Below are 72,089 nucleotides of genomic sequence, written 5' to 3'. Positions count from 1 at the left end.
TGATGACTGCCAATACTCAGAGCCCGGTGCTCTGTAGAATCCAGCAACCACTGCTGGGCCTCCAGAGTGCACACATTAGCAACATTCACTATCATTTTATCTGTTTGCATTCTGGTCCCCTGTGAGTGGATTCACTAAAAAAGTACTTTTAAGAATTGAAGTGTTGATTTTTTTCCCACTGGTAGACAAATTATAATACATTTTAATCATTTTTTTATAAAGTGGGACAGAAGAAAGACTGCCAAACTAAATGGCACCACTGTTGACGTGCACACAATAGGACACCTTATCTGACCTCCACTTGACAACCCAGCAGATGATTGATGCCACCTCCCTTGTCTCTGTCAAGCATTACTACGTCTCATGCTATCAGCCGCTGAACACATGCTGTTAGGAGTACATCTAGGTACATCTCCACCAGCTCCGAGGCCTGACGACCAACGGCCACCTTTGTGTGTTCCAAGACATGCTTATAAGGTTTTCAGCAGAAAATTGTAGTATAATTAGGAATTGTGGTTTAAACTATAATGCAGGAAGAAATTCTTTTTGTACTGGGATTTGAACTCAGGGCCTTGTACTTGCAAGGCAGGTGCTCTGCCACTTGAGCCACTCTCCCCTGCCCTTTTTGCATTGATTATTTTTGAGATAGGATCCTGCTGTATGCCCATGGTCCTGGGCTGCAATCCTCCTATTTGTGCTTCCCTGCGTAACCACGGATGACAGGCACAACACAGTGCCTAGCTATTGGCTGAGATGAGGTCTCAAAAACTTTTTGCCTGGCTGATCTTGAACGTGATTCTCCCTATCTCAGCCTCTGAAGTAGCTGGGATTATAGGTGTGAGGCACAGGCATGTGGCCTGGCTAAGAACATTCTTAAGAAAACCAAATTGCTTTGAAAGACTGGATAGAGGTAAGCCACACCTGTCCCCTCAAATGCTGTCAGATTAGGCATGGACAGGCCACCAGCAAAGACTGCAAGTTAGTCTCAGATTGTTCTTGCTTCTCTTCAAGGAAACGGGAAAATTGTGGTTGATACATTCCGAGTTGTTGGGTAAAAATGCAAACTGAGTGAAGACACTCTTCAAAATGAATAATAATAATGCATTCACATACTGCTTAATATGTGCCCTGTTCTGGACACGGGAGAGGCTTCCTTCATTTGTAAGTAGATGGTATTGTTATCCTCATCTTACAAGGAGGAAACTGAGGCCAGGCGCCGGTCGCTCACACCTGTAATCCTAGCTACTCAGGAGGCAGAGATCAGGAGGACTGCAGTTCGGAGCCAGCCCAGGCAAATAGTTAGCAAGACCTTATCTTGGAAAAAAACAAAAAAATCCCAAAAATAGCTGGTGGAGTGGCTCAAGTGATACGAGTGTTTGCATAGCAAGTGTGAGGCCCTGAGTTCAAACCCCTGTGCCACCAAAAGAAAAAAAAAAAGATTAGTATTAAGATGTATCTATTATGGAATCTTGAAGATGGTAGGGAGAAAAGTATGACTCATCATGTACCTAACCACTCAACTTCGTAATCACCAACTCGGGCTGATCTTTATTACATCTACCCCACATTTCTCTTGAAATATAATGAAGTGAATCTAAGAAATCAGGGATTCTTATTCAGAATTAATTCAGAATACAGTTCTGAAAGACAAGGGCTTCTTTTCAAAAGTGTAACTAAAGTACCACCATCACACTTCAAAAACCAACAACAATCTCTCTAATTGGATGTACAGACAGTATTTTAATTTCCTTAACTATCCCAAAAATTTCTTGAGTGATTCCCTCCCTCCCCCACTCCCCCTGGAAAGACATAAGATGGTCACACTTACTCTCTTCCTCTATATGTCTCTGAGCCTTTTTCCCCTTGCAGTTTATATGGTGAAGAAACCAGGTCCTGTGTCCCATAAGCTGACCCACAGTTTGGATTTTGGTGATGTCATCTAAAACTTCTCTGTCTCCTGCATTTCATATAAACTGAGAGTCATGTGTAAAAGTGCAATCTGATTCAGGGTTTGGGGGCTCGGTTATCAACATTTTTAAGGTGGTGCTGCGACAATCCCAGCAAGAAGTACCTTCTGTGTGGCTATGTCTAGTCCTGTAATGTTGACACCCGTGGCCTAGCCCATTATTTTATCAGGGACTAAAAATGGCACCACCCTCTTATTCTTGCTCCATTTATTATCTTAAGTATGTCCATAAAAGAAAATTTGCCCTCATCAATTATTTACTTACCTTGAGCTCTGCATAGTAAGAACAGAAAAAAATGCTTGATTGATTCCTATTTACCAGTTTTCAAAATATCAGTTGTTCCCTAGCTCCTCCAGATGGACCAATGAGGGTATTTTTTCAAGTAATTTTCAACCCAAAGCTTTACATGTATTGATGTGCTCTACCCTCCGCAGTTATTAGTGCTCAAATTGTATTATATCTAGCTGGTAGGAACCTCGTTCATTTACCTCTTGAATTCTTTTAACACCAGTCCACATATTCTGGGATCATCCTATTACATGCAACATTTTAATGATACCTTTCCAGATTGTCCTCTTTCCATGCTTCAATTAGTTAATCAACAGCTAGGAGGCTTGACCAATAAGGCTTCCTGGATCGATCTTCCACCTTTTACCTTATTTGCTCCGTGACTTGGGCAAATTACTTAACTCTGCTCTGCACTGGTTTATTCACCTGTAAGATAGGAGTCATAATAATTGCACTTAACCTGAAGTTGTTGTTGCAAGGATGAGCTGAGTTAATGTGTGTAAAAATACTTAGAACAGGACCTAGCACACAGTGAAGGCTCAATAAATATTATGTGTTCTCATTAGAGCTAATGAAACTCTTTAGAGCCCTGTCTTTCTGAATTTTTCTAAGCATTCTTGGCACAGTTGTGACCATAATTTACATTAATTTGTTCCCTGATATTTCTTCCCATGGCAGCACAGGTGTTCTAGTGAACATTTCATGTTCAGTTTCAATGTTCCAATGAACATTTCAGGAGCACAACTTCAGAAAACAACATGAAACTCTATTTTGTGGTGCGTACATAGCTCCTCCAAGCTACAAGCACTCCCATAATTCGAGTTGGTTTCAACTTTCCTATTATAAGTAATACAGTAGTGACTATTTTTGTGAATAAAGCTTTTTGTTTTCTTCTGTGTTTAGTATCGTCTTTACTATGAATTTCCAAAAATAGAAGCTATGACCAAATTTTTTTTCCCAAAGGTCTGTACTGATTCACATTTACCTTATGTTTTCACCATGTTTTTCTTTTTTTTAGATGTTTACTAACTGCCAATTATTTTTGTGCTCTTTTACAAAAACCCAATGACAAAAGCAAGCCATTAAAGTTGTTCATCCCCGTTGGAAAAAGAATAAGATGGTCACAGTCTCTGCATTGCTCATCTATAGTAAAGTCGGTCTGGCCTTGTGAGTCAAACCAGTGAGGCTGGGGGAAATTTGGTTGCCACAGCCTTGAATGTGGTAAGAAAAAAAAAAAATCAGCACCTTGAGTAATCTAGTAATTGAGTTCTGCCTTCTTAGGAGGTGACACGAGACCACAGTCACGTGGAACAACCACCAAAGGGTGGTAAGAGCTGGACAGGAAAGACTGGGGCTTAGCAGGTGGAGCGCTGGCTTTGGGAAGCAAGCATCTTACCAGGGCACTGTTGCAGTCTTGCACCAGCTGCAGGGGCATCTGGCCACACCTTCCAAGTAGTGAGCCTCGTGCAGCTGTCCCCTAGCAGAAGGAGTCTCCCAGAGGGAGCACGTTTTTACAGTTTGTCCATCCAGAAGAAGGGCTACTTTGGAAAGCACATTAAAGAATGTGTGTGCTACAAGGGACCCTGATATTTCTTCTAAGTCCATGAGAGTCCTTCCTGTCCTTGACAGGGAGCAGAAGGGTGCTTCCTTGTTCCTTCCCTGGGGTTAACACCTGTGGAACACGTCCATCTCTCCACCTGTGAAATGTGCTTAATGAATTTCAGAGACCTAGGTGAAAATGAAAGCTATCTGGTTTCCAAAAACTGGGGCTCCCAGAGGGCACTTCTTGAGCCACTCCTAAACCCTATAAAGTCTCTTTTCTACACTGCTACTCCCTCTCAAATTAGCTGACCTTGTAGCTGAATGGTTACACTATAGTTACCCAATGAGAAAGACCTGGATTTGAATTCTGCCTTCACAAATACTCTCTGTGAGATCTCACGTTGCTCTCATCTGCAGATTCAGGTAATAGAAGCACCTGCCAACTACCTTGCAGGTCTATTATGAGAGCAAATGGATAATTCTAGAAAGTACCTGGCAAGTTTTGAGTATTCCATGAATGAAAACTCCATGGTTGTTGTATATTTAAGGCACCTTCCTCCCACCCCTAATTTTGGGTATGGGGTGGCTTCCTTCCTCTTGTGATGGGAATATTTGTGCTCTACAGTCTTGGTTCTGGAACTTGCATGCTCACTGTAGCAAGAATGGGGAGAAGGGACTTTTTTTTGGCAGTACTAGGGTTTGAACTCAGGACATCTTGCCAGGCAGGTGCCCTACCTCTTGAACTACACCTTCAACCCGGGAGCACTTCTGCAACATGCAGAACAGCTGTCATCTTCTCCTTCTATTCCCCCAGGAATTCATGCATCTCCTGAGGTGTCCAACAGTCCTCAGGCAAAGCAGAAACTGCATACCCCACCCAGGCAGGGAGACCCCTCCCTCTCCCTTTGGACTTATTGCCAAGAAGGGTTGCACTTCCCACTGCTCCCCTCTTACTCCTGTCTGAAAGGAGGTAGGAAATGAAGTGACAACTAGTCATCCCAAGGAGAAGGTTCTAGATTCAAGTCCTATGACAGAGCAGAAGGGCACGGGCCTAAAATTAGAAGACCCAATTGCAGTACTGGTTCTGTCTTTCATTAACCTTGGAGCTTGGACTAGAACTTTCTGTGAAGAAGAGCAAGGAGGAGGAGAAGGGGGAGGAGGAGGAGGAGAAAAAGAAGAAGAAGAAGAAAAGTTAAGCACAGAGACAATGACCTTGTACTGTCTATGAAGTATCTTGGCCAAACAATGAAATGCCAACTCAATCCCACCGCTAGCCCTAACTACCACTTTGCAGGAAACACAAATCAGTTTACTTAACAGATGAATGGCGAGGGAGAAGGGGCCCTGGCTTTAAGAGATTTAACCAAACGCAACGTGTGGACTATTTTACATTCCAATTCAGACAAATCAACTGTAAAGACACATTTATGGGGACAATCAGGCATTTGAACAGTGTTTGGATGTCTAATGATATTTTACAAAGATAACTGCCATCACTTTCTTTAGCTACAATGTTGTATTGTCTTAAGAAGGTCCTTTCTTGCTAAGCATCCTTACGTACAGATAACGACAGCATGAGACAACACCGAAGTAATATGTACAATATCTACTTCAAAATAATGTAGGCAGAAGACTGGGATAAGGAGACAAATGTTGAAACAAGGCCTGGCTTGTAACCATAATGATTACAACTGGTAGATGAATCTATGGGGAGCCATTCAACATTTTCTTGAATGATTTTGTGTGTCTTCGAAATGTTCCACCGATAAAGAACATAAAGGAAGATAGCCTGGGAGTGAGGGAGACTGCCTGCTTCTCCCTGTTATTGGGTCAGTTAACCTCTGATGCATTTCCTTCATGAAGGAAAAGACAATCACGTAGACACAGCACGGGACTCGGCACCCGGTGCATGCCCAGCAAATGTTAGCTTGCGTTATTATACAACAAAAGGTTTGGACCATTATTCCCAGGGTTCTTTCCAGTTCAAAGGGTCTCTGATTCCAAGTGTTTAATCACATCTTAGTCCCCCTTATTTTCTCTCCTATTCCAGGTTTGCCTTTCTGGAAACTCTAACTTCCTCTAAGGTTCACCTTCCTTGGCCTGGGACATCTGGTCACTCTACCTGGGCAGCCAGGTGTCAGTCCCATAAGGCATGCTGGACTGATTCCTAGATTGGGAGGTGCAGGTTTCTGATTTCTTCACCTGCTCACTCACTAACTGGCTCTTTTTCCAGTAGCTTCCTGTCACCTGAAACAAGGGCTGGATGCTTCAGGAGGAAGGTAGAAACTTGAGGTGGAGAAGGGTGCAATTACATCCTGACTCCACCACTCCTCAACGTCCCCACCCTATGGCTGGGATGGAGGCAAGACTCAGAATCCAAATGCCTGCCTCAGCTCTGTTTCTCTCTGGCTGTGGGGCGCTAGGCAAGGCACTTGACCTCACAGTTATCTCCATCTCCTCATTTATAAAATGAGAATAATATTACCCACATTTTTATTAGTACAGAGCAGTGGTTAAGAGTTCCAGAGCTTATAATCCGCCTCTGCTTTGTGTTAAGTGTGTGACTTTGGACTTTACTGTAGATCCCTCATTGGTAAAATGGGAACAGAACCAGCACCTGCCTCCGAATTACTGTGAGGATTAAGTTGAATGGCACATGGCACAAGGAAGATGCTCTGTGTCACTATCATTGCTGCCATTTTGCATTTTGAGGGTTCACCTATACGCCTGGCACCTCACTTCAGCCCTTCTTTCAGACCTGCTTTATTTCCACACCGGCCCTGGCATCCACTCACCAGGAATTGGGGCCAGCCTGGTGGCCAGTGAACGTGTCATAAACCAGGGTCATGCAAGGGCAAACACTGTATTACACCCTTCCCAGTTTCCAAGGCAATTTTGGACTCAATACTTCCAAAGACAACAGGGGAAGGGGGAAAGGAAGGAGAGCAATAGCCTGTGGGTGTCACATCTTGTGTGACAGGAACACCAGGGAGGGAGGTGCCCTTGGGAGCATCCTCAATTTTCCCTTGCCTTACGCAAGAACAAATCACCCTGCCTTGGTTACACCCACCTCCTCCCATGGGTGCCTTGAGGCCACAGCCTGTGGAGTAAGGAAGGTGGACCACCATTTGGTGCCTGGAGGTATTAGTCACTCCCTCTTTGGAGTGGCAGCTTAGCTCCTCAAAGCTTCTGACTCTGACTCATAACTCAGTAGTGGAGGGAGCCCAGAAAACATGGAAAACAAGAATGGAACCCAAGAAATGTGGGAAGCAAGAATGAGGAGAAGAAACAGGGCCCCGAGTCACAGAGACAGCAGCAGACCATGAAAGCTTTGTCATGGTCTGAGTCTGGGGGAGGGCTTGACAGGAACACCCATGAGTGGGGCGGGGTGGGAGGGGGTCCTCCAGTCCTCCCTCAGAATTTGCATGGGGTGATGTTGAATTGGGCTCCTTAAAGGTATCAAATCTATCTCCTGACTTGAGACCATACACTCACAAATATACATTCTTGCCCATCCCCTGTCCCTACAATGTCCCCGACCCCACTACCCCACTACGGAACTGCAGGACAATCAGCCCTTGTGCCCTTGTGCCCTTGTGCCTCCTCCTCTGGGTGTTGAGAAAGACCTGGAATGGAATTCACTTTGTGGGGATTTCCAGGGCTGAGTCCCTCGAGCATGTTTGAACTGAGTGTGGCTGTTTTCACCTGCCTGGCCAGGCACAAGCCAATCCACACCCAGTCGTGCCAAGTCATGGGTCCAAAGTGTTTATCACAGCATCTCAGCAAAAATGTCAGGCCAGATTTAATAAAAACAAAGGGAAAATGATCAACGATGTCAACACCAAAAGTCCAGCTGGACTGGTGTCCAACACCAAAAATCCTTGACCTTAGTATGTATTTCACGATGTCGGTAAGGAAAAATCTACTTCTGAGTAAAAGGAATGTGCCATGTCAGGGTCTCAGCTCCAGTGATCAGTTGTGTTCATAGCGGGAGGGATGGGAGCTTTGTCGATAGCAAAATGGTTGAAGGAATCTCTCCCCTACCCCCCACCCCTGCCAATTATGGATTTTATAAAGATGAGGAAAGGATTTGTTGAAAATGGCGGGAACCATTCTCCACAATGAAAACATATTATATTTAGTATGTAAAGAGCACACAATGAAGGATGAAGCAGGGGGCTTCACACTGCCTCCCACTTTCTATAAGATACCTGAAGAATATGACACTTCTGCAGGTTGTATGGCTTTGTTTGAGTAATAGAATGGTACATGAGGCCAGAACCTCTGGGGGTAGGAGGACACAGTAGATTCATTTGTATCTCCTCAAGAAAGATAGCTTGGAGCCAGCACCAGTGGCTCATACCTGTAATTCTAGCAACTCAGGAGGCAGAGATCAGGAGGATCGAGGTTCAAAGCCAGCTTGGGCAAATAGTTCCTGAGCCCCTATTTCATAAAAATCCATCACAGAAAAGGGCTGGTCAAGTGGCTCAAGCAGTAAGAGTGCCTGCCTTGCAAGCATGAGGCCCTGAGTTCAAACCCCAGTACCACCAAAAAAAAAAAAAAAAGCAAAAGAACAGTAGCTTGGGATCCAGGTACAGAGGTGGATGTCTATAATCCCAGCATTTGGGGAGCTGAGGCAGGAGAATTAGGAGTTTGAAGCCAGCCTGGACCTTGTAGTAAGACTGTGTCTTAAAAAAAAAGGTAGATTTGGGGTCTGTCTGTTCATTTTGTGCCACTATAACAGGAAGTCACAGACTGCGTAATTTATAAGAACAGAAATTTACTTCTCACACGGGTCTGGAGGCTGAGGAGTCCAAGAATGAGGGACCAGCATTTGGTGTGGACCTTCCTTTGTGCTGGGTCATCCCACGGCAGAAGGCAGAACGGCAAGGACACATGTGTTAGAGAGCAAAGCAAAGGGGGGAGGAGCTTAGAACACTCATGCTAACTGTTGCCCATGGCAACAGCATTAATGCAGGAGGGCAGATCTCCTTGTATTAAGCCCCACCTCTTGACACTGTTGCATTGTGGGTTAAGTTTCCAGCCTACAAAGTTCCAACTTTGAGGAACACATTCAAACCAGAGTGGGGTCCTCACCCCCTGGTACTTTCAGAGCATGGTTGTAGCTATAGACAGGGTCTTTACAAAGATAATCGAGCTAGAATGACGTCATTAGGGTAGGTCCAAATTCGATATGACTGGTGTCCTTACACAAAGGGGAACTTTGGATCCAGACGGACAAAGAGAAAAGACTACATGAAGAGATACAGAGAAGACAACTGCATACAAACCAAGGAGAAGCTTCTGGAACATATCAATCCCTCATAGCCCTCCAGAAGGAATCAACTGTGCAGTTACCTTGACCCCGGCTTCTAGCATGGGGGGCTATGCTTCTAGCTTGAGACAATAAACGTTGTTTGTGGTACTTTGTTGCAGCAGTCCTAGTACTGCTATGAAACTACCCGGTGATTCTGTGGTCCACCCCAGCCCTCTCCTCAGGATCCACCATGCCAACAGTGGGGAACCTCTGGAGGCCCCCCGTCCTACTTCCACTTCTTCCTGAGCAGCCAAGGCAAACCCATGGCCACGGGGGTGCGGAGAGTTTCTGTGTTGATGGGACCTGTGTCCTTTTCTGAGACCAGACCAAATTTTGGACAGGTTTTCCCTATGAAAACAGCTGGCTACCCCAGTCAGTGGGCAGCTGAGAATCCTAGATTTCTCTTGCACGTCTGGCTCTAGTTTAGTGAGACACCCAGGCCTATGCGGCAAACCCATCAGTGGAAGCCTCCGTTGCTTGACCTTGTGGGTTCTCTGTCAGACTGAGCTATTCTCAAGCAGGAGGGGAGGGTGGTTTAGGAAAGTCTTGCAAAAAACCAACTCAAAATACACTACATACACTCACTTTGTTGTAAGAGTACAAATAAATCAGCATACATTTGGATTTGTGTTTTCATAGAGAAACACAGGTAAGATTAAAAAAATTAAAAAGCTTGCCAACAAAGGAGAAAATGATGTCGAGACTCAAATGAAGGGAAAGAGATGTAGGAAAGATTTGTCAAATATAGCATATTACATTGTAGAATTTGACTTTTGAATCATGTAAATGATCCATTGAAAATAAAATGTTAATTTAAAATGTTCTTTCTATTGAAAAAGGTTGCAGAGCCTGATTTTTGCATAGGAAACACACCTTATGTAACATGTAAAAAAAAATTGGGGGTAGGCAGTATTGAGGTTTGAATTCAGCTTCGTGCTTGAGCCACGCCCCCAAGACCTTTTTTTGTTAGGTTATTTTTCAGATAGGGTCTTGAGATTTTTGTCTTGACTGGCAAAAAGGACAGAGACCCTCCCTAACTTTTTTTTGCCCTGGCTGGCCTCAAACTTACTTTTCTCAATCTCTGCCTCCCGAGTAGTGAGATTACAGGCATGAGCCACCACTCCTAGCTCTCTTTATTTTTTTTTGAGACAGGTTGTCACTATGTAGTCTCAGATGGCCTTGAGCTAACAATCATCCTTCCTCAGTCTCATGAAGGCTGGGATTATAGATGTGTGCCACCACACCTGACAAAGTTACTTTAAATGCTTATGTTACCCTATGTTTAAAAATGGTGGCAGTTTGTCTTACGATGAAGGAGAGCCAGCAGAACCTGCGGATAATAGGGCCATGTTAAGCATCGAATCCTGGAGTGGCTTCTGCCCTTGGTCTCCTCGGCCAGGCCGCCTGGGGAACCCGGGAGTGGCTTTGGTCTCCTCATTTTGCCTCTGTCGCTCACTTCCCATGGCAGCAACAGCTTGATGCTGCCTGTTCACTGCGCCCAGAGTCATCGTGAGGCTCAAATGTGAAAACTCATCGTGTTGAGACTGACTTCAAATGCACACGTGCAGTTGGAGGCCACCGTACAACTACAAAACGTACAGAGATTGAGAATGTTCTTACTTGTTCCTATGACACTGTGCAAGAGCTGGGGTCACACAAAAGAGGCACATGGATCCCCTTATAGCTCAACTGTCACTTGTACTGGGTTTGGGAGGGGATCCTGTAAGGAACAAGCCTCCTCCCAGGGACCAGGAACTCTGGTTCTGCAAACAGAAAGCTTCCGGAGCTGGGCCATGGCTTCAAGTTCAGAGCACATCGTGCAGTATCCTGATATGTTGGTATGTTTCCCTTTTTTTGTTCTTTCTTTAAAAAAAAAAACTCTAGGATTTTGTCTCTTCTAAGCAGACATTTGGAAGGAAAATTTGACCTAATCTGCAGAGCTGTAAAACTTGTTGGTGTGGCCAAACACTGGAGTGCTTTTGTCACACTCTCTTAAGTAGCCAACCTTCCATGCGGCAAGTCTATAAGGCCAGGCAGGGAGAAGGCGTCCCCAGGAGCAGCAGGGTGGGGGAGGGGAACAGGGCGTCTCCCCAAGGCCAAGGCCAGGCGGGCAGGGCGGGCCAGCTCCTCCCACTGAACCGGCCCCTCCTACTGCCCACAGGGGAAAAGGAGAGAGACCTACATTTAAAAAGGCAGAAACCTACCAACTACTGAGCTCCTAAAATGCAGAGTGAGAATTCCCAACTGTGAGGTCAAATCTAGGTCAAGAGTTACCCAATCATCACTAAAAACCCCCTACTTAGGGGGGGTCAAGCCAGGCTGGCAATACCCTAATTCTAACTTGATCCCCAAAAAAACCTAGAACTGCTTTGTTTCTGTTTCTTTCTTTTCTTTTGTCTGAGATAATTTTTCTGGTGGTGTTTCTGTTACTTCCTGTTTGTGACTGAACTTTCCTTGCCTTACTTCCTTTTGGGGGTTAGGCTGCCTGACTACCATGTCCACTTAGACGTATGGAAAAAATAGGGGTGTGTGTGTGCACGTGTGTGTGTTGGGCTGGAAGGAAAACAGCTTGCAGTAATTTTTATGTTACAAAATATGTAACATGCATTCACGTTCTTTAACTTCCACAAGGACTCTATGAGCCGCACAAAGTCATGCCCAAATTACACATGAAGAAACCGAGGGTCCACAGGGCTAAATGAGATGTCCAAGGTCACATGAGTCAAGGAGCAAACTCTCAAGTTAGATCAGAATCCAAACCTAAAGTTATTTTTCATTTATTCAACCCTTAAGGGAAGCCTAAATTTCCTTGACAAAACTCTACTCAGGGAGGATTTCTTTTCTAGCCTTTATTACAGAGTTTATTCCTGAAATGTAAAAAAAAAAAGAAGAGAGAGACCTAGTTTGGTCCCTCCACCAGAACAGTGGAAGAATTGTTAAGGATCTATCATTTCATCTTCTGGCAGCTCCTCTGCAGTCTTTCAACACTGCTCTCCCAAGGCCAAGGCCCCTGCAATCCTTGTTGCCCTGCCCTATGGCTGCATTTCCAGCATCCAGCAGTAGGGGGAGCATGTGTGCAGGAAGGCCTCCACACAAGCAGGAAATGTCTGAAACCATGTGTCCTGAGCAGGCCCAGGCTGAAAATCAATTTTTTTTTTTTCTGTCTGAATACTAAGAACCTACAGGATTCTCTGCAAAGATTCATGCTTGCTGACTTATACAGTGGGAAAAACCAGCCTTGGGGAGTTGTAGAAAAAGGTTTCATGTGTCTAAGCATCAGAAGAAAGAAAAGCCTTCTCATGGCTGCTGGGAGGATCCAGGCCTCCAGGCCTCCTGGCCTCCGGGCTCTATGAGGGGAGAGGAGGCAGAGCCAGGACGACCCATCCAGAGTCCAAGCACCTCAGGTCCCCGCCCACAACCTGGCTGAGAAGACAGGGTTTTGTGCAGCCCACAGCAAGGGAATTAGGATGTGCACTGCATGAAGGAGAAGAAGTTTGTCTGCTCTTCCCTGTGTCGCTGGCCTCTCTAACAGTGCAGGTGGCCGGCTTGGCTCTCAGTGCCTTTGCATGCTGCTCACATGGGCCATGAACTCCTGCTGCATTTAGACAAGGGTCTTGAAGTCAGGCCCTTTGGCATTGCATGATCCTAAGCCCCAACTCTGGGGAAGAGTTTGTGAGCTCGCTGGAATCCTGGGGCAACCTGGTGGGCTGGAGGTCACTTTAGGGCACTGTTGTCTTGCAATTTTCCTTTCTGACACAAATCTTTAGTCTTTTAACCTAGGAGAGAAAATTTGCAAAATTGCAGCAGTGAAGATGGCCTGAGGGCTGCTTGAAAAAAACGATTTCCTTCCCAGGAAAAAAGAAAAGCAAAAGTTGCTGCCTGCATTTTGGTGCATATGAAGAAGACAGTTACTGATTTTCTTTTTCTGATGGTGGCTATTTACAGAAAACATCAGTCATGTCCAAGTTCACATGAGGTTTGTACTGTAATTCAGTTTACTCCTCTAACTATCTATCTATCTATCTATCTAATGCTTAAAATGACTTCCTGGGGCATTTTTCAAGATCAGTAGGCAACACATTAACTAAAGTTTCTTTTAAAACAGGAATGTAAACTATCTCCACCTTTGTGCTATTTTGGGAGTAAAGGCTTCTTTCAGGTGAATAAATTAAAAAGAAATAATAAACCAGGCATGATGGTACTCATCTGTAATCCCAGCACTCAGGAGGTGGAGGCAGGAGCAGGAGATCAGAAGTTCAAGACCAGGTTGGGCTATATAGCAAGACTCTGTGGAAGAAAGAAGAAAGAAAAGAAGGAAAGAAAGAGAAAGAGAGAAAGGAAGGAAGGAAGGAAGGAAAAGAAAAGAAAGAACAAAGGAACAATAGGAAGAAGGGGAAAAAAGAGAGAAAGGAAGGAAAGTGAGAGAAAGAAAGACGAGAGAGAAAGAAAGGAAGGAGAGAAAGAAAAAAAGGAAAGAAAAGAAAGAAAAGAATCACAGTTATTTCTGAGATGTAAATGAACAAAATGGTGACCCATTAAGAATAGGTGACAATAACATTTGCATCTCCATCCTTCACACCATTTTCCCTTATGTAAAATGATACCTCTGTACCACATAGATTTATCATCACAGAGATACCTGTGTCTCCCCAATATAGAATGCTACCTATATCTTGCATTACTATATAATAAGAGCTTAAATACTCTGAAACAGTTCCCCCTTTCATGACCCAAGGCATCACCATAAAATTTACGTTGGGTTTGAAAACACTGTTATTCAATCAGCATTGATTTAGTGCCCTCTGTGTGATGGGCACAGGGAGCAAAGATTCAGACCTGCCCTGGATAACTGCGCTCTGAGTGGGGATATGTGTAAGTCACAGGAAGGGGTGTTTGACAGCAGGGAGAAAGGAAGGTGCAGGTGAAGCAGCCCAGGTAGTACAGTCAGGATGAGTCCTGGATCCAACAGTTACTAGCTGTGTGACTCTGGGCAAGTTTCCAAACCTGCCTGAGTCCCAATTTCATCAACTAGGTGATATTGGGGTAATGAGATAATTATGGCACCTATGTAATGTGGGTCCCCCATTAGGACTGAGTGGGATGCACACAGGAAGCACTTGATGTAGTTGGTGATGGTACTGGTGGGGCGGCAGGGAGACAGAGAAGGCTTCACTGAGGAATCCAGCAGGTAAAGAGGGAACTATGAAGAAGAGAAGAACATTCCAGAGGGGTCCAGCAGTGTTCGTTTTCACAAGCCCTCCAGGCAATTCTGATATAGGCACAAGTTCAAGAACCACTGAGTCATGGGCCGTGGATACCGAGTAAAGGAGTAAAATGGTCAAATTTGCATTATTGGGGAAAATGTGGGTAGCCACATGAAAAAAGACAGGATGCAGGACACTGAAGAAAGACCTACAAGAGTCCAAATGACAGATGTTTGGCGCCTGAGCTTGGGTTATGGTAACGGGAATGCGAAAAGGGAGCGATGCATGACATGTCATAGGGAGTGAGAAGCAGGTCACCTAGAAGTTACAGAGGCAGAATTGACCAGAGTGATGGGCAAGGAAGAGCAAAAGGCAAGAGTGAGTCAGGAGTTCGTGGACACAGGACTTTTCACGCCCATGCCTAGCGGTGCTCTGTGGTCTTGCTGGGGACAGTTCATTTGGCCTGCCCTCTCCCTCCTTCACGGCCCCTGCTGTGACTGACAGCACAGGTCAGCGTCTGTGCAGTGCAGGAGGTCTGGAATACACTGTTCCCTGCGGTGCTCTGAGCTGTGAGCCGCACCCACAACCTCCCATCACCCCCCACAGCCCGGCTGGGAGTCATTCCACCCCCTTGGTCACTGCCACATGGGCCATGAGTCACTCTCCCAGAGCAGCTGGTGGCCTATGTACCTCTCTGTTCCACAGTCTGGGAGTACTTCCAGGACCTGACCCTTCCCTCCAAACAATCCCCATTTTCATGTCCCCTTCAGGGTGAGCTCTGGTGGCCTTCTGTGCCTCCGGGGTGAGAGGGACTCTACCAGTCCACTCCCTGCTCTGTCTCCATGGCAGTGTAGACCATGATTTCACCGTCACTTTATCACTGCCATGTCGGAGGTAGGAATGCTGCTGGAGGAAAAAGGAGGGCACATCTCTTTGTTTTAAAGCAGTGTCTTTCAAAGTGCCCTTCACATTATCACCTCTTCAATCAAAATCTCTTGATGTTTTGGTTAGAATGCAGATTCCTGAGACTCACTTAAGCATCCTCTAGTTACTCTTAAATTACCTACTTTTGGGGGGAGGCGGTACTGGGGCTTGAACTCAGGGTCTCGTGCTTGCCAGGCAAGCATTCTACTACTTGAGCCACACCCCCAGCCCTTTTTGCCTTTAGTTTATTTTTCAGATAGGGTGTTAACTTTTGCCTGGGGCTGGCCTTAGATGGTGATCCTCTTATCTCTGCCTTCCTAGTAGCTGGAATTACAGGGGTGAGCCACCACACTCAGGGTGTTCTTCCCTGCTCCCCATTATTGGGAATTGAACCCAGACCTTTTGTTTTGCAGATAAGGTGTCCAGCTCACTTTGGGGGGAGGTGGCCTTGAACTCAATACCCTCCTATCTTGAGTGGCTGGGATTACAGATGTGTACCACCACATTAATTTTTAAATTACCTACTTAAAAATGATATTAAACCAGGTGCCCGTGTTTCACGCCTGTAATCCTAGCTACTCCAGAGGCAGAGATCAGGAGGATTGCGGTTGGAAGCCAGCCGGGCAAATAGTTCACAAAACCCTACCTCGAAAAAACCCATCATAAAATGAGTTGACAGAATGGTTCAAGCAGTAAGTGCACCTGCCTTGAAAGTGTGAGGCCCTGAGTTCAAACCCCAGTGTAGCCGGGGGGTGGGTATTGATGGTATTAGAATTTCTTTTTATAATATTTCTTGACCCACTAAGCAGCTAGGGTGGCTTCCCAGTCTTGTGGGCCTTGTTAACTTGTCTGAGAGAAGGCAGTACATCTGTTTTTTGGGGGGACTGGGGTTTGAACTCAGAGCTTTTCGTGCTTGCAAAGCAAGCACTCTACCACTTGAGCCACACCTCCAGTCCATTTTGTTCTGGTTATTTTGGAGATGGCATCTCTCAAACTATTTGCCTGGGCTGGCCTGAAACCATGATCCTCCCAATCTCAGCTTCCCCAGTAAGTAGGATTACAGGAGTGAGACAGAAGCACTCAATGGTACAGCTGCTTTTAACAAACTGGAACAGTGCTACTGCTGTCCTCTTTATGTCCTGGGGCACTGGGAGAAAGTGTGCAAATTAAGTACATGCACATAAGACCCGAGGAACATACCTGTTAAAAGTCAATTAAGTGCATACCCAAAATAACAGTGTTGGCTCAGCTTTACAATCCTCCTCTTTCAAAGGGCGAATTCAATGTACTTTCCAAATGGTCCCATGCACTCACCACCCATAAAATACCTTATTGGTTTGTTTTTCTTGCTTTTTCCTAACTGAGGTCTTCTCCAGCCCCTTCGCTTGATGCCCATGGCAGGCCAAGGTCAGCAGCTGTAACCTGTGCTGAGTGGCCAAGTGTGATGCTGTGTCAAGCTGACAGAGTACCTGGTGGTGTCCGAGGTGAGCACTGTTACCAAGGCTGTGGGAAGGCAGTGAGCTGCAAGTTCAAAGGCTTCTGAGAAGTGAGTTTGTTAGCGGTTGGGGCAATCGAATTTGGTGTACTTGTTCTGCAAGTGTCCACTGTGGAGTCAAAGCAGATGGGACACAAAGGGAAAAGGCAGGACCCACACCCTGGCGGTGTGTCCAGCATGGCGTGATAAGCAAGACAGGATAGGCGCTTTGACCCTGGACACTGTAAATGACAAAGAACAGTTGGAGGAGAAGGGAGATGACTTGGGTGTCAGGCAAGGAGGGCCTTCGGCTGCCCCCAAAGCCTGTAAAAAATAGAGAGTGACAGGGAAGAAGAAGGACTGAGCCCCAGGTGAAGACCTGGAGGCACAGTCCCTGCTGGGGACAGAGGCACATGGGTCTGGATGAAGCCTAGGCAAAACCTGGGAATGCTGAAAAATGACATTCTGCTTTGATTTCCGAACATTTAAAAAATACTTGTTATCTGTCGGGCACTACGCTAAGCACTTGATTGGCGTTTTGTTGTTTAAGTGTTGCAATACCACTGAGCATTATCCCACCTGTGGCTCAGAGAGGTTTGACGACTAGCTCAAAAGTCACACAACCGGAAGATGGAAAAGCCAGGGGGCAAACCCTGCCTCCGAAGCTAGGGTGTTTCTTGGGGGCCTGTTTTGTCCCTTTTTCCTTTCTCCAGACAACATTGCTCCTTGCAGGCAGGCACTCTACCACAGACCTTTATGTCTTTGCTTTGTTTTTCACACGCAGTCTTTTGCCTGGGCTGATTCTCCTACCTCTACTTCCCAAGAAGCTGGGATTACAGCTGTGCCCCGCCATGCCCAGCTTCGGCTTCTTTCCTCTTGCTCTTCTACAATCTTTGCTGTCCTGCCTCCTGGAATAAGAATGCTGCTTGAGCTGAGTTCCAGCTCTCACTTCTACACTCTAAACCCTGGGGACAGGAAACAGGTAAGAAGACATGGCTTTCCTGCCAGATTGATCCAGCATTTCCTTGTATAATTCATTGACCAGAGTTCAGTTAAGTGGAACAATAAACCTAATGGATTTCAGGCTGCCATGTGCCCAGGTGTAAATTCATTGCTGGGAAAGGAAGAGGGACAGGTATATAGGGGATGTATAGCCGTTACCGTCATAAACCTATTAACTCACTTGATCATTATTATCGTAATATCCGTGAGTTGGATACGGTTATCCTCACTTTGTACATGAGGAAATTGAGACTCGGACAGGTGTGAATGGAGGAACTGGGACTGAATGGTGTTCGTCATACTCCAGAGGCTGCCCAGGGCAGGGGATGGAAAGATTGATTGTGCGTTCATTCATGCCCAGGCCACAATATATTTTCCATACCTAAATTCAGCTGAGAAAGAAAGAGTTAACGTCTTTCGAAATAAGTGTGGCTAGGAAACCAAGGAAGAAAGAAATCACAAGGTAACAAAAAGGCCAGGCACGGAGGGCCCAGAGTCAATGTCCTCAGATAACTCAGGCCCAGCCAAGGACTAGCTGGGCTGGTACAGCTCAGAGGCTGGGCAGCATCTACGTAAAGGGCTCACAGTCCTCTGGGCCTCTCCTAGCCTCCACCCAGATGTCCTTGGCCTTGCCTGAGGTATATTGATCAGCTGGAAGGGTCTATGAGCTCTGCTTCTGTGATGTTTGGCTGTGATCTGGACTCGTGGCTTGGCCTCCTTTTACTGCCATGCCAACTCATGCCAGGTAGGGCTTGACCTCTGGCCCTGGCCTGGCCTGGCTCACTGAGTGTGCTGCCTCCACAGACCTGAGTGTGAACCTGAGGTCCTAGAAAACCACCAGCAGGGCTACCTGTAGCTGGGAGCTACCTAGCCAGGCAAAGGTGAGTGACACCCCGGCCTGAGGAATGTGGTCCCCACAGCCAAAGCCTTTCCTGACTCGGGTCTCTCAGACTTTTCCTTCCCCAGGTGCCTTCTGCAGCTGGTCAGGCCCTACCCTCCCACCTGAGGAATGATTAACCCGGGAAAGGAGGCTCTTAGGTCACACCATTGCAGCGGTCTAGGGGGCCAGACCTGCTCTCCTGGACACACTGCTGTTTCTGAGTGACCTTTCTCCTTCCCTTTTTCTTTTGCTTCGTTTCTCCATCTCACTTCCCCTCTCTCTCTCCCACCTTCCCTCCTCTTTTCCTTTCTTCCTTCTGCTCTTTTCTATTTTTCCTTCTCCTTCCCTACCCTCCCATCCCATCTTCCTATCTTTTCTTCTCTCCTTTCTTTCCTTTCTCCCTCCCTACCCCCCGCCATAGTGTGGGGGCCCTGGGAATGCTAGGCAAGAGCACTTCCACTGAGCTGCACCCCCGCCTCACCTCCCTCTCTCCCACCTGCTTTCACATGGTGTGTGAGTCCCTACAAGCAAACATGGTGGCTGCTCACAGCCTGGGATGGGATCCAGTGTCCATGTGATACAGGCAGGAGCTTTTCATCTGGTGCAGGACAAGATGCAGGTTTAGGAAACACTTCCTGGAGGACATGGCCTTGAGGTCCCCAAAGCTGGTCCCCTTCTGGGTCTAGGAGTCACCTCCCTTCTGCAAGGAAGTGGTAGCTCCTTCAAGGCGAGCAAAGCCAGCTCAAGATACCGTGGGCTCTCTCAAAGCTGCCTCCCGAGTTAGTTGTAAGGCTCAAGGTTTATTTGTCCAGGTAAATGAATGATTTGGGGACTTGAAATATCCATATGATATTTCCAAAGAGCTGTTTTGCTCTTTGAAGAAGTTTTAAGCACTGTGGGAAGGAAATGTTCTGGAATGAACTAAGATCTTCCACATCCCCTTTTAGGCGTTTTGCACTGGGAGAGTCTTGGCTTGAACCATCCACCTTCCAGGGCCCAGATCCAGACACCCTAAATGTGAGGCAAGAAAACCCTGTTGACTTCCTCATCCTCATCCTGTGCACACAGCCCTTCCAAACCAAGGGTCTACCTGTCTCTTGTGCTCCCAGGAATACAGGCTCAGTTCACCCCTGTGTGACAGAGCAATTTCCATACACCTTGGCTTGGGAAGACCCAGAACATTCCTTTGGACCATGTTCATCTTCAGGATTTAAGTTAGAATTCCGAACTGAACACCAGAAAAGACATCACCTATAGTCTAATAGCAGGTGAAGTCTTCTCTCTTTATGAGAGCTGTCCTGAGAAACAAAACCAAAGTAGCATGCACTTCATAGCTGGAGAAGACCTGATATGCACCTGCAATCCTGCATCCTGCATCCTGTCATGAGTGCCCAGAAAAGGTGTGGCAGAGAGGTAGAAGAATAAATGATGGATTTCCTTTTCTTATCATCCAGGTAAACTCATTACTCCTCATTCTAAACAGTGACTTAAGATATTTTAAGATGGGTGAGGTTGTGCATGCCTGAACTTAGGAAGCTGAAGCAGGAGGATTGGGAGTTTGAGGCCAGTCTGGGCTACATAGTTAGACCCTGTCTGAAAAAAAAAACCACAAAACTAAAGCTGGGTGCTGGTGGCTCATGCCTGTAATCTTAGCTACTCAGGAGTCAGAGATCAGGAGGATCGCAGTTCAAAGTCAGCCCAGGCAAATAGCTCTAGAGACCCTATCTTGAAAAAACCCATCACAAAAATAGGTCTGGTGGAGTGGTTCAAAGTGTAGGTCCTGAGTTCAAACTCCAGCACCGCAAAAAAACCCAAATTCTCTTTTTAATTAGCACAAATGCGTTTCATTATGATATTTCCATACACAGATATAATGTACTTTGATCAAACTCACCTTCTCTGTTACTCTTTCTTATCCCCTCCCTTTCTCAAACAATTCAACAGGTTCATTATTCTATTTTCATACATGTGTATGAAGTATTTTGATCATATTTATCTGCCTTTCTCCCTCCAGCCTCCTGCTGGTTTCTGTCCCCCAAAACAGTTCCCTCCCTCTGTTTACAATCTTATCTTTATTTTTTTTTAGGTCTAGGTGCCACATCTGTGGCTTATTTCATTTATCACGATTATTTTCAGTTCCATCCACTTTCCTGTAAATGACATTTTTCTTTATAGCTGAATAATACTCCATTGTGTATGTATATGTATATACATGCACATACATTTTATATTTTTTTCTTTATCCATTCATCAGTTGTTGGACACCTAGGCTGATTCCATAGCTTGGCTACTATAAATAGTACTGCTAAAAGCATGGGTGCGCAGGTGTCTCTCTTGTATGTTGATTTGCTTTCCTTTGGACATATCCCCAGGAGTGGTATAGCAGGATCCCATGACAGTTCTATTATTAGGGTTTTGAGACTCCTCCATGCTGACTTCCATAGTGGCTGCCCTAATTTACATTCCCTCCAACACTGTACAAGGGCTCCTCCCGCCCCCTGCATCCTCGCCAGCATTTGTTGTGGTTTTCTTGATGACAGTCACTCTGACTGGGGTGGGATGGAATCTCTTGACTTATAGTTCCTTTATGGCTAAGGGTGTATTGAACATTTCTTCATGGATTTATTGGCCATTTGCATTTCTTCTGAGAACTGTTTACATTGGCCCATTTATTAATTGGATTCTTTGTTCTTTTGGTGTTTAATTTTTGCAGCTCTTTATGTATTTTAGATATTAATCCTCTAGCTTCTGAGTAGCTGGCAAAGATTTTCTCCCATTCTGTAGGCTGTTTCTGGATTCTAGTAATTGTTTCCTTTGCTGTGCAGAAGCTTTTTAATTTGGTATAATCCATTTGGCAATTCTTGCTCTTATTTTCTGAGCAGTTGGAGTCCTATTCTGAAAGACGTTACCTATGCCTCTTTCTTCAAGGGTTTCCCGTATGTTTCCCTCTAGTAGGAGGCAGAAAAGCCTCTTGAAGAGAACCCATCCCGAATCATGGAGGAGTAACTGCAGGCAGCAGCTACTGCCCTTCAGGCTGGGGAAACAAAGGAAAGGGGTTGCAATGATCAAAATGTAGGAATTTAGAAGTTGGGGCCCGCAGAGGTAAGACATGGGTCTCTGCAGTGAGTGGTACTGCTTGCTGGTCCTGGTGTCTCTGAGCTCAGAGGACGCTGAGGCCTGGACTCTGAGAGCCCTGCAGCTGGGATCCTGGAGAGCCTGTGATCAAGTTGGTCTAAATGGGACCTGGCTACTGCCATGGAAGGTGCTACCACTGCAGAGGTGATGAAGCATTGCCTGGGTGATGTCCTTGGGAACAGGAAGCAGACAGGAAGAAACAAGTCTGTACTTCCTCCTTTAGCCTCATGGCTTCTCTCCAGCCCTACTCTTGGCAGAACCTATCCTAGTACCAGCTGGCAAGGCAGAAATATGGTTTATAGGGGCCTGTAGAACTGAGGAACTAGTTCACAGTTATGCATAAGGGTCTTACCCCTGGGTTGGGTATTCTTGGGAGGGGCAGAGCAAAGACTGTGTTCTCTTCAGGCCTCTGTCCTCCAAACCGTCCTGACGATGGAGGGCTGCTCAGTCAAGGCGAGCAACTCTATGGCTATCAGCTGTCTAAGGCTTCTGTATTTTGCTGCTGGAGTTTTGGGGTTCATTTCCAAACCTGAAGGCTATTCTGCTCCTTTCTGAGCTTCAGAGGTATGGAGGATAAGCAGATTGTTACTTGCTATGAGAGCAGGTTACAGTGGGCCTCACTAAGCAGGACCGTGGTATGGACAGTGGACAACCTCTCTACGGTGCCGTGTTACCATGGTCCTGTCTACGACACTAGAACCATCTTCTCCTCCTTGGTTCCTACCTCCCTCTTGTGTCTCAGTGTTACTAGCCCTTGCAACATGTATCAACTGAAGTCATGATGAAAATTCCTCCATAATCAGAACACAGGCTCAGAGATCTGGAATACAGAAGGTGACAGAAATCTTGCCCTGAACATCATAGGATCTGCATGGGTTCTTACAGCCCAGGACGGCCTCTCTGTCACAGCGCTGGAAGGGAACTTTGTGGTCTCCTGCCTCAAAGCCTTCACCTTACATACACAGAGACTGAGATCTGAGGTGGAAGGGAACCACCTCCCCCCTCCCACAAAGTGCTGCCCAGTGCCCCAGGGCTCCCTGCTCCCCTTCCCCACACGTTCTGGGTGAACACAAATGTTTCAGTAGAACTTACAAGAATGCAGGGCAAAGAGCTTTTGTACATTGTCAGAGTTCAATTAAATATTTTCTTTTGGAAAACATTTGGGCATTTTGTTTAGTGTCACCTTAAAGATTTTATTTTGTCATAGCATAATATGACATAATATAGGATACTATGGTAACATTTTATTTCAAATATGATTGGGAAAGAATGCACTTACGCATTAGTGATAAACAAAATAAGCACACATGATCTGGTGCCCTTGGGGCTAGGCTTTCCTGGTTAATGTGTCTAACCATAAGGCCTGTTAGACAAAAAGTAGCTTACTAATTTAACAATTCCACATAAATCAGCAACTATCAGTAGTCAAGGGCCATTCCACTGTTTCAGTCCATTCAAACAAGTGATCCTAACAGCCACCTGAACCTGGCACTGAGAGAGGCAGAAGTGACTGGACAAGAGAAGCATGAGGCCACCAGAAGTGTCTCCAGAGCCCAAGGACAGCTGGTCAGCAACACATGCCCCTGCTCCTTGCCACCATTAGCCGGTCCCTCCCCAGCACTCTCCTGGCCCGGCTTCAAGGAGCTCTCCAGCTGACCTTGCCTTTGTGAAGACTGAGCATACGGTCCACACTCCCAGTTCATAGGAAAGTCCTGGAAAGTCAAGGCCAAACTAGGAAATTCCTTCTTGTTCTTCTCGTAGGTTTTCTTGAGGCTTTTGGCCATAATTGATTTCCACCTGCCCTGGATGGGTATGGTGTGGGTTCATGAACACAGGAAGCTTACTGAATAAGAGAATAACTCTGGTTGCCCAAGGATATTTGAATTGGAATAAATGTGTCATGTAACATGATGCATATTTATATATGTGTCTATGTATTTGTAGCTCAGTGGGCTGACCCAGTCTATAGGCAAGAGGGTAAATATTTAAACTAACATTAATTTTTCAGTTCTCTTTGGGAGAGAATTAAATAATATATAAGTAATATATAAGTGGCACAAAAAAAGAGACAAAAAGAACCAAAGTTAAATATAAGATGACAATCAAGAAAAAGACAACAAATTTCCATGTGTCCTCTGCACTCTTTCCTTCCCTTTTGCATTCTTCAGTGGTTTGCATCCACACATTAAATTTACCCGTAGCCACCAGGCCATTTGTGGAGGAGGGAGGCTAAAGTTTTCTTCTGATTATAAAAGTAATAAAATCTTGTTGCGGACATCTAGAAAGTACCAAAAAAGTGTGCAGAAGGAGAAAAATGAACCACCCATAGTGTTGTTATTATTTTTGGTATTTCTCTTTTTAGATCATACCGCATATACCATCTTACATAGGCTTTTTCCACAAAAACTATTTAGAGATATTGCATTTGGAAGCCTGTTTTATTTTTTCGTATGGAGCCTCATCTTTTTCTTGGTTATTCGCATAATCACCCTACCTTGTAAAGAAACTATTATTAAGAACTCTGATGTGAGCATCTTTGTGAATATATTCCCAGAACTGAGACTTTTGAATCAAAAAGCGTAAGCAGGTCTAAATCTATATATATTGCAAAATTTCTTTCCCAGTAGGGAGTTCTAATATTACAGTTCCTCTTGTGGTGTACAAAAGAATCTGTTTTATACATTTGCAGGTCTTGACTATTTTTCACTTTTTGTTTTAAAGAACTGATTTGATATCAAAAAGTACACAATTATTGTTTTCTTAAGTATATACTTGGTCATCAAAAGATCAAACATTTAAATTATATACACATTAACCACAAGAACTGGGATGCATTTATTTTGCTTAATGTTCAATCCCAAATGTTTAAAATGGTGCCTGACACAGAGAGGCACCCAATAAATATTTTTTAAAGTAAATTTAAAATTTTTGTCCTTTAGCTGGGTGCTAGTGGCCATGCCTGTAATCCTAGCTACTTGAGAGGCTGAGATACAGGAGGATCTTGATTCTGGGCCAGCCAAGGCAAAAAAAGTTTGAAAGACCCCATCTCAATGGAAAAAAGGCTGGGCATGATGGTATGTACCTGTCATCCCAGCAACGGTGGGAAGCTTAAAAAAAAAGAGAATTGTGATCCAAGCCATCCTGGGCAAAAAGCAAGATCCTGTCTCCAATAGAACCAGAGTGAAATGAGCTGGGATGTGGCTTAAGCAGTAGTGTGCCCCCATGTGTCCCTGAGTTCAAGTTCCACTACTGAAAAAAAAAGTCTCTTGCTCACTTATCTATTAGGAACTAATGACTTTAATGGTAAGATATTTAAAAATGGTAATATACTACACTGGGAAGACTAAGAGTTTATAAAGCCAGTTACAAGAAGTAGCGTACATACATGAATTGGTTTGCCTTTCTAATTTGGGAAGATTTATTTGTATGTTCTTCAGGATAGAATCTGGAAAACAAAGTTTCCACAATGACTTTTAATCTTAGCCTGACCAAAGCCTAACTGTGGGACTTTTTGTAAATCCCCAAAAGTCTTCCTGCCTCATCTGTAAAACAGCAAAATAAAATAAAGATAACAAATTTATCCTCCTTTATGTTCTGACACAGAACCGGTGGGACAAGATAACGAAGTAAAGGAAAACCTTTGAAATACAAAGTCACATTCAAATACAAGCCCCAAGGATTGGTCTTTCCCTGCTGGAGTTCCTCCTGTCAGCTCACTCCCTTGTTTGGGGTAATGTGGTGCCTTCTGTATAATTAGTGTGCAATCGATCTTGGCTGAACAAGTTATTTCCAAAGTTCTTGTTTTGACTCTATGACTCTGAAATGTGTATAGATTGAAAAAAAAAAAAAAAAAGGTTAGGAAAGTGGTTATGGAAAAGAATTTCATAATGCTCAAGTATTTGGAGTGAAATTTGCTACAAAGAATTAACTCAGAGTAATGCTTTCCTTCTGATTTCATTCCCCAAAGAAAGTGTTAACACAGTGGACAGACTGCTCACAATATATTCAAAGGAAGTAGCACTGAAAGGAAGAAAATTCAGATAGTGAAACCCTTATTTGCTCAATACATGTTAGAGTGGATAGAAAACTGAAAGAACTCAAACCTCAACAACAGCAGGCCAGGGAACACACTGAATTCATCTTGGAGCTCATGGCGGAATGCCACCGGTCAAGATGGCAGACATATCACTTATGCCATTAGAGGGAAGTGCATATGGAAAGTCCTGCAAGTGGGAGACAGGATACAGAACCACACAGACAGTGATACTGGGGTTTGAACTCAGGGCCTTGCACTTGCTAGGCAGGTGCTCTACCACTTGAGTCATGCTCCCAGCCCTTTTTGTTACTTTATTTTTCAGATAGACTCTCACACTTTTGCCTGGGGCCTGCCTCCAACCACAATCCTCCTAGCATCACCTCTTGCATAGCTGGCATTACAGGTGTGCTTCACTACACTCAGCTTTCTAAAAACAATTTTTTTGAGAGGGACTCACTCACTTTTTTTGCCCAGGCCGGCCTAGAACTAAAATCTTCCCATCTCTATCTCCTGAGTAGCTGGGATTACAAACAGGAGGTACCCCACTGAACCTATGAATGTGTGTTTTTAAAGATAGGAAAAGAACTCAGAATGAGGAAAACAAGGACATTCACGTGACTATTAAGTTCTCATTTCCCCTAAATAAAAATGCCCTAATATGTCACTTATTTAAAGTAAAAAAAATTCCCATGAGTTTGAAGCAGAACTCAACAGTTTTATCCTAAAACATTGTGGCTTCAAAATGTGAATAGCTGCATAAATAAACCAAAAGAGCCTCTCTACAAAGACATGTCTTCTGTTCAGGCCTGTCCATTGCTTCACTTTCCCCTTGACTAAATAATGATTAACGGTCTATACAAATATCGTGCCAGGTACCTGTATTTGGTTGTGGATGGAGAAATTATTTATAGTTGCCTGAAGTCAGAGTGGCTGTCTGGTATTTCTATGGGATTATCTGCATCTCATAGTGAAAAAAAGTTTTGTAAGTAGAAGAAAAAGGCATTTAGCTTCTATAAGGTAAAGCCAGAGATGATATCTTTGCAGGTGACCTGGGGGGGGAAAAAGAGGAAAATAAGAGACTGAAAATATAAGATGAAGATGAATTTCTGAACTTTGTGGGAGGGACAGTCATATAAACCACAAAAAGTTGGCTTTGACTGAGTTCCCAAAAGACAGTCAGCTTCCTGTTTGCTTGGGGTTATATTTTAATGGCTCTTTTCTTTTCTTTTTTGGTCATGGTTAGATAATTTTCAAGAACATATGGAAAAAGTCTTGGCAGTACCCCTTTATCCCCAAAGAATTGCAAAAGAACGGTGCAAATGAACATGTTACAGAAATCACTCTAGTCAGCCTACCACTGCGCCCCATCCGATGTCAAAAGTTTCTCCAGAGGCAATTTACAATTTACAACTTAGACTACAACATGGGAAAATAATGCTGAGCAGCATTTTACAAAGTTTGGGACAGGGATTAAAGACTCCTGAGAAAATGCAACAGGGAAAGCTCGTGCACACACGTGCACACACAAAGACACACGTACGCATGTGTGCACACACACATGCAAGTAAGCCAACACTGCTACCCGAGATTAAATCTGACCAAACTAGGATTCGTAGTAGTAATAATAGTAGTGATAGTCAAACTTGTTTTTGAGCACACTGTGTAGGTAATTGCACTTCAGTGCCTTCAATGTATCATCTGTTCACTCCTAACAACATTAGATGCTTGGGAAAATAAGGTAAATTGAAGTCCTCAGCTAGCAAGCACTGTAGCCAGGATTTGAACACAAGTCTGTTCAGAGACTGACTTTTACCTACTAGGGTATATTGTAGCTAATGGGGTTTTGTTAACTTTGTTCCTGGGATGGACTTAAACTGTGATCCTCCTGATCTCTGCCTCCAGAGTAGCTAGGATTACAGGCATGTACTACCATGCCCAGCAAGAATTTTTTTTTTGGTGATAATGGGGTTTGAACTCAGGGCCATGCACTTATTAGGAAGTTGCTCTATCATTTGAGACATGCCTCTAAACTATTTACACAGAAAAAACTCCCAGCTCACATAGTTTTGCTGATGAATTCTATTAAATGTTTAAGGAAGCAATAATACCAATCACAGATAAACTCTTTCCAAAAACTTTGTTTTCTGAGATGAGAATACCCTGATTAAAAAAAAAAGTAGAAACAAATGAAATTACTGACTAATGTCTTTTATGAATATTCTTGAGAATATTGGCAAAGTTAATTTTTTAAAAAAAATCTATGTAATTCATGATATTAACAGAGTAAAGGAGAAAAGTTATCAAAAGATGCAGGAAAAAAATTTGACAAAAGTCAAACTCATTTATGGGAAAGAAATCTCTCAGAGAACTAATAACAGGACACTTCTTCAGTCAGATAAAGGCACCTACAAAAGCACCTCAAGCGAGTTTCATGCCTGATGATGAAATGCTAAAACCTTTGCCCCTCAGTTAGCAACAGTGCAAGAATGTTTGGTCTCAAAACTGGATCTACTTAAGCCTGGAGTTGGAAGACAATGCAACAAGGAAATGAAAAGAAATGAAACACCTACAAATCAGAAGGGAAGAAATAAAACTGATTATTATATTTGCAGATGATTTGGGTGTTCACAACCAAATCCTCAGGAATCTACAAAACGACAAGTAAGTTCAGAAAAGTTACAGGGAGTTGTGCCACATACAAGTCAATATAGGTTTTGTGTCAAAGCATTTATTGAAGATAAAAATTTTTAAATCCCATTTCCAATAATTTCAAAAACATTCTTAGGAGTAAATTTAGCAAAAGACATGCAAGACCTACTTTGAAAAACAAGAAAAATGGAGTACAATTAAATATTTAAGTAAACAGAGAGATATACCATATTCATGGATTAGGAAAATTCAATATTGTTAAGATATTGATCTATTGATATAACTCAATTTTAATCATAATCCTACATGGAGTTTTGAAAAAATTGACAAGCTATTTTTAAAATTTTAGAAACCAAAATATTAAAAGCAACTTTGAAAAGAAATGACAGGGAGAAACTTAATTACCTGATTTCAGGCTATCCTTTTTTTGGCAGTACTAGGGCTTGAACTCAGGGCCCTAGTATTCATGCTTGGTAGGCAGGCGTTCTACCAGTTGAGCCCCTTCATCAGCCCCCAAGATGTACTTTAAAGCTATGGTGATCAAGATTTGACCTGTGTGGTACTGGTACAAATAATTTAAGGGAAAAGAAAAGGAATACAAGAAATGGATCAAAACTTAAATGGTCGTTTGATTTTTGAAAAAGACACTAAACAAGTCAATGAAGACATAAAAGTATTTTCAATTAATTTTCTTAGAAAAACTGCATATGGAAAAATTCAAACTTCTACTTATCAAAGTTCTTTAAAAATGAATAGAAATGGCACAGATTCCAAGAAAATATCCATAGTACATATAATGAAGGACTTGTATCCAAAATACATAAAGATCTCTTGCAACTCAGTAAGACAAACAATCCAATTATCTTTAGAAAAGGCAATATATTTCGAAAGTTTCCATAGTTTGAACTCAATAATCATATAATTGGTTCTAATTAGAGAAGCCTGCTACTTAAAACAATAAATCATAAAAATCAAGCCACAGCTAAAAATATAACTTACAAAGATACTGCTAACATTTGAGAACTTCAAACACTGTAGCAGTTTTAATATACTATGTGTGTATTGTGTGTAGGGGTATGTATAGACACACACATGCTGAATGCTTTTTTGCCCCCATTTTTCACTTTTTACTGATTAGAAATAGTAAAAAACCAACTTCTACAGTGAAATTCAATTTTTTTAAATGTGTAATTGAATTAACTCTTTATAGCACGCTAAAATTTTTAGAGGGGAGCTTTTCCTAAGTACGAGTTGGTTAAAAGCCATATATAATCTCAGTCTCACAGATGAAATTATATTCTCACAAAATGAATATGCTTTAAACTAAAAGGTGATTATATTTGCAAAGCACTTTACTAAATGCGAGACATAAATGATTATTAATTAGAGTAAGTCATTGTTTGACACTTTCTTTATTCTGCTCTTTTTAAATCTTTAAATTTATTGCTTTCCAATTATACAATTTATAGGAGTGTGCAGTTCAGTGCTCTCTCTCTCTCTCTCTCTCTCTGTCTCTCTGCTAAAACACTCAATGTAATTTGAAAGTCAGAGGAGGGAGGATGGGCTAACAGGCCACTTTGTCTTTTAGCAAATGCAAGAATAGATGAGTGTGAAACTACTTGTGTTTAAAAGGACTTCCCATGGCAAAATGCTAAGTGTTTTTTTTCTAACCTTTGCTCCCTTCTTTGTGATAGGCAAGAAAATCAAAGAGACACCATAGCATCATAATGTCTTCTGACATTATGGTCTGATTCCTGTAAGAAAAGTGCTTGCCATATCATCAAGGAAGAGACCTTCCTTGGGTTTCAACCATCCATGTAATTTTGCACTGATTCTTACGTGCACAAAAGCTGGGCTCTCCATGAAGATGAGTGGAATAAAAAGAAAAGGATCTGGGGGAATGGGTGAACAAGCTTCAAAATCAGCCTTCCAAGGGACGGTAGGCAATGCAGGAGATGATAAGAGTTGCAGTTTTGCTTGCTTGCACCTCTGGAGTCTGCAGTGGGCTCCTGCCTCTGCTCTCACAGCCTAGAGGAACCCACTTCCAAGTCAGTCTCTATTGGTACAAGTACTAGTGACAATTTAGGAGAATGATAACATCTCAGAGCCTTAAAATTTATATTAATGTACAAATGCATTAAAATTGTATCTGTATTATTATCAAATAAACAGCCAGCATTTTCTGAGCACCTTCTCTGAGCAGGTGAGAAAGTGACAAAAAGATGGAAGAGAATTGAAAACCATCAAAATCATTTTAAGTAGTGGGGAGGAAGATGAAGGAGGGGAAAAAAAGAATAAAGAAGACCAAGATGGAGCATCTTCCACAAGGAGCTCACCTCCTAAGAGCATGGAGAGAGTAAACATGGAATCTACACCCTGTCACTTTGGGTCTCTGAATATCTTACTGCCTGTGACTCACAGGAAATAGCATCAGGACAGTGGAAAACTGAGCTGCCATGGCTCCCTAGTTTATTTTATTCTTTTCACGGAACAATTCACTCAATGAATATTAAAGCAAAGTATCAAATATAAACCGGTCCAAGGGGAGTTACTGCATAACAAAATACTAGAACTGGTGAAAAGTAACCAAAGTGTCACCTAGTCTAGCAATATTTTAAAAGTCCATTGTGCTTCCTAGTGTTCCAAGGTGAAGGGAACGAGGAAATCCAACAGGGCTGTGAGACTCAACCTGACCCCATCTCTCTGCCTGTCCAACTTCCGCCATATGTGTTTGCCTGTGAGCCGTGTGTGGGCTGTGTCTTCACATAAGACTAGCCAAAGTAAAAAGCACATTCTGCTCTGAAGGAAGGGAGGAAGGAAAGGAGCAAGACGGAATGAAGGGTGGGTGAGAGGAAAAGCACTGATCTAAGCCAGATCTCCTATTGGACCTAAGGGCAGAGAGGCTAAGCAACTAACCCAAGGCTGTACAGCTAGCAAGTCTCCTGAACAGGGAGCTTGCGCACACTGTGGATTACCTGTCCTCTGGCCACACCTGCACTACCCACTCCACCCCACCCCCACCCTTTTTTTCTTTACCATCAGAACCCCATATTAACCAGGTATGGGATGTCTGTGGGTTTCAGGGAAGACCAAGTCCCTCTCCAACCTCAGGGGTAAATCTTCATCTACTAAGATTGTGGTGTAGTGGATGGTGGCTATCTGTCATAACCACTGCCTATTGGATAGTCTTTTATAGTGGGGGACATGCCACAGACTGCCTTGCTGATAGATAAGCCAGAATTTCCAATCACAGACTCCCTTTCAGTTTCAGCACCATCTAGACTGCACCCTCCAGCTGCACACATAGAAGACTTTGGTTCAGATGTGAGTGGTATGGACACAGGCTCTGCGGGGAATTTCCAATTTATTGCTGGCTCATAGGAGTAATCAGGTGTCTGCACCATTGTCAGAAGCCCCAGCCTTTCTGTGATTTCAAAGACAGGTTCCTGGTGTGGAGAAGGCCTGGGTGGAACGCAGCAGTTTCCCTTGGTGCTCAGTGAGTGGAGACAGTGGGGCAGTCTCCTTGTCCAGTTCCGGGGCGTGGCTTGCTGTTGGCAATGGCTCTCCAGCCTAGTTCCCAACCTCTCCCTGTATACTGTGAACTGCACAGCATTTGTTTACCTTTTTATACTGTATCGTAGAAAGCCTGAGAGTTACACAAAGTAGAGAGCACTGTAGCAGGAAACTTACCCCATCTTTGAAAATTACCAGCAACCTTGTTTTCTCTAACCCCTCCTACCACATATTTTCCTACAGTATTTTAAAGCAAACACTAGACGTGCCATTTTATCATGCCATTGTTAAACCCAACAAATCAATAGTCTCCAATGTTCCTAATAAATTATCTAGTCCATATTTTATTTTGTTGTCTCAAACACATTTCTTTCTTTCTTTTTTTTTTTTTGGCAATACTAGCATTTAAACTCAGCACTTTGTGCTTGCTAGACAGGTGCTCTACCACTTGAGCCACTCCCCCAGTCCTTTTTTGTTTTAGTTTTTCTGCAGGTAAGGTCTTGCAGTTTTGCCCTAGGCCAACCTCAGACCCCTGTCATCCTACACATGCCTCCCGAGTAGCTCAAACCACAGACCTGAACCACCACGCCAGGCTTCTTGATTGAGATGAGGTCTCCTGGACCTTTTGCCTGGGCTGGCCTCAAACCATGATTCTCCCACTCTCCACCTCCAGAGTTGCACAAATTATAGACATATAATGCATCCTCTTGTGAGATGGCTGGCTTGATGCAAAAAGGTTCACATTTTCACATTTGATTATTGCTTTTAAGTCTCTTTTACTCAAAAACCCCTCCCTTCTTTTTTCTCTCCCCATGCCATTGATTTGTTGAAAAAGCTAGAACATTTGCTCCTAGCATGTGTTCTGTCCTGGATTTAGATGATATTCCCTTCTGGTGTTATTTGGGTGATTCTTCTACTCCCAGGATTTCCTTTAAATTGGTATTTGAATCTGGAGACTTGCTAAGATTCAGGTTTGGTATCATGGTTCTGCAGGAATACTTCCCAGGAGAAATGAGCTTTTGGAGGCTATCGTGAAGCCAGCTGGCTGCTTTATGTGGCGATTCTCTTCCTGCGAAGGCATGTGGATATATTCTGGCCACTGATGGACAGTTTGGTAGGAAACTTCTATGAAGTCCTTACAGTGGACCCAAACAGGACATTCTCTCTTCTAACCTTGGGATATTGTTGCATGGAGATAGGCTAGTCTAGCTACAGCCATCGTGGAAGCATGAGGAGAGACACTAAAACAAAAGTCAAAGCGCAGATGAGGACAGAGCTGAAGATGGAAAGAATGGTGGCACCAGTGATGCCATTAAACTAACTTAATCAGCTCAGGGACTTTTATCCAAACTTCTCTTGTAGAAGAATCTATTGCTGAATTTTGCTGGATCTCACTTGTTTTCATGACATGGCCATCATATATATATATATAATATGGAACATAAAATACAACGACTAGGTAATATACAGAATATAGAGTCCTATGTAAGAACATTTCAAAAGATTAAATGAGTAATTTGACCTTGCCTTTGTGAATCTGACATTTTAAGTTAGAAATTTATGCTTAAAGAGACGATAGAAATTGCTGATCACAATTTGCAATAATACTTGAATGTGACTGTTGACAAGAAACTTTGCAGAAATAGGGAATAAAAAATTTAAAAACCCTTTAAAAACTATTTAAAAATACAACAGTTGAAATTACATTTGGTAAGTTCAACAGCTCATTTTTCTATCATTAATAAGTTAATGCTGAAATGTCTTGTATTCATGCAAATGGGTTTCTCATCTAATGTAATTTTTTCATCTCAAATATTTCAAAATAATGCAAAGTTCTCATTTATAGAGACACATAAAGTAAGGGCCCTCTAGCTAGCTTGCATGCCCCTTAATGGTAATGTCAATTACATATGTATGGAAGTATTTAACATATATAAAGACAAATGTCACTCACCATCTGGAGCTGTGCCTCTGGGGACCCCTGCATTACCCTTACCCACCTCCTTAGATCCTGGATGCCACGCTGTATTCTTACATTTCTAGCAGCTTCTGCAGTGGTCAGTTCTGGTGGGAGAGCACCTCCTTGGCTGCACTTGGCGTGTAGTGGTGGAACTCTAGAAACCATCCATGCTCAGACCAGCAAGGGAGGAGCCCTGAGAGCTGTTGATAGCAGGAAACAACCTGCCTATGATTACAGCTGGCTGCCTGAGACTAAAGGGGTCAATATCAAGGCACCATTGTAGACTCTGGCCTTCCCCTGACATCATCATGAGCTGGGTCTCCTTGTGCTTGGAGCCTAAAACATCCTGGTAGACACAGAGTACACAGAGATGTTCAGGTGACAATGCCTTATTACATTTTTCTTGAAAAAGAAACATACAACATGCCATTCCTAATTCACAGGGCATTGAAAAGTCACATCATGACCACAATGACGATTAAATCCTCTGTAAAAAGAAGGAATTCTAACACAGCAGATGTTCCTACTGTCTGTCTCCTTGCCTCAGCCCAGCTCTGGCTGCAGCTGCTGGGAACAGGTACATGTGAGGTAAGTCTTATGTTACCAGCAGCCCACCAACGCCCCGTCCTAAGACCATCCCGCTGAAACATCTTCTCCCATGTGGACAGATTAGAGACTGAAAGATCACTATCTCCTTCCACACAGGGAAGAAACTAGGAGAATCTGTAGTCTCTGGATTTTCAAGAGGACTGGGCATGGTGGCATGAACTTGTAATCTTAGCACTTGGTAGACAGAGGCAAGAGAATTTCCAGTTCAAGGCTAACCTGAGCTAAGTCCTGGAGAAGCAAGCCTCCATTTCAGGTAGAAGTGACCTTAACTTTGACGGTGCAGCCTTATTTTGGCTTTTCCTTCTGTCTGTTCCTCTCATTCTCCCTACTTACTCACTCCTGCTTCCTGAGAACACCTCCCAAATAAACCACCGGGCCCCGAGACCTTGTCCCAATCTAAAATTCAAATTATTTTCATATAAATTAGAATCTTGTTTAATGAGTGCACTGATTACATGAGTCTATCAAAAGTCAAAAGTTTATATTTGATGATACTCATCTCTTAAAATCAAACAGCCAGTGTAATCTAGATGGATATACTAATGCTGGATCCCCACTGTGGCTCTGATGACAGCCTAAGCCCCTGTGGGATGTCTCATTAACAATGCGGGCCTCCTGCAACATGGAGCTGATGGTGTTCCTAAAAATAGTTTGCAAATAGACTGTTTGCAACTTGAAATGTATTTTCTACGAGAAAATATTGTATTTCCCCATAGTAAGTGTTCCAAATGGCAAAGCATGGCCCCCACACAAAGAATTATCCCCTGTGTTGGGCTTTGCAAAGGAGAAGAGAAGTCATGACGGACTGAGCTTTGGAAGTTGTCCCTTGCAGAGGTGGCTGGGCCTCAAGGCACATCAGGACCAAGAGAACAGAGAGGAAGCCAATGTCAGAGGACAAGTAAGTAAATGAAAATCATGACCAAAAGCTCCAGTTTGGAAAATATGTCTGTAAATTACTGTAATGCATTAAATAGGATGTTCCCTCCCCCCCCCAAAAAAAGTGATTGATGTGCACCAAGAACCTTAGACTGACTATAGTCCTATCTGGAAACAGGGGTTTTTGCATATGTAATTTCTTAAGTTAAGATGAGGTCCTACTGGCGTAGAGTTGACCCTAAATTCAGTGAAAACACAGAGATAGACACACGTGCACAGAGAAGAGATGTGATGATGAAAGCAGAGGTTAGAATGATTCTGCTCTAAGTTGGAATACCAAGAATTTCTGGGAGATCCTGCAGAGGATATGGGATCTAGCCAACACCTGATTTCAGATTCTAGCCTCCCTGGACCACAAAAGAGGAAATATTTAGTGTTTTAAGGCATCGAGTTTGTGGAAATTTGTTATGGCAGCCTAGAAAACATAAAAAAAAAAAAAAAAAAAAAAAAAAAAACCAACTAACAAATTCTGGAAGATGGGGCCTTGGACCAGAAAAGATTAACCATCATTTATTTTTTAACCAGAAGGCCTCTCTCTTCTGAAAGACTGGAACAGATGGGAATCTTTCAATCGTACTTTCAAATGTGGTGCGATGTGTTTTACAGTAAGTAGTATAATGTAACATTATGTCTACAGGCAGGGTTCAATTCCTGAATGCTTCTAGAAATGGGAATAATAAAGATTTATTGAGTGCCTTCTGTGTGTCTGGAACTGTATGATTTCAGACCTTATGTTAAGTTGGATATCTATTATTATATACCCATTTAACAGATGAGAAACTGACCCTTGTCCCCAAGGTCACAGGGCTAAGTGGCCAAACCAGAGAGAGTCTGACCAGGAAGCTGACTCCAGAGCCTGTGCTCCTAATCACTATAAGCCTATGCCCCAGAAACATGGGGGTGCAGAAAGAAATGATTCCTTTCAAAAACACCTCTTCTTTTTATTTGCTAAAATATGGGATTAGCGAGTTAAGATTTGGAGAAATCTCAATTAATAGATCAGCAAAGCTGTGGCATACTCATTAAAAATTGTCTACAAGAATATTACTCAGCAGAGGTATAGCATGTCCTAATTTTTTTTAAGTATTTTTCAAAATAAGGTGCTGGAGCCATTGGCTACTCAAAGGCAACAACAACAAAAAAATTAATAAAAACAATCTTGACCTAAACTTCACAACTTGTACAGGAATGCCTTCAGAGTGCATCAGAGACTTATCGATTGAAATGCAAGACACAAAACAACATGACTTTTAGAAGGAAATTGAATGCAGGAAGAGAATTTCGTTCATATGATCCTTTTGTTGACATACAGAAAATTGTACAAAATGATTGTTTTAGGCATATAAAAATGTCCCAGTCTTTCTCTTCACTCCTCACCTCCTTACACAGTTACTGGAACCTTTCTCAGCTGAGTGTGACGGACAATTTGAATTATTTGACTTTCTACAACGGGGAGGTCAATGGCTAAGGATTTCATCACCTCAAGCCAATCTGGCACTCAGTTACCTCCTTTTGAGACTCCTGTGTGTGCTCTGCCATACCCTGGTGGTTTCGGTCCTCTACTCAACTTTACCATCCTAATGAATGAGGAAGCAGTCATAAACATGAGTGCAAAAGAAGGGCCATGGCTGTGTTTCAATAAAACTTTATTTACAAAAACAAGCAAGGAATCAGATTTGATCTGGGGTCATAGTTTGCCTACCCCAGTTGTCCTCCAAAGGCTGGATGCTGGCTCCCACTCTTAAGACCTGCAGTCCCCTAAACTGCATGCTCATCCCAGTCCACTGAACCCCTTACACTTTTCAAACTCACGTGCTCTTTCTTTCCTGTGCACCTCTGTGTAGGCTGTGCCTTGTTTCGTATTCCTTTCTTCATTCCTTTTCACTCCACTGTCAGGTTAGCATGCTTTCTGGGTAGCAGAGCATCCTGTGTGAACCACTAACAACAATTATTCCATTATATTCACTGTTAAGTAACCTACATGTAACCACATAGATATCACAGATCGCAGACCCTAGTGCCATGAGGAACTGACTCACTTACAGAGTGCTTCTAGCCAGTGCTCTTTCTGCCAGGTCATTTTTGTATTTCATTAATCATACCGTGATGCAACATGCATGTTTCCCCTTGTGTATTTTCTTTGGCCATAAAAAAGGCTCAGTGTTAGCAACTGAAGACTTTAGACTGTGCACACTCACAGTGTCTCCTTTACCCTCCTCTCCCTCCTTACCCTCACTTCTATTTCTTATAGACTTGATGTTTTGTTTACAAATTTTTGGTAAACATTTCTTTGTGTGTTTTGCAAATGCACATATTATACATTGGTCAGATTAACACCTGCTGTTGCTCTCTTTTCCTTCTCCCCCATCCTTCCATTTTTCTTTTTTTTTTTAATGGAACGCTTCACGAATTTGTGTGTCATCCTTGCACAGGGGCCAAGCTAATCTTCTCTGTATCGTTCCAATTTTAGTACATGTGCTGCGCAATCCTCCCGTTTTTCAACAGCTTTCCGTGAGTTGCCTTGTGCCACCTTCATAGATAGACACGATGTATTTTGGCATTTTTCTCACTCCCCATCATTCTTTTTCCCTCATCTCCCCCAGACTGTCTCTCGATTGCAGTCATGCTTTGTGTGTGTGTGTGTGTGTGTGTGTGTGTGTGTATGTGTGTGTGTGTGTTTATGTGTGTATGTATATACATTTATAAGTATATAATATAAAAGGTAGTCTAGATTCTACCTTATGAGGGAGAACACGTGCCTTTGTCCCTCTGAACCTGGCTTACTTCATTTGGGGAGCGTTTCTTAAGAGCTACCTCAAATCTTTGCATAACAAGGCAAGATTTATTAATTCATTTATTCATGCACAAATAAGCCATCATTTCCTCTTGATCACTTTTTGTACTTTTCAAAGTGTAAAACTGCAGTTTTGCCTAGTACCCTAATGCCCTCGACACCATTATCTTATGAAAGATTGTGAAGTGAAATGAGTAATCACACTGGCTAGAAGGGAAATGCAAACAGTGACCTTTTTCTTTTGCTGAACTTTCTACCACAAGGGCTGGAGAAAGAACTGAATCCAAAGCGAGTGGCAGGAACTCTGTTCCATTATGAACTTGCTTCGAAAATGAACAGCAGCTGCAGCCGTGTCACATGGTTCAAGGGCAGCTGTATCACTGGGAGTTCTACAAGGTAACTATAATGCTCGTTATAGGATAAATAAGAACGTTTACTCATTTGAAGCTTAACCATGTATTATTACACTGAACAGCTAGAGCAGCAATTGTGTAGAACTGGACCAATAAAAATGTTTTTGACTGTATATTTGGAAGTAGGTATGATGAAAACCACCTGGATCATCCTGCTTTTAGAATGACGGCATAGCAACCTTTGTATTTTATTTTGCGAAGCAGTTGAACTTTAGATGAATGGAGACCAAGAAGAGGTACTGAATTGGTTTATCTGAGTATCTGGGGCTTGAACGAAATCCCCTTCTTGTTTTAGCCATGTCAGTCCAGTTCCTAGCCCTGGTTAATAAAGGTGCACCCCATAATTGACATCCAGGCATTGCATAGTCCTGCAGCACACTTGCTTAACACCTGTAGGATGCTACAAACATTGAGGGAGTGCAGGTCCAAGTGAAAGGAATTCATCTGTAACCAAGGACCTATTATGATTGGACTGCATGTGTCAATGTGGGCAGATTTGGGGTATTGCTTATCTGTTGGCTTTTGTTCCATTAAAAAGATGTATCACCACTCTGCTGGTTATCGTTTACTTTTTTCTTTCCTATAAGTGAGAAGTAGATAACAATCCAGTAACTCAGTGCTTGGGTAAGCTTGGTTCCATTTAATCGAGCCAGATAGTAAAAGCAATTACAGTCATTTTATATAACGTTTGCATCTAAAGAAACCATACTGAAATGAGCAGGTACAAATTCTGACAGTCATCTCCACTCTGTACAAATCAAACCTTCACAAGATTCTCAGTCTCAGGCTCTGAAATATATACTTCAGTATTCCAAGCCCTTAAGTCCCCAGAGGGCTATTTGAAATGGAATTGTAATAAACATCTCCTGTTAGTATTAGGGGCACCCTCGTCCTGACCCCATGATCCTCCTTTCTCTTCCAGCAGATAACAAGATGTGGCATGTGCAATATGGGTTCCCTCTCTTCTTGGCAGATCCTGAATGAAGCAAAGGGAATGGTTACAAAACTGAAAATTGCCTATGATTGATGGAACACTCTGGTGCTACATCTGATATGATTAACAATTTATTTTGGCAACACTCAGGATGGATTTCATATGGTTTTCCTGAATTCAACAGGAGTTCTGCCAGCAGAATCAGGAACACTAAGAAATAATCCAGACTGAGGGAAGATAAAAAATATATGCCATCTTGCAAAGCGTTTCATAGCACTGACTCAGATCTGGAAGCCAACCACGGCTCGGTGCCTCCATTTCTAATGCTCCTCCACTATTGTCTTACGAGGCTTGGGCTGATGGATTTACAGAGAGCTGGGCAGATAGCCTCGAGGGGCAAGCACTGTAAGAAGGAAGAAGAAACATGTGGTAGCCAAATATTTTGCCACCTACAAGCATTCTTAAAATATGTATGTCCTGTCCCAGTTGCCAGCTTTAAGAATTGCAATTGCTACATTTTGGGGACTTTCAGAATGAACTGCTCTTGCAGACCTTTACTTTCAGGATGAAAGAAAGACCAATCTGTCATAGCGGAGTCCTTCTTTGCCAGAGTTGATGTTTCCATCTATGTAGTGTGTAGGGGGGATGTCCACCAGCACGACATCTTGCATTGTCTTGGTTTTCCATCACTGATTCCTCCTCACAATGAGTTTGAAAGGAGGAGCTGGGCATGCATTCTTGAACTCTCTTTTCTTTTCTTTATTTCCCTTGGTAGCAAGTCCATATGGAGAAAGAGGTCATCAATTGTCTCGCACAATGGAAGAAACCTGCAGGGGAGGCCTGGCCAAGACTGGACGTGTGTCTATAGGAAGAAGTCCACTTGCTCGTCCATGTAAGACATGCTTTTAAATGTCAGAAAGTATTAGGAAGCCACATGTAGCTGTTGGCCATGGATTTTGTTTGTTTGTTTGTTTGTCTGTCTTGAGATGGAGGTCTCATCATGTTCCTCAAGCTGGTCTTGACTTTCCTGGGCTCATGTGACCCTCCTAATTCTGCCTCCTAAGTATCTGGGACTATACACACATGCCACCGTGCCCAGCAGCAAGGTGACTTTATATTAGCAATAATACAGGTGATGTTGCTTTCTTTCTACCTTAACCTGTTATTTTATTCCTCAATTAGTTCAAAACATGGCCAAAAATGTGTTATTGTTTGTCCCCCACATGTCCCAATAGACACTTAGCCAGTGGTAGTTTTCATCTAACAGAAAAAATATTTACATTGTTTTATACTTACAGTTCACCATTTTCTCTGCCTTGCACTGGATTAAAGGAAATTCCTTGGTGTCCAGCTTTGGGCTTATCTAGATGAGTGGCCTTCAGAGTTGGCAAGGCTGTGGAGAGGCATTTGACCTTTATGAGTTGCCGTAGCCCTGCACACTCCTCTTCGTTCACACAGATCTGCAAGACTCTTCCATGTCTCCCTTCATTCTGTGACACAGATTCTCAGGATCACATTGGAATTCTCAATTCAGACAGAAGTTAGATGGATTTGAAATCTGCATAACAGATTTTGGTCTTTAATTGAAAGGTCAGCCAAGAAGGGCATGACCACTATTAAATTAAATGTTAAAACTAGAGAGGAGGTGAGGGAAGCCAAAAAGGAAAGAATGCCTCCCAAACCCCTTGCTCTGCAGCTGAGAAGTTTGTAAACCGGTATTCGAAGTAAGAATATATTTGAGATTTTCCAGTGTCAGTAAGATAACAATAAAAAGGACATTTGTCCATAATTATGACACATAGACAACAAAGTAAGGTCCTCACATTGCTTTTTCCCAAGAGGCCTCATCCACCTGATCATATTTGCTCCTTGCTTTGTGACGTGCCTGTTGTCATCCACCTTCTAAGAACCTGACAAACTGAGGCCCAGAGATGGAGTCACTTACTCAAACTGCCCCTGCTATGACATGTTCAAATTAGATTCAGATCTGTTTTCTGATTCCAAGTACATGCCACCTGCATGCCTACATACCTTAGAATACGCTGAAAGTTTGCTATATTTAAAAGAAATAATACCTTAGAATATGCTGAAAGTTGGCTATATTTAAAAGAAATAGCTGCTAGGAGCAGGTAATCCTAGCTACTCAGGAGGATCACAGTTCAAAGCTGACCCAAGACAAAGAGTTCATGGGATCCTATCTCGAAAAACCCAGTACAAAACAGGGATGGCAGAGTGGCTCAAGTGATAGAACACCATCCTAGCAAGTATGAGGCCCTGAGTTCGAACCCCAGTCCTGCCAAAAGTAACTAAACAAATAAATTTTTAAAATAGTTAAATCTGATATAATTAAATATCATGAATGTATCATGGATCTCACTCCATGATTTTAAAGGTGATTAACATTCCTTCAGTTCTAAGATGCACAATGATAAAGAAAAATGATACAGATATATACTGGAGTGATAACGATGTGGTATATTCAAAAGATATGACCTACTTCATAAATTTTTGTCTTTCAAATTTGGAAAGCATACTGTTACTATGTATCTGTGCTGTCATGGGTAGCTGGAACCTGGTATCAGTCAAGTTCCATTTCATCTATGCTTAGAGGGGGATTAGGACACCTGACCCCAATAAAAGGAATCCTAGTGCTCTAGGACACAGAGGTTAGATACTCCAAAACATTCATCTGCTGAAATGAAGAATTACTTGTCTGAATTCTAATGTGAGTAAGAACAAGGTTTGGGGCGAGGTTGCATGGGTGGAGGCCTGGGAAACAGCTTGCTATAATGAAGAGGAGGCACGGACAGGTATCAGAATGTCACAGTACCCATAGCATGCTGCCAATTAACCCATCTGTCCTCAGTTGTTCCTGGCCCTCTTTCCTCACTCCTGAAATGCCAGGGGGCTCTCATCTGCCTGTGTCCCATTATCTTTCTAAGCCATCCAAGCTTTCTCTGTTCTCCATCACCCATGCATCTTGAAAGGCTAAGTCTGTCCCATTACCTCTATAATTCATGCACCAGCACCAGCATGAGGACAGGAGCTTCCACCGAGAGCAGCAGCCCTGCAAATGCACGCACTATAAAGCCCTTTCATGGAGAAATTGTATTCGATGCTCATGTTTGCTCCATGAGGCAGACAAGGAAGATATTGGGCTCATTTTACAGACAAGGAAATCGTGGCTCTTAGAAGTTCTGCTAATAAAAGCAGAACCACACCTTTAGGATCTTTCCTTCTCAACAGCATTCATAAGCTGTACTCCAATGGCTCTTAAAATGTCCATGGGAATAACCCCATATTGATGAGAAAATGAATTCCCTTCCATTGTAAAGTAATTTTTAAAAAACCCATAAAATCGAATTAAGTCTATTGAAGCTAATGCTGTATTCAAATGCAATGAAGTAACTATATAAATGCTTGGCTTAAAAGAACAGCACCCTAATTAAGAAGATTGTTAAAAGGACAGAGCGGATGAACACATCTATTACCAGGATTTACTAGAACTCATTGTACCCACAGCCATAAAGTGGGGCCAGCTGTTGCCTGGAACACGGAAACACACTCATGATTATAGCAGTTCTTGTTAAAAATGAGGGTTCCTCCACATTGCCTCAATCCCTTCTGACTCTGTGCATCGCTCACCTGACAGTTTCATGGCATCTTTTGGTTCCAGGTTTGCATTTATGGGCAGGCAGTCCTTGACTACCACTGCATGCTTGAATTTGCAGAGCTAAAGACTCTTTGCAGTTTGGTGCCTTTCCTCCTCAATAAATGATGTCTTTGTTTGAAAAGAATCTTTTTGGTTTTGATGGCTAAGAATTCCAGTGACTAGTTTTCCAAAAGTCCACTTCTTTACCAACATTCCTTGGGGGTGGGATTCATGATCAATAACGTGCTCTTCATTTGTTTAGTTTGCTTTTGGTGACTCCAACCTTGGCTGGCACTTGGCTAATTGCCAATGGTCATGAACTGCTATTAGCTATACTAGAGAAGCTTCTTATCAACACACAGGGCCAGAAAGTGTCCTGATGGGATTTCATGCCTTCTTTCTGTGACGTTGGGATGTTGGGTCAAGAAGGGAGAAGATATGTCAACACTGGGACTGAGCGAGTATCATGGTCCTAAAGATTCGGTATTATACTCTAAACAGCAGGAGAAGACTCCAAGCCCACCTGCTTTAAGAACCAATCTTCCCTGTTGGCCCATGCACTAAGGGTGATCCCAGGGGATTATCTCAGCACTGAGGGGTCCAGTCTGTTTTATGATCCTCTCTATGCTGTCCCCTGGGGAAAGAGCATTTTTTTCCTCTAGTCATAGCATGTGGGAGTGTGGAAAGTGGCACTTATGACTAGATTCATTCTTGGGCTCTGTGTCAGGTTCAGCACAGGAAAAAGAAAGCCATTTCAGGTATTTTAACCAGAAAGAGATGACTTAATCCAGGAAAATAGTGTTTACTACATTTCTGGGAGGAGTGGAGTAGCAGAGATGGGGAGACAGCCAGCTCCTAGCCTTTGGGTTTCAAGATCAATCACTGAGGCTGCAAGCAGTAGGTCAGAAAACCTGCTGCTACTGTCACCTCTGATCCAGACACTGGTGGCCAGAAGTGGGATGTAGAGTCTGACTGCTGATACTTGATTTTGTTGGCATTTGCTTGTTCACTGCACTGCTGTAGGAACAAGTCCCACCTCACTTCTGCCTTTTAAATATCATCGAAGTGCATTTTGCTGGTAAAATTTACATCTCACCAGGAGGCTTGGCTGCCTTCCAGACCCTGGGAGTGAACACAAATGGTAGTAGGGATAGCTGCCTACCATCAACAGATGTTACCTGGCAGGGTTTGCTGGCTGTTTAGTGGCCTCCTCACCCCCTACATTAGAAGATTCTTTCACCAATGGTGGCTTCTACTGGAATCCATTGCCCCAAATCCTAGCAAAATCTGAGCTCTCCTTAGAAAAGATCCAAAAGCCATGTGCCCAGGCCATACCTGGGGTCTTGGACAGCTTGCCTGTTCTAAAGGCTGGTTTGTTGGTTTGTCCTCTACAACATTCAATATGATGCATGCAAAACAAAAAAACCCACAGGATTTGGAATCCTAAGCTAGGGATTGGGTTTCATTTCACTTCTTTCTAGCAATTCATTTAATATTGCTAAGCCTTGGTCTCTTGTTCAAACTATTAAGAAAATGATTATATCATCATTGGACCAACGGACTAATGAACTTGCAATCTGTAAAGCCTGGAGTGGAGATCAGGAGGAATGGTGTCTGACTGGCCTCAGCTGAACCTCTGACTAGGAGTGGCTCTTAGCCCAAAGGAGTCACCTTGTCCAAAGCCACACTCCTTCTTTGGGGCAGCCTGCGTCCAATGACTAGTTTCCAGGTCCCTTAGCTCATTCAGGGCAATGCTGAAGAGCCCCACAGTTTTAGCGCTCCCACAGGGACAGATGAGGGTTCTCCTACAACCTCATCACAACTTGCTCCCTCTGCCCTGCCCCAAATTCCTCACCCTTAGCAGATGTCGATCCTGAAGGCACTCCTCCAAAAACCTCCCCCACAAATCTGTGTCTAACCCTGTTCCCTGGGAAACTCAAACATCAACACTGGGGTAGCAGGAAAAGAATCTGTTAAAGGATAATAAGTAGCTCATAGACTCTCCCAGGAAGGCCAGCAAGCCAGGCCTGGAGAATGTGTTCTAAGAAAGCAAGCCCAGAGCACACCACAGATGGCTCCCTGGGAAAGCTATGGAGGAAGATGGGACTCAAAAGATGGGGAAATTCTTCAAATGTACGAAGGAGATCAAAGATGCTGGGGCCACCAAAAAAGAATGGTGCCCAGTAAATAATTAGCAAACTAATCCTAAGTACTCAGTTCTCCCAGGGTTCAGACTTGGTGCTTTCTTTTTTATTGGCATTGGTTGATAATGGATCTCATGATGAGTCTTTCATATATGTACACCAAGCACTTCAATCACATCCATTTGTGGTTGATGGGCACCTAGACTCATTCCCTGACTTGGCTGTGGTGAATAGTGCTGCTATGAACATGAATAGTTATCTTTATTTTATGCTGACTTTGATTCCCTCAGGTGTACGCCCCCAGGTAGAGCAGGATCTTATGGAGTTCTATTTTTAGTCTCTCGTGGCATCTGCAACTGAGTTCCATATGACTGGACTGATTTATATTCCCACCAACAGTGTAAACAAGGGTCTCCTTTTCTCCCTGTACCTTTGCCAGCCTTTGTTATTATTTCCTTGTTGCTAGCCATTCTGACTGGGGTGGGATAGAATAGCAATGTCTTTTTATTTCAACAAAAGTTTATTTTTTCTTCTTATTATTATTGGTGGTATTTGGGTTTCACCTTGGGGCCTCATGCTTGCTAAACAGAAACTCTACCCCTTGAGCCATCTCCTTGGTCCATTTTTAATTTTAGTTATTTTTTTCAGATAGGATTGTGCTTTTGCCTGGGGCTGGCCTGGACATGTATCCTCCTATCTATGCCTCCTGCAAAGCTGGGACCACTTTGCCCAGCCTCAAAGGTTTATTATTAACTATATAAGAGGCTCTGAGACAACACTTCATTCTACTTTCAGGTGGCAAGGAATCCAGATGTTTAAGTAGGGGTAGAATTAAGGGCACGATGAAATCTCAGGTATAGGGAATAGCTTTTTTTTTTTTTTTTGTCAGATTTTTCAATTCTACCTGTGACAGGGAACCCTTCCCCATGACCTTCACTTTTTACTCTTCCAGTTTCTTCAGCTGCTCTTTTTGTTTCTGCTTGAAAGTCTCATCTTCCTCACTCTCCTCCTTGGACTTCTTCAGGGTCTTCTTGCCACCTTCATGGTCAAACATGGTGTCTGCCATCCCTTCCCCAGACCCTGATCCTATACCAGAAACCTTAATGTAGTTTTGCTTTGCATTTCCTTTATGGTAAAAGATGTTGGGGTGTGGGGGGATGGGAATACAATGGAGGGGTGAATTTGTTCAAACTACACTGTGCTCATGTATAGAATCGGCATCATGACACTATTATTATTATGATGGTGATGATTATTTGGCGGACTGGGGTTTGAACTCAAGGCTTTATGCTTGCTAGGCAGGTGCTCTCTCCTCCAGCAATGCCCCCAGTATTATTAATGCAAGCTAATTCAGAAATAGAATAAAAATTTTAAAAGCACAATCAAGAAAAGATGTTGATCGTCCTGTACAAACGTTGCCGTTACTTAACCTGTTCAATCTCCTGGTTGAAATGCCATTTCTGTGGCAGTGACAGAAACATCTCCATTTTGCTACCTATAAGGCATCAATAAAACCAAAATAGGAGTCTTGACTTTGACCCCAAATCTCCCTCTACTATCACTCTTTCATCTCAGTAGGTCACACTGCCATGAGACATTCTGGGACTCCTGTGGTTTATCAGCTGCATCTGAAAAGATGACCTAAGTTCCTTCAGTTTTACCCACCTGCATTACCACCTCTTGAGTCCCCAGCCACCCTAACCTCACATGAGCTACTGCTACCCATTACAGCCTCCTGCCTGACGTCCCCACTTCCGACTCACTTCCAACTCCTTGTTCAATCTACTCTTTATGGTGAGGATCATGTAATCCACCTCTTATCTGAAAGAGATTAGAATAAATTCCATGCCACTCAGCAATGACAACTCACAAATTCAGCACTTCAGCTCTGACCTGGGGGCCCACTTCTCCCACCTCTCCTACCTCAGTCTGCCATAGCACGCTGCTGGAGGATTATACTGCTCAAACACAACCACTCCTGGTAGCTTCAGGGTCTTTAGCTACCATGAGAGGGCTGTCCTCATGCTCAGAAGGTGCTGCCTCCAGACTCTGTGTGGCTGGCACTTTCTTCTACTCAAACCTCCACTCAAATGTCACTTCCTGGAGAGACCTTGCTGATCACCCAGTCTAAAATAGCCACTTTTCCTCTGAGTGAGTTTCTAGATCATTCTATTGTATTTTCTTCATAGCGTTTAAAACCATCTGAAACCATCTGATGTTGATTCCTTGTCCTCCTTCACTAAAATACATGTTTATTGAAGATGCCAGCTTGGCTGCCTTATTCATAATTGCAACTCAAGTGTCTAGAACAGTACCTGGAAGGTAGTAGGCATTCCACAAATATTTCTTGAATGAATTAACTTTACTCATCCACCTGTCTTGTTTATTTAAGTGTAGCAAGGAGATTTTTATCCTGGGTCCCCATGTTGACAAGAAGTCTGTGAAGAGAGTTTAGGGAATTTGTGAACTTGGAAAAATAATTGTGTTTATTTTTGCTAACTCCTGACTGAACCCAAATTAGGGTGATGTTTGAAGTATATATGACTTTATTGTCAATATAAATCACAGATATTTTCATATTTCATGGTATCAGATATCTCAAAACACCATTTTTATTCAACACTATTTCAAGAGTTTTATTTATTAATGCATTAAAAAAAAGCACATAGAAGTAGGGGCATAGCTCAAGTGCAAGGCCCTGAGTATAATCCCAAGTACCGCGAGAAGAAGGAAGAGGAGGGGGAGGGGGAGAGGGAAGGAAAGGGGGAGGGGGAGGAGGAAGAAGAGGGAGAAGAAGAAGAAGAAGAGGAAGGAGGAGGAGGAGGAGGAAGAGGGAAGCAAGGGGAAGGGAAGGGAAGTATTTCATAAAACTAGTTTCAAATTATAATTAAAATTTAACATTGGAAATATTTAATTAATTGGGTTCCCTTGCAATTCCACATATTTCCTTTAATGCATTAAAAAAAAATTAGCCTAAGAAGACATCCGTGAGCCTTACCAGACCTCCATAAAAGGTCAAAGTCCAATATGGTACCATCCACCCCATGTGAACATAAAAATTTAACTTAAATGATGAAAATTAAATTCAAATTTGAGATCCTTCCTTAGAAGCACTAGTCACTTTTCAAGTGCTGAAGAACCATGTGGGGCTAGCGGTTGCCATGGAGAACAAAGCAGATGCAAAATGTGTCCATTATTGCAAAAAGCTCTGACGGATTGTGCTGGCTTACTGCATAATGCTCATATCTGATTTCCTCTGCCACACCTTGTCCCCTCCATGCCCAGTATCACGTGCCCCTTGTTCAAACAGTAATACTAGGGGTGAGATGCGGCAAAGCCACTACCTCTCAAGATTCTTGCTGTTCTCCCTCTTACGTGCACAGCTTTGCGGTACCTCCAGGCTCTGCCCTCTGCGGGATGCAGTCGAGCTAGCCAGGACAGTTCAGCAAGAAAATACAGATACTCCTCGCCTTTCCATGGGATGATGCCCTGCTGAGACCAGCATGAGTTTAAAATACCATGAAGTCAAAACGCATTCAGTGCACCTAACCTACCAAACATCACAGCTTTGCAACTGAGTGTACCGCCGAGCCCGGTCACCACGGTCATGGGGTGCCAGGGAGCTGCAGCTGGCTGCCCCCTGCCCCGCGTCACCAGCACGTATCATGAGGCATACGAGAACAAAACTCAAAATTTGAAGATGGTTTCTACTGGATGTTATCACTTCTACACCATGCTAAATTTGAAAAGCCACAAGTCAAACCGTCACGAGGGGAGGACCATCTATGCCACCTTTTCATCATCTTCGGGCTCCTCTCCTGGTCCAGATCAGAGGATGTAACTGAGAATAACTGAAGGGAGGATGGAGAAAGTCAGAACAAGACAACCGGGGATCAGGCTCTGCCTTCCTGAGAACCCTGTTACACTTGTTTCCTGGCTCTAGAAGAACAGTGCCCATGCTGTGACCCCCTGTCCAAGCTAGACCTGGAAAGCAGGCCCACTGGAGCCCAGAGAGTCCACAGTGTCGTGAGCACTGCCTCAGGGCTCGATCAGCAGGGGGGACCTTGAATCCTACCCAACCCAGGAGAGAACAAACCACACTGTGGCATAAACACTTCAGCAGTTGAACTTCCTCCACTCGGCCCAGGCTAACAGCAGCCCAGCCACCCCATAAACACCAGCTGGTCCACAGCTATGAACTAGCACAACTCGAGTCCTCAGTCTCCCACCACAGCCCAGGCTCAAGACTCCACCGTCCAGATGCCGTCTTGGAGTGGAACAGGAAGAATGGTGTCAACTGGAAAAACCGACTCACCCCCAAAAGATGGCTTACTGGAATAGCCTGTCTTCCAGACCGGACTAAACGTCAGTCCACCAGCCCCTGTCATTAGTCAGCAGTGTGGGTGTCAGGAGACATTTAAGGACCAAGGGTCAGTTACAGAAAGTGACACAGATGCATGTTCTTTGCACATGTGAGTCTGCTGTGAGTAAGCCTGAGACTGTTCTACCTGTCCTGACTCATGCAGACCCCTTGGCTGAGTAATACATGGCCCAAGACAGCTTCTAGCACTTAATGAATGAGGTTCTTACAGGAGCCTCTCAGCTATACGGAGTGGGGAGTTATTAACTAGTGCACTGGTGTTCCACTGTCACTGTACTCTGTCCACCTTCCTGTGTCCCTATGATGAGATCCCAGGAGCCCTGGTCTTCCAGTCTGCCCACTGCTTTAGGCCAACCCTGACAAATGCATTTCAGAGACCCTACATCTGTGTGATGCTGGACTCTGATGGGGAACAAAGTGCTTTGTCTGCAGGTGCTGGAGATGCAGGTGTACAGCCATCCATGTCCCCCTTCTCCTTGCTAGCAGGTAAGCATGTATAAGAAAGGAGAACTGAAGGAAAGGGGAGCCTAGGAGAACAGCGTGGGCACAGCATTAAGGTGAGTTTGCTGGCTTGGAGAAGATGAATATTTCAGATCAGTTCCTTTTCCAAGCACCAGTGGCTTTGTTCCCAGGTCTTACTCAGAAGAGCACAAAGACTAAATTTAATTGGCTCATGTTTTAATTGTGTATGTTCCTCTATGCTGTGATTTGTACCAGATTGAATAGTGTCCCCCACACCTCAAAATACAACCTTATTTGGAAACACGGTAACTTAAATACACTTTGTCCTCTGTGAAATCTGATTGTCATTGTGCTGGTGGTGGGAGGTGGGGCCTGTAAGGAATGATTAGGATAGTTAGTGAGTTTTCCCTCCTTCTAGGGCAGGTTGTTATAACGTGAGTCTACTCCTGTGTTTGTCTCCTCTGCATGTGCCCCCTGCCCTTCCACCTTCTGCCATGTTATGAGGCCAGATGCTGCTATCATGTCTTTGGACTTCACAACCTCCGGAATTGTGACCCAAATAAACTTCTTTCCTTTGTAAATTACCCAGTCTTGGGCATTTTGTTATAGCAACAGAAAACAGACTAAGAGAAAGGTCTTTGTAGGTGCAATTACTTAAGAGGAGGACATATGGATTAGTACTCCCTAAATAATCAGTGTCCTTACTATAAAGGTGGGAACACACACACACACACACGCACACACACACCACCTGGGACAACAGAGGCAGAACATATGAAATGGTGCACTTACAAACCAAGGAATACTTACAACTACTAGAAGCTTAGGAAGAGGCAGGGAGGCTCCCCTAGTTTTAGAGGGAGTGCCATTTCAGACTTCTGGCTTCCAGAAATGTGAGACAATCTATTTCTGTTGTTTTCAGGCACCCAGTTTGTGGACCTTGGTTTCAGCAGTCTGAGGGACTTAATACATACTTTAAAGGGTCAGAAAGATATGACATTTAACTAAGCCCGGACTAAATGGACCATCAACCTTCACCAACAACACCCATAACACTCAAAGTGTTCAAAAATGAAGTCTGGAGTAACTTGCTTTAAAAAGTCCCAGCCTTGCCCCAGCTTTATGTTCCAGCTGCCCAGCCTATTTCCCAGGCCCAGGAGCTCTTGTCTCCCCTGCTCAGTTCTTCCTTCAACTCTCTTGTCAAAGAAGAGAAGAACACATAATACACAGTCCACCTCCTCCACACATCCCACCCTATCCCCCTGGGGAGGGTAATTCTGCTTCCTATCGGTCTTTTCAGGTGGACCTGAGCCAGACCTCTTCCTTTCCTTAGAGAATGGAGGCAGAGCCAGTAGCTCCTGGGGAAAGTGACAGGGAGAGGCTCTGACCACCACGCAGGAAACACATTGATGGACCATCATCGTCTTCACTGTATGCCTTTAATACTTACCTGATTTTTCTTGGTAAGGGATTGATTTGATTAAATGAGGCAGTGACACAGAGCCAAAGCCTTTTAGGAATTTCCACAGAGTTCATTGACTGGAGCTTCTACTTACCAGTCATCCCTCACCCAGGACCATCACAGTTTGTTTTGCTCTATCTGTAGGCCCAGGAAGGAAAACAGTGGAGGGAAAGGAGGGGACTAAGGATTAAGTACTTTAAGAAGAATCGTGTCTCCTTCCCTTCCTCCCCTCCAAACTTTTGATGCTATCTGGACTAATGCTAACTGTGAGCAGTGATAGGAGATGCATCCAGCCCGCAATGTTTTCCTAACAAAACACTGAATTACAGCTGCTTTACAATTAAGGCAATACTTAATTGAACGAAAGAAGAAAGTATGAAATGTGGACCATAAATTCTCCTAGAGGTCAGAAAAGCAAGATAGAAATGCAAACATCAAGAGGGGCTTCTTACAGTGTTCCTTTTCAATAACATGATTTATATTATGTTTTCAAAGATTTTTTTAACTGCCTGCATTCCTTTGAATTTAATTTTTTTTAAAGACGGTGGAGATGCAGGGCTAGATCTTGGGGAGACATAGTAACTGGAGACATAGAATAGCTCTCAGAATTTCATATGGAAAATGTCTCAGTTGTGGTCATCGTGACATGGTTTGGATAAGCCACCTCATTCCACAAGACAAAGTTGGGAGAAAATAACTTAGTCATAGGGGTGTAGAAGTGAATTCCCAAGAAAACATAAAACACATGCTCTGAGGTACACCTTTGAAGATGTCACATTTATCTTAGGCCAAATATTGCCTACGGAATGCTGTGTTAGCCACCTCTACTTGAAATGAGAGACACGGAAGGAATATTTTTTTGGTCAATGAGTTTCAGATTTCACATTCTCCCAAGTTTTCTGCTTCCTTGATTACTCATATGGAAAGTACTTTAAGGAGAGAGATATTTGAGTTATTTACTAAGATGAGACTAAGGTGTTCCCATGATCCCGTCTCCAGGAATTCACTCCTTGTACAATTCCCTCCTCTGAAGTGTTTTAGGACTTGAGTTGCTTTACCCAAGAGAATACAGCAAGTTTCCAGGATGTCACTCCCCTGATTCCGTTTTATTATGTAAGACTGTGTCTTGGTACAGACTCATTCCAGAGTCTTGCTGTCTTTGATGACATTGAGGAATGTTTGAGTGCTACAGCCACCAGGAAATGAAGAATGTCAGCACACTAACTGAGCTTAGAAATACTCCTTTCAGCAATTGAGTCTCCAGATGAGAACTCAGCCCTGGGTGATACCTTCATTGCAGTCTTAGAGAACGCAGCTGGGCTATAGTAGGACTCCTGACCAGTTGTGTGTGATGTTTAAAAACACTTAGCTTGTGCTAATTTGTTATGGAGCAATAATAAAAAATCAAACACATTTACCTGAGCTAACTTACTTTTCTAACCCAGTATTCTTGCACTGGGTGTATCCCTCTAAGAATTCGGTAACTGTGGGTCTCTCGTTGCTTTTATGATCAATGTGTATTATGACCACCTAACCTACACCATCAAAGAAGAGCCTCATGTATACACCAGTACTTTCTGTTCTGCCCATTTAACACAAGCTGTCAGCAGCAAATGATGCTCAAACTCCTTAGAATGGAGCTTGGTCTGAAAATTGTTCAAAAACCCAGTCTGATTACGATGGGGCTGTAAACTGAAATTTCTGAAAGGCCTAGTTGTAATACTTATCTAAGCTCTAGACACATGCATGCTGTTTGATCTAAAAATTCCCTTTCTAGAAGTTTATCTCAAGAATATAGTCAGATGAGTATCTAAAGAAACGTGGCAAGGTTGTGTGTTTCACAACTGTGCATAAGAGTAAAAACTGAGAACAGCCTAACTGGATCAAATAAGCAGGTTAAGTAACTTAGAGATCACCACACCATGGGAAACCAGGTAGCCATTTAAAACTATGCTGTAAACCAGGCACTGATGGCTCATGCCTGTAATCCTGGCTACTTGGGAGGCAGAGATCAGGAGGATCCCAGTTTAAAGCCAGTCCAGGGCAAATAGTTCATGAGACTCTATCTAAAAAAGAATCCTTCACCAAAAAGGGCTGGTGGAGCTGCTCAATTGGTAGAGCGCCTGCCTAGCAAGCATGAAGCCCTGAGTTCAAACATCAGTGCCATTCTCCCCCGACAATATGCTCTGAATGTGTAATTTTTGGTCAAAGGATCATGCAAGCAAAAATAAAAAAGAATATATAAGGAAATGTATAGTATTTATCCATTTCTCTCTCTTTCTGTAAAACCTAAATACACATTGAAAATAAAACGAGATATACACCAAAATGTCAACAGTATCTGGTGGCAAAATCATGGATTATTTTTTGTTTATTAATTTCCTGGCTTTATCTTCTAATGTTTTTATGATGTTTACAAGTAACTTGTGAAATTTTAAAAATTCACAAGTTTTTAATGCTGCTGCCCTGTTTCTAACTCCCGATCTCTGCGTGGGCTGGGTCTTGCTTGTGCTCCAAAGACTTCACGGGCCTTGCTGCTCGTGTTGAGAGCACTGTCTTGGCACATCAGGCTTGCATCCTCCCACTTCATCCCTCTGACAGCTTGCCACATGAGTGGGTATCCAGCTGTCACCCTACTCTGTCCAAGCTCACTCTCTGACTCATATTTCAACAGCAAAACTCACTTTAAAAGCTATATTTTTACCACAGTTATGTGTTCCTATCAATCTCCAAACTGCTACATGACAAATCTAGCCTGCATCACCCAGCCCCAGCTCTATACTGGATGCTGGTGATAGAGATGACTTTGTAAAAACTTTAAATGCTCAAGGAGTAGACTGAGAACACAATTGTTTGTCCTGTGATTACTTGTTAGATCACTACTCACAACGTAAAAAAAAAAAATACAAAAAGCATACATTCTGTTCACTTAGAAAATAAAACGCTATTTAATGTGCTTTAGTTTTTGTTTTTATTTTCTTCTTCTACATCATCCTAGAAGAACTTTTAAAAGTGAAAAATGCAGACAGTGTGGGAGACAAAGGTGAGGATGATCCAGTAAAGGGAGTGTGCGTGAAGGAGTATAGGAATTTTCAAGGATTGGACATCTCCCATAAGCTAGTTGCTCATCCACGCTCTGGGATGCACTCCTCACTAGTGAAGGAGGTACGGAATGGCTTAGAGAAGACCGCAGATGACAGAAAGAGGGCTACGGTGGAAAAACGGAGAAAAAGGACAGCAAACAAAGACATAAATCTGTACCCACTAAAGAGTCTCCAGATAGGAATGGATTGAAGGCCTGAAAGGGAACAGGAAGCCCTAGAGAATACAATCCCTTCCCTTTCTTCAATCTTATGTCACAAATGGGCCCATTTGGCAGGAGGTCAAATGCACAACCTGTTGTTCTTATTGAAATGGAACATAATTTTGAAATTATGAAGGAATTGGGATAAAGAGAGGGTGAAGAAGAGAGCAAAGTGGGCTAGAGGCATGGCTCAAGTGGTAGAGGGCCTGCCTAGCAAGTGTGAAGCCCTGAGTTCAAACCCACAGGCTGCCAAAAAGAAAAAAAGTAAGAAAAGAGAAAAGAATAGAGGTCCCATTTCTTGATGGGACCTGGGTAAGGAAGGGACAGAAGGGTTACGAGGAAGCAGTAACAATTCCATTATTTTAGTGAGATCTTCTCCCTTTATTATTTGAAAAGACAAGAACAGAAGGGAAATGGGCGCCTCTCTCACCCTCTTTTCCAGGCTTCGAAGAAAATGGAAATTGTTGAGCAATCAGACTTTACCAAGAGAAAGGTCAAAGGCCAGGCAACCTTGAGCTCAAGGCTCTGGGAGGCTGTACCAATGGCTCCCCCGTGTCTCCTATTGACAGAATTCCTTGTTCTTCGAGTGCTCTGCCATTAACCTGACTCAGCCATTCTTTCCTTCTGCCTCTGCAGGCCATGCCATGCTTTGCCACTACTATCATGGACAAATCCCCATCCTGAGTTCAAATTCCTAAGACAGAGGAGTAAGTCACTCTTGCCACCAATGGGCAAAGCTTGCCTGATACACCCCTCACGGGTTAATACTTAGCCTGCAGGCTACCTTTGGTAATCTTGTCCCATCAGTAGGATCGTGTGGCAAAGAGCATGGCCACCCATGCTCAAAGAGCCCGGCAGACCCACGTGCCACAGCAATGAGCTGTGAGAACGGGAACCAGACTCTAACAGTTGAAAACAGTGAAGGAGCTCAAATTTGACCCTACGGAGAGTTCACACGGCAGAAGACCGCAGCTTAGTAGATAAGACAGAAGACACAGTGTTCTTGGGTCAGAGATGAGGAACAGCTTTTTACTTACAGCCATAGCAGCAGCCAGAATGCCAGCATTTGCCAGCTCTCCAGCTCCCCCAGTTCCTGCAAGGTGATGAGAAGAGAGCCACGTGAGTCCTGTACTCACAGGGAGTTGTGCCACAGAAGAGGAACTTGAACTTGGGAGCCTGAGTTTCACGTAACAGCAGTAAGCATTCTGCCCTTTGCTCTGGATGTAGAGATTATCTCTGTCTCTCCAGGTTGCTGGTACACGAACATTCTTGAAAGATAATCCAGAACAAAGGTGGTCAGTGTCCCTGCCCACAAGATGTACAGAATCTAGAGACCCATGGAGAATTGTCCCCCACCAGGTTTCTTTGTCGATACACACCAAGCAATCATGTTTGTTCTGGAATTGGTTGCTTAGCATCCAGAATTCAGAATAAAGTAGATGGGGCAGGTTTTTTTGGTTTAAATTATAAAACAGTCAGAGTTCATTTTTGACTTTGCCTTTGTCCTCGCTACAATTTCTTCAAGTGACCCCGGTCTCATGTGCTGCCTGAGTCAGGCCTCATACCTACCTTTCCTTCCTCGTCCCCATCAAAGCTCACCTGCTCTGAGTCTTACTCTTTTTCTTTTGACTCTATCAAAATCTCTCAACAAACTCATTTTTAGTTATCAAACACACATCCAAATGCTTAGTAAGATACTGTGCTCCAGGCATTTTGCTACCATTCATTTAAAATTGGTAATAACCCTACAAGGTGAGTACTGCACATGGCCATTCTCTAGATGAAGAAACTGTACCAACTGATAGTTATTTTAATAAAATATACTTTTGTGGAAATACAGTAATCAGTGACAGCTAAATTTTATAATGAGTCTAAAAATGTTTCAGGGACTTACAGGAATACAGGAAATGATTCTAGCTACTCTGGTGGTGCTCTAATGATAGACATTTCAGAACAATGCAAAACAGCTTTGTGGAGAAAGAGACCCCTTCAACCACTCTCCCAAAATTCTCAGATGTGATCATGGTACAGGAAGTTTCCAGAACTTGGTTCTACTGGCTCCCAGCTGCAGCTCAGATGCTCTTTGAGTAGCTGGCTGATAATTTTCTCACAGGACCACACTGAGTTCACTATTGTATCTCCAGTATCCAGCCGAGTGCTCAGTTCCTGCTGGGGCCTCAACAATGTGTTGATGACTGGCTGACTGACTGATGGAATGAATAGATGGGAACCAAGAAGTGTCAAGGGTCAGTTAAATAGGAAGTGCTCCTGGACTGGAAACCACACATTTAATTGTATCTTAAATCAAAGGATGAATCAATGTGTCAGTTTGAAAAGGGAGAGAGCTAAACCAGGCGTGTGATCTAACTGAAGAAAGTAGAATCGAATGAGAGAAACAGAATGAGAGAGAGAGAAAAAAAACAGAGAGAGAGAGAGAGAGAGAGAGAGGATGAGGTTGAAGGCACAATAGAAGTTCCCTGGGCCAACCAGAGTAACCTGAACATAGAGCAAGTGAGCAAAGGTATCAGGCAGCCAGAAATGTTCAATGTTCCAGTTCCAGGAGAAGACTGGAGAAGGAAGGTGATAGAACGTGGGAGAAGAACATCAATAATGGTAATGGCCGTCATGTGTGGATAATGTTTTGTTCCTGGCAGGATTTTTACTGCCTGTGCTCATTAATTCATTATAGCCCAACTCAAAGATTAGATTCCATTATTATTACACTACCACCATTTTACAAATGATAAAATCAAGTAACAGAGGTTAATTAACTTGTCCAAGGTCACAAAGCTTGGAAGAAACAAAGCTGAGTCTGAACCTAGGTAGTTTGTTCAGAATCTATCTCATTCATCCAAACCATTTGCCACCTCTTCTACAGGACAGAGAGCCGAAGGGCAGCAGCCATGACAAATAAATCAATAGAGTAAACTTATTCTTTGTTTTATTATGTCCCCAAACCTCCAACTTCCACTTCTTGTCGCCACATTGCATCTCCTCTCAAGGTCCTATAAAATTTCTGGGCCACATGTCCCCATCTTGTGAGGGACAGGTTAAGAGCCAAAGATAGGAAGCAGGGGAGTCCCTGAGGGACTAGAAACAATTCAAATAAATTCTTCAAAAACTACACGTGGTAGGGAAAAAATGAAGATGCGTAGAGATTGTTTCAGATTAAAAGTGACCAAAGAGACATTACTACCAATACACTGGATGAAACTTGTTTTGTTTTAAAAAACAGTGAGGCAAGACTGTTGGAGAGCAGCTTTGATCATAGGCTGGCTGATAGGTGATATGAAGGAATTATTGCTAATTTTCTCAGGCCTGATAATGTGGTCATGGAGGAAATGGTCTAAAAACACATGCTAAAGCATTGAAAGCTGAAGTGTCACAATTTCTAAAACAGACCTTCAAATGGTTCAGGAAGAAAAGTAAAGACCGATTTGTAAACTAAATATGGCAAAATGTTAACAATTGTTGAGTGAGTTGGAAGTGGGGCTAGACAGATGTGCACTGAACTGTTCTTTCAGGTTTTCTGCGTAAAATTTTTATGATAATAAGTTTTGGGAGAAAGAGTCTGAAGGGAGGAGACAGTGATTGCTTACAGATTGGTCAAAGAAGGCCGGGCATTTGTCCAATGCAAAAGCCATGGGGGATGAGTGAAAAAAACTTGTCTTGACCACACAGGGTTTAATGCAAATACTTTCTCAATAAAACAGAAATACAGAACTGGAGCAAGGACCGGATGGCTGACTTGGCAAACATTCCAATAAAGGCAGCAGCGGCAGCTGCAGAGGTAATAACATCTCCTGGATTCCTCTGTGGGGTCTAGAAGATCAAACCTGAGGTGTTGGAACATGCATGCTCTTGTGATTTTTCCAGAAATAGCCACAGCTAATCTGTCAGGGTTCAAACCCCCACTCCACAGCTCAAGAGTCGTATGACCTTGGACAAGTTACTTCACCTCTCTGATGCACAGTTTCCTCTGCTAACAACCTAGCTCCTGGACTTGTGTGTGGAGATTAAAAGGGACCACATCAGGCATGGCTGGTGAGCATCCAGCAAATGTGTTCTCCCTTTCATCACACAAGAGAAAGGGGAGGGTGGGGCGAAGGGAACACTTGCTCACAATTCCATGGAGTCTGGGGTTATTTAATTTCCCTTTTAGGTGGGAGTGTGTGGCCTGGGGTTAGCAGGGATGCTAATGAAGGTAAGCCATGGAAAATAAACAGCAGGCCTGGGCTGCAGTGTTTACCTCCTGTGATACCTCATCTTCGCCTGGGTAATTTTCTCCCTTATCTTGACAGCAGCCACTTATTCAACAGCAAAGGGTAATCCCATTACCTTTACCACTCCAATCCAGCTCTCTGGCTGCTCAGCACCCCTAGGCTGCTGCTATATCTGGGGGGCCTCATGCCACTTCGGAATTAAAACTGAGAAAGTAAATTAATCAAGTGCGTTAATTTTTTTTTCTTGAACAAATTTCTATACAACCTTGACTCATTGTTCTTAAAAAAAAAAGTATTGCTTCTAAGAATATTATCTGTAGCAATGCAGTGCTAGCTTCACGATGAATTTGAAGGCTGGTGATAGTCAAACACAGTCACTGGAGAGCTGGTTTTGACATGTCAGAGGATGAAGATTGGTGGTGGTGTGCGGTGAGGCCTCATCTTGAAGGAGGAAGCAAGTGCCATGTTTCCTAGAAGCTGTGAAATGCCCCAAAAGGCCTCTAGCACTGACATCCAGACCGTGTGTATGCTCTGAGGCGTGAGGTTGATTCAGAGCCCTGGTACCCACACTATGACTCTTTAAACCAAGAGTGTGAGCCTGGCACAGTGGTTTTACCCAACAGCAGCTTTAACCCACAGACCTTGTCTCAACAAATGAAGGGTTAGAGATATAGCTCAGTGGTAGACTGCTTGCCTAGCACACACAGGCCCTGGGTCAATCCTAGCACTGTAAGTAAGTAAATAAATATAAGAGCGTGTGCTGTCTGCCTAGGTCTTCGTTCCCTATCCGTGTGTGATACAGGTGTGCCTGCTGGTTGTTTTAACAGACAGTGTGTGACAGTCATTACCAATAATCCCCAGGTGTGAGTGGCCTCATAGTTAACTAAGGCCTTCCCAACGCATTACCTCTCTTAATCCCCAAATCTTCCCCAGAGTTTCGCCAGGCTAGTGGTGTTACCATCCCCTCTTCTAGACCCATGCACACACCCTGTTCCATAACACAGATAAGGACCCTGAAACCCACAGAAATGGAATAACTTACCTGATGTCCCACATCAAATATGGCAGAGGGAGGGCTTGAATGGAGTCTTTGGAATCTGAAGGTCCTGTACAGCTTCTCCTAGGGAAAAGAAAAACATTTCTCATCCATTTTCCTGGGTAGAAAGGACTTCAGGCTTTCCATCAGTGTTAAAGCTCGATCTGCCTGAAATGTTGGGACCTCGGAGTGTCTGGAGTAGACATTTCCTCACTGGACTGCCCAAGGTGATCTTTACTGCAGCGTCCTCTCCACTATGTCTTCATTCCTTGTCTCTGTATTCTGATGGAAGTGTGGATAGAATGGATGAATGAAGTGAGATAATGGAGCAATCTCTCATAAAGCTAACACATAGTAGGCTCTTGGAAAAATGTTTCTTCCAATTTAAAAACAATACTATTTACTTGCTCGGGCAGCAGATTTGGTCAGGGAAGAGGTCAAAGGGTTGACTTGAAATAGGTGTGAAGGTTGGCTGGAATTCAATTACCCATGACCCTCTGTTCTCTCCTGCCAGTCATGATTTATGGAGTCTGGCTAGGGAAGGCTGGGATTAGTGACAAGTGTAATCAACCTTTTTGGAGAATGAAGACGAGGGAATTACCTGAGGCAGAGTCTCAAGCCAGAGGAGATTTCTTAGATTGGAACATCCTTGTGATTTAGCACAATAGCAGGCCATAGATGTGGAGCAAAAGATGAACCCAATAAAGCCAGGGCAGTCCTTGCTCCCATTTTTCCTCGAATTCACACTCACCCAGTAGCTCTGCCTGACATGGATCAATTATCAAGGGTCATGGGTGGTTTGGGTCCAAATCTTTAAATACCTTGCTCGTGGATAACTGGGGGCATCTTTTAGGGGAAAGAAGCCAGTTGAAAATCAGAGAGTTGCATCAATTCATGTAAGAGATTCACCCATCATCACCATGTTCCTTTTGTCCTACAGATGCTCTTTTTCAGTCTCACCTCGAAGTTTATCTAGTCTCATTCCTGTGACCTCTGAGGGCTGTGCAACCCAGGACCCAGATGCGAGGTTTTGGTGGTTTTTTTTTTTTAATTATTTATATAAAAACATTTCTTTTGAAGCTGATCTCCCAGGAGGCATGGTGCAAATGTGATAGTTTCTTACTATTTAGATGGGGGGGGTGTTGTAGGAATGGCTATATACTAACTTTTCAAAATCAGTTTTCAATATTTTCTAGCCCCTTTGTCTGGAACTCAAGGAGACCTTACATATTTTCTCTCTTCTAACAGTGTTAACGCTGCACCCAGATTTTGTGTAGCCTAGAGCTCCTGTACCCTGTCCTAATTTTCAAGACTGGTTTATGGAGCTAACTTAAGATGGCACCTACCTTTGGCCACCTCCTTGGCCAAGTTGCTTAATGAGCTTAGCTGAAATACTCGTGTTCTGAGTGTCCTGGCAGTCGTGTGTCTCAGTGACTTACCTGTTCCCACGCAATAGTCCACCTCCCTCTAATAAAAAATAATATACTTGTGATTTGACATCTGGGTCTCCAAGCTCACAAAATGAGCTCAAGGTTGAAAGAGATCCAGACTATCACAACATTCAGTATTTTTAGAGCATTACCTAGTCATTTTGATGAATTCACTTGGAGTGCTTTTCCCCAGGAGCTCCTCGGGGAGGGCAGAAGATGGTAAAAACACCAATTTCCTTCGGTGACAACTTCACGTGTTGAGAACTAACATGGTGGATCATTGTGAAATCTTCTGGGGGGTGCCTGCCCCGGGCCAGACAAGCCCAACACCCAAAGCACATAAAGAAGTCATTGAAAGACACTGGAGCTGTTCCAAAGGCCACGGCTAATGTTTCACCTAATCTCTCTCCGGCCCCTCCCGCCCACTGCCGGCCCCACCCACACGATGTGAGCCTCCGATCGTCCTTGCAGCTGCTTGGCTATTTGCACCCTCTCACCCCCTGGCAGAAGGAGAACTTTTATGCAGCCAAGAGCACTGGAGTGGAGAGGTGGGGGCTGATGGGGTTTTCTGAAAGGGTTATTACCCCGGGATGGGGCTGGGGGCTGACTCCCTGGCTCAAGGCCAGGAACACTGGTTCATATTCCCCACCCAGGGATCTGCAACTTGGGGCAGGAGTGTATATGAGCTGGGAACAAAGGTTTTAAAAAAATGAAAAGCTCATTTTGTTTTCAATCCTTTTTATCTTGGCTGTATCTCAGGCACCACAGACCAGAGCTTCAGAGGCTAAGGGTGGAGTAGGGTGGAGTGGAGTGATTTCTTTTTTTCTTAAAGGGAAAGAACAGGGACGTCTCCTTGAACATGTACGGTTTGCTCTCAGCACGATCACGGTCATTAATAAAAACATTGAGCAATAGATGCTTCGCTCTCTTTGGAACTGGCATTTGCAGAGGTGGCCATGACAGATCAGAGGGCAGAAAGGAATTCTGCTGCTGCTTAGGGAGGAATTTGGACCTGCAAGATATTCCTGGCGTTAATTATTGATGGTTTCAGCCTGCCTAAGCCAACCTTGAGCTGCAAGGCAATATATCCGGGTCTGGCAACAAGAACATCATCTCCTGCTGGTCAGGCCACTGAACTTCAGCTATTTTAGGACACACAGAAAGAAACACCACAAATTCCCAGAATTTTAGCTAAGTTCCAAGTTTAGAGTTTATTTTTTGAACAATAGAGATGTACCATATTGTAAGAAAACACAGTATGTGAAAATTAAAACTTGCCAAACTAAAAATAGAGAAATAAAACATTTTACAGAAGGATTTATTACTAGGGCCTCTTAAGCAAAAGCTCTGTCTGCTGTGTGTGCTAACCCTTTTAGGATCAGGTAGGTGGAAGTCTCCCCCATGTCATTGTTCTTAACATGGACTGTCCGGCTTTGGATGACACTTGGAAGAATGTGGGGAGAATCTCAGCTCCACCACAGGCTTGTGACTGTGGTCAATTACTTGACTCCTCTGCCTCAGTTGTCCCACCTGTAACAGGAGGGCAGTAATAGCACCTGGTTCCTAAGATCTAAATGAGCTGTGACACACTGAGTGATGAGGGGTCCCTCCCCACCCCCCCCCCGACCCCCATAATACTTCATAGCCTCCCTCCTTCCTCCCGCAGACCATGCAGTGCAGCTAGCAGAGAACAAAAGAAACTTCAGCCCTTCTTTGTAGCTTTCTGCCAAGTAAGATGTAACCTGAAACAAACAGGGCCCGGACAGTTCATGACCGATCTCTTCTCTCAGACTTATTTTTTTTAACAAGTACTTGCACAGCACTTACTCTGTGACAGGTGCTGTGTAAGCACTTGACACCAGTCTTTCATAATGACTCTGTGAAATGGACACTTATGATTCCCACTTGCCAGTGGAGGAAGCAGAAACCCAGGTGGCTGAAGTAACTGGTACAGGGACACAGAGCTCGGAAGTGGTCAGCCAGGGTTTGAACCCAGGCAGTCTGGTCCATTGCATGATGGACGTGTGTTTATTTGGGAAGGCCTCCTGAGACCAAAGCAAGCCGGATGAAATGCCAGGGCCAGTGCTGCACCGTCTAAAAGTAATAGCCTTATTGAAGTGGCAAGTGTCTCTGGAGCTAAGCTCCATAGCCAGAACCTCACCTGAGGTCTCCTGTACCAGCAGGCGGACTTGCCAGCGCTTGGGTGCTGGGCCCATCTCCACCCCACAGCAGGGGAGGGTCCGGCACCTCTCAGGTTTCTTCATTCTTCCTCACCCCCTTGGCTCGGTGATGTGAATTTGCCAACTCTTGCAGCCTGAGTAGGTGGAAGGGTGCCTGGAGAGAGCAATGCATTGAGAGTCAAGAAAAAAAGAAACAGCTTGTTTTCAATTTTCAGTGACTGTTTGTTCCCTTTTGGGGCTGGGAGTTGGAACTGAGGCTTAAACTCAAGGTGCTTGTGAGACAAGTGCTCTACTAATTAAGTCATGCCCCCAGCTTTTGTTATTTTTTGGATAGGTTCTCCAGGGTTTTCTCGCCCCTGGCTAGCCTGGACCCCAATCTTTCTACTTATTCCCTACTTATTTTAGTTGGGATTACAGGCATATGTTACCATGCCCAGCTTTTTTGTTGAGATAAGTTATCACTAACTTTTCGCCCAGGCTGGTCTTGAACTGTGATCCTCCTAATCTCTGCCTTCCAAGTAGCTGGGATTACAGGTGTGCACCACTATACCTGGCCTTAATTTTCCCCCTTTTAATTAGCATATGTTAATTAGCAAATACAAAATAACAAATTTCATTGTGACATTTTCATATATGCATATAAAAGCAATACCTATTTATGGCAGACTTTGCAAAGTGGCTGAATCAACCCCATCTCCCACACTCCTCCCTTCCCCTGTCCACAGGATGATTGTATGACTCCAATCTGGCCAATTGTTCTAAGTCCTTCCTGGAGCTGCTGTTCTTGTTTTCCTGGGGCAGTCCTTCCTGTCTTGTCTTCTGTCTTTGAATGCACATGTGATAACTGGGGGGTGCAGAGGTCACACAAACACCGTGAAGGAAAAGCCATGGGCAGCTTAGACACTGGCTTTGGCAATATTGAACTGCAGAACCAATGTGCTTTGGTGTTGGTTAATTTCAGTCAAGGACAATCTTATCTGCACAATGTTTATTATAGGAAAGTTAAGGGTGCCTGTAGAGCCAGCTACTTGGGAGGTAGAGATCAGGAGGATGGAGGTTTGAGACCAGCTCAGGCAGAAAGAAATCAAGACCTCATGTCAACAAGTAAATTGGGTGTGGTGAGACGTTTGTGTAATCCCAGTCACTCCGTAGGCATAAGTAGGAGGACTGTAGTCTGCGGGCAACTTGGCAAAAACACAAGACCCTATCAAAGAAAATAATTAAAGAAAAAGGGCTGGGGGAAAATAATTAAAGAAAAAAGGCTCAAGTGGTACAGCACCTGAATAGCAAGTTCAAACCCCAGTACAGCCAAAAAGAAAATGAAAAATTAAGAAATACAGGGAAGAAAAAAAAGGTAGGGAAAAATATAACCGGTAATCTTATCATCCAGAAATAACCAAAATTACTATTTCAACATATATTCCTTCAATATTCCTTTTATTGTTTTACAAAAATATAGAATACAAACACTGGTTTTTGTTTGTTTTACTTTGTTTTGTTTGCAGTACTGGGGTTTGAACTCAGAGCCTACACCTTGAGCTACTCCACTAGCCCTTTATTTTTTATAAAAGGTGTTTTTGAGCTAGGGTCGCCTGAACTATTTGCCTGGGCTGGTTTTGAAGTGTGATCTCCTAATCTTTGCCTCCTGAGTAGCTAGGATTACAGGTGTGAGCCACCAGCGCCCAGCACAGACACTGTCTTGCAACTGATTCTTTTACTTACCAATGCACTATGGCCACCTTTCAGTGTCATCTGCTTGTCATTGGGTGGGCTGGCTGAGGGCCTTTAATTCTGTATTATCAAGTATTTCTTATTTCCATTTTTAACTATTATAAATGCTGAGAGTGTGAATACGTTTGCAGGTGCATCTTTGTCTGCTGATTTCCTGAAAGTAAAATCCTAAAACTGTAAATTGCTGGATCAAAGAGAATGCAATTCTTAGGTTTTGCCTACCCACAGATGAAACCCCTATCAGAAATATTTTATCCTCAGGAAGCAGAGATCAGGAGGATCGCGGTTCAAAGCCAGCCCAGGCAACTAGTTCACAAGACCCTATCTTGAAAAATCCTTTACACACAAAAAACATAGGGCTGGTGGAGTGGCTCAAGGTGAAGGCCCTGAGTTCAAGCCCCAGTACCACAAGAAAGAAAGAAGAAAGAAAGAAAGAAAGGTTTTATCAAGTCTTACACTTTCACCTGTGTGCCCTCCCTTCCACTGACCACACTAGACATGGTCACCTTTTAAGAAGATCTGTCATTTCAACAGGCAACATATGGATTAAATTAATTCACTAATTTAATTATGGAGTTTGACATCTTTCTTTGACATCCTTTGCCATTTCTAATTCTATTAATTACCAGTTTGGGCCTGACACTGGGCTAGATTATTTCTGTTAATCCTCACAAGCTATCATCTATTGTTTTATGAGTGAGTAAATTTCAGCTCAGAGGGGCTGAGTAGCTTGCTTGAGATCACACAACAAGCTAGTGATCAAACAAGACTTCTTCACTAGGTCTGCCCGACTTTAAAGCTACACTCTGCAGACCCCACAGTGCAGATATCCCCGGGTGCTGTGGAAGTTCTCCAAGTCCTGCTTGAATCATTCGGGAACCAGCAGCAAAGAGACAGGTTTAGTGGAGAAAGGCCGTGGAAGGAGCTAATTGTGGAGCTATGGGGGAGGTGAGGAGCATTGTCTTCCCAGGCCTGAAGGACAGAAGGAGCAACCTCTGTGGGAACCTCTACAGCCAGGGCAGAATGGTTGCTAGTGACCATAGACAGAGACACAGCCACTGCCGAACACCAGGACAGCAAAGACACTATGTGCCCAACTCTGCCCCCCACTGACCAAAGCCACCCAGAAGCCAGAGGACAGGGAAGCCCCAGGGTGTCATCCACAGAAATTAATCTCTGAGACACACAAGAAGGGAAAGAGGGGCAGCGAGTGCTCTTTTCGACCTATAAAAGAGTAGAACCACGTCGCTGTGCACCCAACCGTACATCTGCCTCAAAACCCACGGGCAAGGCTGCTGGAGGACTAAATGTAGCAGTGAGAAAAAGGACATAGAATAGTTCCATACTCAGTAAGTACTGAAAAAACGGGTTATTACTGTTTTCACATTGGCATTAATATGGTACATGGAATCTCACTCCAGGAGATTCTACTTCTTGGTCTTTTTTCTTTCCATTGACAGCTCTGACCCTCAAAGTAAAACATAAACGAAAGAAAAATGAAAGAGGGGAAAGCCCATTTTCCTTCTTAGGGAGGGGACATCCGCCAGGCTGAAGTGTGGCCATAAGGCTGAGTTCCAGGTCATGGAGGATGAGCAAAAGTAATGCACACTCACAGGCCTGGACAGTAGAACTCTCCCATTTGTCTGTGCCATTGCTCTTGGGCCAGTTCAATGTCAAGAAACAAGATCCTCAGAATCTTCAAACAGAGCCCCCATGCCTGTGTCTGAGCAGAGCCCCTGTCCCCTCCCCGCCCTTCTAAAATTACCTCAGCTGTTGGTGAGGATGTGAAACACAACTGCCCGTATTTCAGAGCAGGGGTGACCTCATTAACATGGAGGACAAATGTGAGTGTGACCCTCAGACAAGGACTCAGACCAAGACTGATGGAGGCAAATACATAATGAGGTTTCACCAGAAGGAGCCCTCCGGTTCTCAGGCCTCCTCCCCACTCCCCCCCAGAACTGACTATTGGTTCACATGAATTATATGCTGTCACAAATCTCCATTACAATTTTCTTACCAGCGATAAGAAGCCTGGCACTATGCATCATCACATAGTGATGATAAAGTTTGGTGCCTGCCTTAGCCTGTGCTTAAGGCACAGACTGTGGAATTATACTGCCTGGGTCCCCAACCAGTCCCTTTAAAGTGGAGAACAAGCGACTGAACTTGTTCAAGTCAGTATGTTCCAAACCATATTGAAAACCATGGTGGGAAAACAGCCAGCACTCAATGCAGGCTTCATGAGTAAGAAAATAGATTGAGAAGACATTAGTTCCTTTCATTCCCTTCCAACCAGAGTATCTGTGACTACTCGTGCTTCCTTTTCCCACAGAAGGAGACAGGTACATGTGGTTTGGAGCAATGGGGGGAAGGAAGAGATACGAGTAAAGATAGGACCAGCCACGTGTCTCATTCCCTCCTCCTCTGGGCTCCCATAGAATCCTCACCTCCTCGGTGACAATCCCCCAGCCCACTGGTGGCTCCCAAAGTATTCTCGTCTCTCAGTGTTATAGGGGACTTGGTTCCAGGACCATGGCAGACACGAAAACCCAAATTGCAAGGGCATGGTCTCCTGCTATAGTCCTGTGCAGGCAGTGCATAGACAGATGGATACTCTGGTTACATCAGGTTGCAAATGCATAGCAGGGCAATGGTACCCATGACAACCTTCCCATCAGTTAAATGGAAAATCCTCTCTTACCCCATAATGACAAGAGAGAGAAGTAATGGCTATAGAATGTTAAGATGCATAAAGCTAAGAGCGTCTATAAGATACATGTAATATATATCCAGTCAGATACTCGATCAATTTATGTTCTGAAATTTTAACATGCTCATCCAGTGCAATTTTGATATAACATGATCAATGCATATGTAAGGTACTATAACTGCATAGCTGCTGGGATTAACAAAAAGTTCCCTGACATGGTGTCATGTCCTAGCATGGGCCAGGAGGAACAGTCTAGAAAAATGAACACATAGCTTTCAGGAAACCATTTGTTACTGAGATAAAAGCAAGTCCCAGGAATTGGAATGACCTGGATTTCGAGCTGGACTTTGCCACTTTTCTGCTGATGATTTTAGAGAAGTTAAATCATCTCTCTGAAGGAGAAATAAAGGAGCTAACATAGGAATCACCTGTTACGTGATAAATGCCTAGGAAATATAATTTTTTTTCTTTTATTTCTATCCGTGGTTCTCAGCTTTGGTTGCACGTTGAAATCATTTGAGGAGCTTTAAAAATATGCTCTGACTGACTCCTTCCTCCAGGGATTTGGATTTAATTGGTCCAGGCTGCAGCCTGGCCATGGGCAAGGGAGTTTTAAACGCTCCCTGGTGAATCTAAAGTGCAGCCAAGGTTGAAAACCACTTGTCTTAATTGAATCATCCAGTATCACATAGGGAGTTAGTGAGTGATGCAATAATACTATTGATAATTCCTTTGGGCAGAGTTATCAGAACTGGGAATTCTGGGAATGACATCACCTGCTTCTGCTATCAGAGGAAGGACATGGAGAAGTGTGAACTCAAGTTAACCAAATGAGCTTCAGGTTCTGGAGCACAAATGTATTCAGACAAGGGAAAGGCCGGGCTAGTAGTTTTATGTTGGTAAAGGATACCATTTTGGGAAAACCAATTCTCTAGCATTAAGCCAAGAAATTAAGGAGACTCTGGTTGTCATTCTTCAAGTTAAATGCATGTTCCAGAAACCATGACCATGATCTCGGTCCTGCTGTCAGAGGGGAGAGCTGGGATACTGCTGTGTGATGCTTAACGAAGTTCCTTAAACTCACTGAGTTTTAATTTTCTAATCAATTAGGGACACTCATTTTCAGAACTGTCTAAAAGCTTGATCTTCTCAGGAACGAAAATGCCATATGCATTTGCACCCACATTTGTTTATACAGTAGTTTCCCTCATCCACAGCTTTACTTTCTATGCTTCCCATTACTCACAGTCAGCTGTGGTCTGGAAACATTAAATGAAGAATTCCAGAAATAAACAATTCATAAGTTTTAAATTGTGTGTGGTTCTTTCTAAGTAGTGTGAAACAGTCATGTTCCATCCTGTGAGTCATGAATCTTTCCTTTATCCAGTGTATCCAGGCTATATATATTACCCACCTGTTAGTTACTTAGTGACCATTTCAGTTTTCAAATAGACTGTGGTGGTGTAACAGCCCTTGCGTTCAAATAACACAATGTGAGAGACAGAGAGAGAATACATTCACATAACTTTTATTAGGTTATATTGTTATAATTGTTCTATTTTGTTAGTCATTCTTACTGTGCTTTATTTATTAACTAAAGTTTATCATAGATGCACATGTACAGGAAAGAACAGCATATGTAATGATTGGTAACAGCTGCAGATTCACACAGTGGATCTCGGAATGTAACCCTCCCAGATAAGAGGAAACACTTACAGACAATTTTAGGAAGTTCGTGAGCCATGGTAAATTTTTCTTAATTAGGCAAATCCTAAATTCTTATCAACTTCATAAAATTATTTTACTCCAATTCAAATAGTGTAAAAGTATGCTGTATGGGTGAGCTCTACAGGAAATAATGGCGCTGAATCTCGGGAGAGAATGAACCATTTCAAGACCTTTGGGTCTGAGAAGTCCAATCAAGTATCTATAAAAAAAGAAAAGAAAAAACTCATAAAAAATAACCAAGTCAAAGAACTGCAATCCTAACTCCATTCTTCTGGCATCAGTGCCATTAAAGGTATTTTCAAAGTGTTCTGTTGAAAATGCACAATTCATTGCTGCCAGCCACAGAGCTGTGTGCACCAGTCACTCAGGCTGGCAAGTGGGACCTGTGTTCCGAAATCCACTTCTTCCAGCAGTTCCTGTGCAACCCCATCATGGGCAAGTCTTCACCTCTCGGTGCCCTTGCCTGGGAAATGCAGATAACAGCACTAACCTCACAGGGCTGGTATGAGGAATAGCTAATAAAATGTGATAGTGACACGCCCAATTTAAATGCAAACGGCTGTAAAACAACAAAAAGCATATTTAAACATTTCCATTGCTAGGAGGTGGAGGGGGGAGACAATAGGGCTTTGAAAGGAGAGCCTTTATTTTTCTGGAGTGTACACTTCAGTTAATCAATGAATGTTTATTATTCTGCTTATAGACACTGTGCTAGGCTCTGGGAAATATAAAACAGTCTTGATTCTCATGAAATTTGTAGGCAGCTTGTCCAGGAAAGAGGAGTAAAACTCACTGAAAATACTCTAATTCTTCTCTTTTTCTCTGTAATATTTATCAGACTAAGTCTGTGTGAGATAGTGCTAGGTGTTTTGGGAAATGCAAGGGTTGTAGACTGCATCACTACCCTGGAAGATTCTAGATCTCATCTTAAACAGAAGACATATGGAAAAAGTAAAGAGTCCAAGTCAGTGTAAGATTCAGTGTGAAATGAATTTCAGTTTTCTTTTTCATTTGCCTTTCTTTTCCATTTGATCAGCTATGTTTTCTACTCCCTCCCCACTGTCTAAGAATCTCTTCTGGGTTCATCCATGTTGCCCCAAATAGCAGACTTTTGTTTGGGGGTTTTCCCCCTTCTTTTTAAAGGCTGAATAGTATTCCATTGCGTACACACACACACACACACACACGGTGTCATGAGCATTAGAACATTTCCATCAAGAATGGACTGCAGCATCACCTAGTGATGGTGTAGCCATCTCGATTTGTGTGAGTGCATCTGTGATGTTTTTACAACAATGGAATCAACAATGACGCATTCCTCAGAACTTATTCTGCCCTTGAGCGACATACGAACACACACGCACGTGCACACGCACACACTATTTTCTTTATTTATTCATCCTTAAACAGACTTCTAGGTTGTTTAAATATGCTGGCTATTGTGGGAAATGGTGAAATGAACATAGGAACTCTAGAAAGTATATATCTCTCCCCAAGGTCAAGTTAACACAAAATTAACCATCACGGTGCCATGAGTGTCCTAAGAAATCTTTGCCTATTGCAAGCTGTTTTCTATGTTTAGCTTGAATTTCTTTTGGTTATGGTATTGGAAAAACTATCCTCTCCTCATTGAATTATATTGTGCCTTTGTTAAAATCAATTGAATATCTAGGGGGGGTTGATTTTTAGACTTAATTTTTTCTGCTCATCTACTTGTCAATTACATCCATAGCACACTGTCCTGATTACCATAGCTAAAAGTAAGTCTTTATAGTCATGACCTATTGCTACATAACAATTACCCACAATCCAGCCCTCATCATTTCACACCGTTTCTGAGGGTTGGATCTTAGAGCATCTAGGCTGAGTTCTTTTATCTTAGCGTCTCTTACAAGTTGTTGGCCAAGTTTGCAGCTCTGCTTTCAAGGTCACTAATGTAGCTGCTGTCAAAAGCCAGCTCCTTGCTGACTGTTGGTGAGAGGCTTTGGTTCCTTGTCATGTGGCTGTCTTCATAGTACTATTCATGACAAAGAGCAGGTTTTCCTAAGAACAGTGTTCAAGAAGAA

At 43.3% G+C, this 72,089-nt stretch overlaps 1 long non-coding RNA gene and 1 other non-coding gene across 3 annotated transcripts; both read right to left on the bottom strand.

The window, feature by feature from the left end:
* Positions 1-37,823: 37,823 nt before the first annotated feature.
* On the bottom strand, positions 37,824-37,927 carry LOC141411145 (U6 spliceosomal RNA). The gene has a single exon (XR_012435986.1). It is a non-coding gene; the product is annotated as a U6 spliceosomal RNA (small nuclear RNA).
* A 17,479-nt stretch (positions 37,928-55,406) lies between these two features.
* On the bottom strand, positions 55,407-64,052 carry LOC141410775 (uncharacterized). Of its 2 annotated transcripts, none has more exons than XR_012435558.1 (3): positions 63,833-64,052; positions 60,248-60,325; positions 55,407-56,250 (listed from the first exon to the last, which is right to left on the bottom strand). It is a non-coding gene; the product is annotated as an uncharacterized lncRNA (long non-coding RNA). The 2 variants fall into 2 exon arrangements; XR_012435559.1 differs by lacking the exon at positions 63,833-64,052 and adding an exon at positions 61,824-62,033.
* Between the last annotated feature and the right edge of the window lie 8,037 nt (positions 64,053-72,089).

Source organism: Castor canadensis, chromosome 9 (assembly GCF_047511655.1).
Source record: "Castor canadensis chromosome 9, mCasCan1.hap1v2, whole genome shotgun sequence".
In the NCBI taxonomy this organism is placed as follows: domain Eukaryota; kingdom Metazoa; phylum Chordata; class Mammalia; order Rodentia; family Castoridae; genus Castor; species Castor canadensis.
This window is presented reverse-complemented; position numbering and strand designations above follow the sequence as displayed.